The sequence below is a fragment of the Chelon labrosus genome (assembly GCF_963514085.1).
Source record: "Chelon labrosus genome assembly, chromosome: 23".
NCBI lineage: Eukaryota > Metazoa > Chordata > Actinopteri > Mugiliformes > Mugilidae > Chelon > Chelon labrosus.
This window is the reverse complement of record NC_140356.1, coordinates 15,872,545-15,944,633: the sequence shown is the minus strand read 5'-3', so window position 1 is coordinate 15,944,633 and position 72,089 is coordinate 15,872,545. Positions and strand designations below refer to the sequence as shown.

At 43.4% G+C, this 72,089-nt stretch overlaps 2 protein-coding genes across 2 annotated transcripts in view; both read left to right on the top strand.

The window, feature by feature from the left end:
* mtpn (myotrophin) overlaps positions 1–3,508 on the top strand; it is a 12,608-nt gene extending 9,100 nt beyond the window's left edge. Inside the window, exon 4 of the mRNA XM_084573244.1 lies at positions 2,107–3,508. Coding sequence (XP_084429370.1) covers positions 2,107–2,193 — 87 coding nt within the window. The 3' untranslated portion in view covers positions 2,194–3,508. The remainder of the gene's footprint in view (positions 1–2,106) is intronic.
* A 37,366-nt stretch (positions 3,509–40,874) lies between these two features.
* On the top strand, positions 40,875–50,167 carry fam180a (family with sequence similarity 180 member A). The gene is made up of 3 exons (XM_084573025.1): positions 40,875–41,100; positions 48,535–48,632; positions 48,950–50,167. The coding sequence occupies exons 1-3, from the start codon at positions 41,025–41,027 to the stop codon at positions 49,277–49,279; spliced, it is 504 nt and encodes a 167-aa protein (XP_084429151.1). The 5' UTR covers positions 40,875–41,024; the 3' UTR covers positions 49,280–50,167.
* Positions 50,168–72,089: the final 21,922 nt, after the last annotated feature.

Here is a 72,089-nt window from a genome sequence, read left to right as displayed (position 1 = left end):
ACAATGATTGGTTACCAGGTACCTGAGGCACCTTTATGAATGCAGCTAGTGGAAAAGTTCACCAACACAAGAAACGCTTATATAAACACTTATTTTTTTTTTTCCTTTTCTTAATCACAGTTTATAGTTTGGTTCAGAAAATGGATAAATCCACAGTTCATATCAGAAAAAAAACATGAAAGCATTATCAAAGTAGGATAACTCTGGTTTCTCTTACCCCCTCCCAGGAATCTGTCCTGTCTCCAACAAGATAAATTACACCAAAGGAACCCTCTGAGTATTTGCAGATAAAATACGAGGAGGGTGATCCTCTTTCTTTCTTTTTTCATTTTTTTTGGGTAGTTTTCAAGACCTGGACACCCAAGCCAGCTGGATTTCACACTTCTGCTAATGTTTTTCGATCTGAATTCATGTTGCACTGCAGTGTCTTTAGAGATTTGTGGAGGCTCTCGGCAGAAATGTTGCTAAAAAAACTAAATAATAATCCACACCTCGTTGGAAAATGGACGTTGGACTCTTGTTGGTCTTGCTCAAGACTCAACCAGAAGCGACTCTAGGAAGCTAGTGAGTTTTATTTAGCTTTTGTTCATACTAAACAAGATACTCTTCGCTTCACACGTGTTTAATTATTCTAATTATTTTTTTATTGCCGATAAGAGAAACCCTCCCACTGAGGGACTTTGCCTCACCAGAGTCGTCATAACTCAAGTTGCGTAAGAGGGCTCAAACATGACTGGAGTGCTGACAGGTGCACGCTTCCAAGCAGTGTGAAGCATGTTATGAATCGACAAAACTCTCTCCTGCTTTGCCTTTCGTCTCCTCACCAATTAGAGATGTAGATCTGACAGGTTACCCGCTCAGCCCTGGTAAATCTCCCATGCTCGGGATACGCTCTGTTGCTCCCGTGGCATGGAATTTGCACCCAGACAACCATCCTCACACGCAGCCGGGGCACTTGAACTGGGTCACATTGTTTGGGATGCCCTGCCTCTCCGTGCGACAATAGACCCTCTCTGCCACGGCTCTGTAAGCCCTCTGCTAAGAGGCTAAAGTTGGCTGGTCAAACAAAGGCACCTCTCTCCTCTGCGTGCCCCTCCACTCCTCCAGTGCCCATTAAATCTGTTGTCGCTACAAGAGCATTCAACGCGCTGTCGGTCTCATTCCATGTCTTTTTTTATATCCTTTTATTTTTGTCTTTTAGTAATCCTAATGATTGCGTCCGCTCCCGTCTCTTTCACATTGTTTGTGTTATACTGCAGAGCTCAAATGGATTTTTGAATCGGCGTCTGTGACTTTGTTTTGCATGCGACGTGTGGATAAAGATAGACAAGCCCATAGTAGATGAGTCTGAGAAAAATAATGGTGAAGTTTTGGTTGAACCGGGTTCCAATCAGGGTAGCCAAACACTTAGCAATATAGATGAAAGGTGACCACGGGCATATACAGTGATCAGCCACAACATTATGACAACAGATAGGCGAAGTAAATGACATTGACCATCTTGTGACAATACAGTGTTCTGCTGGGAAACTTCTGGACCTGGCATTCATTCATGTGGATGTTACTTAGACATGTAGCACCCACCTAGACCAGACCAGGGACCCCCACCCAGTAGCAATGACACTCATTGGTGGCAGCAGCCATCCCCAACAACCTGACACTTTAAAAAACATGAAGAACAGCACAAGGTGTTGACCTGGCCTCCAAATTTGCTAGATCCTAAACTGATCAATTATCTGTGGGTTGATCCACAGAGGCCCCTCCCCTCAAAGGTCCTATGGGTCCCTCCCCTCACTCATAGAACCCAAAGGCCCCCACTAACAACATTCTGTTGCCAGACACCACAGGACACCCTCAGAAGGTCCATGTCCATTCCCTGATGAGTCCCAACTGTTTTAGAGGCACAAGGCGGACCTACACAATATTAGGAAGGCGGTCATAATGTTATGACTGATCATCGTTCACTGATTACATTGTTCACTAGTTTCTAGAGCTGTAGTTTCAAGTCTCTTCCTCCTCCTGTAACCCCTGACCAGATGTGAGAGGAACTTGTCGCATCCACTAAGCACATTTAATATTAATGTCCTCTCTCTCTCTCCTCCGCAGGGAGCTGACAAATCCCAAAAAGGACCAGACGGCAAAACTGCCTGCGAAGCTGCCGAGTCCGATGCCATAAAGGTTCTGTTTAAGTGAGACAACCACGGTGCGGGAGGTGGCCGGACAGGTGGGTGAACGGGCTCACAGATGGATGCAGTGGTCCCCTGACAGTAGATGGACTCGCCCCCCGTTTTACCCCGATCCGTCTTAACACTGCATTTGTCTGTTTGTTGGAGGTTCATTTTGCCTCTCTGGTAATTTTCCTTACCTTGTTTTTTTTTTTTTTTTTTTTTTTTCTTTTACCCCAACGTTTTGTGGGGATAGGGTTTTGTTTTCTTCTTGGGCTGTTTGTAGCCATTTAACAGAACAACTCGTCAGTTGTGTCTCCCTTAGGGACCAAACTACCAGGGGGGAGTGCTCTTTAACATGGATCCTAAAACACTGCTCAGACTAGAAATCAGACTCTATAATGGAAACGCAAAGCTTCGCACCTAAACACGCCCTCCTACTATTCGCAGTCGTCTCTTAAAACAATAAAGAAATCAAGTGGTAATAGACTCACAGTGTGTTAATATTTTTACAACTTCATTCTAAGTATTGTATGACCAGGGCTTAATCTCACGAACAGTAATTGCACTGTACTACATTAGATAGATTGAAAAGAAAGGTTTCATTCTATTAACCTTTCGCTACGTGTGGCCTCTTCCTCTCCCCTTGGTTGCTTTTCTTTTCTTTTCTTTTTAAGTTGACCAAACTGTTCCTCAAATCCAATCTTGAAACTTTGGAAATGTTTTGGTGAGAGAGGTCTAGATGTTAGAACTTTCTTTTTTCTACTCAGCCCTGCGTCACTTACATATCAAATGGTGTTTTTTGACAAATTGTTTTGCGTCATAATGCATATATGGTATTCTGTATTCTCACCAATCACCATGCTGGCTAACTAGAAAGACTTGAATGTTGCAATTTTTAAAAAAAACAAGAAAAAAAGAAAATCTGTTACTGAATCCCTTTTGAAGCAATGTAAACGGCTCATAATAGAATTAGGAATTTCAGAAATCCGTTGCCCCTGGAGTAAGATTTCAGGTGGGGAATTATTTTTGCTTTGCGGCTTCTCTGTGTATTTTGTAACTGATGGGCTGTGAATGATGGTTAAACGAGGGGGGGTTAGAGTCGGAGCTTGATGGTGGGGGCGGTTAGTGTTCCCCTTGCCTTGGAAATGGTTAGAAGCCCTGCCTGTTTTGCTGCATGTTTAAACTGCCTCTGCTTTTATGCTATCAAATGATCACTGTCCTCTCTGGGTTGCTTTCAGATGAGTTACTACAATGTAATGGACAAAAAAAAAAAAGACGCTCTTGCTGACTTTGTTGTGACAAAAGTCTGTAAAAACATAAATAAAAAAATCTAAAAATTATTTCTGTTATCCATTTTTTGTTTGGTATCTGAAAACTGGTTGGCTGCTCACATTTTAGGTTGCTTGTTGAGTCGTCGCCAAATGTTTGCCAAGAGGGACGTTTTCAACAGGATCCTCACCCGAGCAAAAATAAAACACCTTAGAAATGATTTACTAATGAGGTAATGAGTAAATTCCTTCAGTAATTGTTAGCGAGTTCACATGTGCTTACACAGACACTTTTGAAAGAAACTGTTGGACCTGGCATTCATTCATGTGGATGTTACTTAGACATGTAGCATCCACCTAGACCAGACCAGGCATCCCCACCCAATAGCAATGACACTCCTTGCCATCCTCTGCAGGATGCAGCTTGACACAGGCACACACACAAAAACGGCTTAGGAACAACTCAAAAAACATGAAGAACAGCACAAGGTGTTGACCTGGCCTCCAAATTCACTAGATCCCAAACTGATCAAGTTTCTGTGGGATGATCCACAGAGGACCCTCCCCTCAAAGCCCCCCACTAACAACATTCTGTTTCCAGACACCACAGGACACCCTCAGAAGGCCCATGTCCATTCTCTGATGAGTCACAACTGTTTTGTAGGCACAAGGGAGACCTACACAATATTAGGAATATTGGCTGACTGGTGTACAGTCCATTGTAGGCAGTAATCAGTCAGTAATTTGTCAATTCGTGTTGTATTTGGCGTTTCTCTTTGCCAGATTGATGTGCTTTAATTTCCCTTTGAAATTGCAGCCATGCGCGGTTGGAGCCGTTCTCCTTCTGCTGCACAAACGACCCAGTCAATATGAATTGTGTACTTTTCATCGGACCAAACTGAAAGCAGATGCTTGGTCTCGTCTTAACTCTATCCCTAGTTGAGGACCGCTTTGTGCACAGCTACTAGCTCCTTGGCTGCTACCTCGCTGGTTTGGAACAGTTGTGGTTTCACCAATCAGTCACAATCCGTTCCTCAAAGCGTCTTGGGTTCATTTGCGCCTGCACACATTTAATTAAAGGCAGGTGTAAATTAGGTAATTGCATCATTCAATAAAACTGCCAATCAATTTGTTGTACATACATACCAACCATCATTCTGTTTTCCTCTGCCATGGAATGAGTTGAATAACTTTTGTTGTACAAGCAACATCAAGCAATTTTCCAAATTTTCCCTTTGGTATTCTCGTAGCCTTGAGCAATCTAATCATTATTAGTGAACTTAAGCAACTCCCAAACATATAAAAAAAAATCTGACTCTAATCTTTGTTGTCACACCAATCTACCGCCTCGGGCTGTTCCATTATAAAACACGGACTGACTTTCACTCCCACTGGATTCAAAATAAACTCCGAATCATAATCCAACAGTCAGTTATGATATAAAATATGCACCGCGGCGTCCGCGGGAAATCATGGCAATCACACTGAGCATTGTCACGGACGGTTTCATCATTCCGTGTGACGCTGCAGCGCAAATTAAACTCATGCTTCACGGTAACAAAGGTCTAACCACAACACAAACGGTTGCGCCGTGTCTAGAAATTGGACATTCATAAAAGAAAATTACCCTTTAATTAACATTAGCTGCTTGCACAATTTGTCTTTTGGACATGTTGTCTGCTATATAATTCAGACTGCAATGCACCCGGCAAAGCGATAGATAGCTGGGGGGGACCACGCCGGGTCATAATGCCTCACCCAACCTGACATAAACCAAGACAAACGTAGTGCAAAGAGTACTATGCTGCAGTTCTGCGCTGTTGATTAGGACCTAGCTCGGTATGATACGGCGTTGTAGTTCACAAGGTGGACCAAAACCAGAAGACTGATGAGTTTTTAACTACTTTGCAGTCATGCCAGTTCCGCGCGCCTCTATAGGAAACGCTCTGAGCTCTGACCCACAGAGCAGCGATTCCTAGGAAAGAAGAAATCATTTGTGCCCATCTTCAGTTTAACTCCAATGAAAGCCCTCTTAGTTGTCATGTAAAAGAGCCTTGTAGCATTCAACGCTTTCTCAAAGCATCTAAGACAAAGGAAGCTGGTGCTTCTTTTAGGTTTCTTGAAGGTGTTTCATCTCTTGAAACTGTCTTTGCGGGAGCTTTGTTTTAGATGCGGAATGACCTAGATGACCAAGAATCTTTCTTGAAATGAGGAGAAGTGAATAACACCGACCGTCTTGTGATGATTTGATGATCTGCTGGGAAACTTTTTGACCTGGCATTTGTGTGGATGTTACTTAGACATGTACCACCCACCTTGACCAGACCAGGCACCGCCACACCATAGCAGTGACACTCCTTGATGGCAGCAGTCGACAGTTTAAGAACAACTCAAAACAAAAACGGCACAAGGTGTTGCCCTGGCCTCCAAATTCCCTAGATCCCAAACTGATCAAGTATCTGTGGGATGCACTGGAACAAGTCTGACCCAAAGACCTCCACTAACAGCATTCTGTTGCCAGACACCACGGGACACCCTCAGAAGGCCCATGTCCATTCTCTGACGAGTCCCAAATGTTTTGGAGACACAAGGAAGACCTACACAGTATCATAATGTTATGCCTGATCGGTGTACTTCCCCCAGCCTGACACAATTGGAATAGTTGGAAACCTTGGTATCTCAAGTAGAATTTAAAATAAAGTTGTGGGTTTGAGCAGTGCTTGTCCGCATGACGTGAGTTCGTGATCACGGACGTGCCGGGAGGTCCATGGGGTAGAAGAAAGGTGGATAAATCAATAGAAGCGTGTAACCGAGCATGTGGTGAAGAGTTGCATCAGGTCCTGTCAAAGCAGCACATCCAAAAAAAAAAAGGGGAGCTGCAGACTGAGAGACGGCTGGAAAGGTCTATGAAGTGCTCGGTGAAAGCTGCAGTGCTTTGTTAATCATACAGACGCAGGCCTCTCCGGGCCACTTGCCACTTCATATACTTGAGCCCGAGAACAAAGACAAATCAATTACTGCAGTGTGGGCAAACATCAAGATAAAAATGACTCGGCCACGTTCTGACAGCCTCCCCCTCCGCGATTCCGCCCCCTCCCCGACTCATGCCATCTTATTTCTGCTCATTTAAATTACTTTCAAAGTGAGCGACCGAGGGAACCTGAGGTCTGCGCCCGGTTGACAGCGATGTTCTTGTAATATAAAAGACCTCATTTTTGCTTTTGTCTCCGCGGCCGGCAAATAATCTTGATGGCAGACGGAGAGTGCGCGCGATTCAGGCTGATGATAAATGTGAAATGAATAAACAGCAATGCATTTTCATTTAGTCCTGGAATTGCTTTGCCGAGAGCCGCACGGGATCCCTGGACACTTCCTGTGCTTTCAAGACGGCACCAATCCTACTTAGGATCATTAGTTTGGATATTGTGCTTGCATTCTGTATGAGGCATACTGTTGAGTGCTTCCCAACCCCTTTTTTTTCTTTTGTATGTCTTTCCTGCACAGACATTAATGGAAATGCATGAGAATATTCCAAATGTCACTAAAAGTCAACATGCATCTGACCTTGTCAAGAAAAGACTAAATGTAGTCAGAGAAATGATCTTCTGAATCCGCATCATTATGCAGCAACTGTTTTCATTTAAGTAGAAGGTCAGAAATGATTAAAAACATTTAGGATGATGCTGAAATATACATACAGCATGGGCCTGGGTTAATTTGGGAAAATAACCCTAATTGATGTCTGAATGTCTTCACAGTAATGCGATAATTAGCACATGTGTGCCCACATTCATGTACGCCCACAATCACTCTATGCATCTCATCTGTGTTTTTCTTTCTTTATTTATTTTTTTGCTGCTGCTGCAGAGCTACCCCAGTGATCACCCAGCTCAAAATGGTGTTTAATGAAGTAGCAAATCCAAATCATTACCATAATTAATACAGACTCCTGATTGCCTTTTGGGTATCTCTCTCTCTCTCTCTCTCTGTCTCTCTGTCTTGCTCCCTCTCTTTCTAGCCCATTATTGACTCCTTGGCTGATTTTCAGCAAATCTATATCTTATTACACTTGTTCAGTACATCACATGACCCGAAGGCAACCGTGAAATCAGCCATTAAATCAAAAGTTGAAAATCACTCATCAAATGTGTGTTGTGTTGATCCAGTATTTGATTTTTCTAGTAGGTTGTTAGGGGCCCTTAAGGTTCACAAGGTTAACTAGCCTACATTCAAAGTGTACTACTTATCAAAAAATTCTTCCAGGACTAGTTTTACCTGCCATGCCTACCATGCACCATCAAGGAGAGTTGCTTTGCAATGACAGGAGTGATGTGCCATGCGCAAAAGAGTCGACTTTTTAAGAGCCGATGCTTGGTAGTGAATCAAAAGAACCGATTCCCATCGAGTGAGAGCCGTCTCCCCACTATTTTTCATTCCTTTTGCTCGTTCATCTCCGCTCGCACGAAGACCGGGGCAGAACTTTGTTTTGATGAAAGCAGAGAGGCTGACTGAGTAAGACAGCGGTGAACAGGAGATATCGCATCAGCCTGTCAAAGCCGAGGCATCTGATTTTTCTCAATGCCATTGTACACTAAGGACTTTTATACCGTTTGTTTGCTGAGTTTGGTTCTGTTTTTGCTTGTGTGGATTCGATTGCAGTGCTTTGTTCATTTGTTGCACAATTAAAGTTTTATTGAAACGTTAAAAGTAAGAATGCTTTTTAAACACAATAACTGCACAAAATGAGACAATCATTAGGCTTCTCATAAAAACATTGAATGCGAAAGGGCTTATCAACACACAAACCACATGCATTTGCTAAGTTGGGCTAAAATATTATGCTATAAATAAAGAGCCGAAAGAGCTTTGGGAGCCATGGCAAAAGAGCCGACTCTCAGATAAGAACCGTAATTCCCATCACCAAATGGCAGTCCTCATATTAAGTGGGCAATACCACATTCATCAAACCACCAAAGTGCAGCAGACATTTATGGGAACCTCAGTAGTTTTGCAAGAATGTATTCATATCCTTTAAGTTCCAGTGACAAATGTGATATCGTTTGCTTCCCCTAAACGACGGTTTTTGGCACAACAACGAAAAAGTCTTTTTGTCTGTGTCATTTCCTGGAAACAATTGAAACAATGTGGATCAAGCCGGAGTCGCAGCTGTGACTGTAGTTAACAAACTTAAATAGGATAGACACACATACACACACACAGATCTGTTTTTTACCAAAGAACTTTTTGAATTTAATACAAATGACATTTGACAGTATTAATGCGTGACAGAATGCCATAGCTGAACCAGGTAGACACACTCAAGCCTGACTGGGACTCATTGACTCAGATAGAAATCAGTTGTTTTTTTTCTGATGCACTAGGCAGCTTTGACAGATGACATGACAATATGTCTCCAAAGCCGCTTACATTTTAGAAACGTCAGCCATGACATGTAAGGTCACATGTCACAGTTGCCAAAGGTACAGTGAAGTGTTCTTAACGTAGAAACTGATCTTAGAGAGCCAGCTGTGGACCCCCGTCTTACTAAAAGTACACAGACTGTAACATTGGAAATTAGATGAATTACACCTCGGGGCTTTAGTCTGTGCAGCCCCCGAAAAATAAACTACCTACATTAGGTAGTGGTGGCTGTATAGTATCTCGATACCTCTCACTATTCCCTGCAAAACAAAGCTACCATATGTCATTTAAGATAAACCAGCCAGTTAAGACACAGTGGAGCAATTAAAAAAAACACAGCTATACACATAATATTTCTGGAGACTACACCAGACCTCGGCGTGGATGCTTTACACCCCATCAGAATCCCCTTACAGGCTATGTATCCTCCGCATGACATCCACTGCGAGCGGACAAATTGGCTGTAAACCTGCACGACGACAGGAGCCAGCTGTTTGTTTTAATGTTCAGGAGTGTAGATAAAGTATACACGGCTGTGCTGGAGTGTCCTTAAATGATGCTTCTGCAGAGGTATGGCGTCCCAGTGTGCTGCGCTGCAGAGCTTTCTTTTCAATTAAGCATTTATGTAACTGTGCGGTTGAAGAGCGGTTCATACCTCTGCGGGACATAGACGCCATAACCTACGTACGTAGCCTACGCTGGTGGGAACATACTAGTCGGCACTGTGTCTTTTTTTGCATTTTTTGCCAGTTGGGTTAATTTTTGTTTCTACTTCCTGCTTCACTTTCAACAGTGGCGACTGAAATTTCTGCCGAAATTCTGACAAAATTTTGCCAAATTTCGTCTTCGGCAAAATTTTGTCTTCACCAAATTTTGTCCTCTGCAACATTTTGTCGAAATTTGGACAAAATAGAAATGTTTGTATCTCCGTACCTCTTTCACACGCTACTACCAAGCAGACCAATCACAGCTGTTGGAGTCTGCATCACCGTGACGCATAGTTTTTTCTGGGGAGGCTATTGAATTAGGGTCTGCATAGGCTCCATAGCTACGCCTTCAAATTGACGCAGATGAATAAACCACACATTAGCCTATTAAAACTATCTATATTCAGTGTCTAATACTAACATGCAGCTTTAACAAATTACATATTCTGTTGCTGACAATGTTGATTCATTGTCAAATTAGTGAAAACACATGCGTTGTGTTCTTGAGTCCGTGCATTAACTGCATCTAAGAATGGAAATAAGATAGGAAGCGGCGGATTTCTTCAAATTAAGAGAAATCTGTGGCAACTCTTGCATTTTGAATTTCCACTTCCTGTTAGCTGCCAACTAAATAGAGATGAGGGCTTGCTCTCCATCCCCCTAACCTTCTCTCCATCTCAAAGTGAAGCTGGAGAGTGTTGGCTGGAGATTTCCATCATTCTCAGTGTCTCCAACGTCCACCGAGCAGACACAGAAGACAGCAGCAGTCGCTTAGAAGCAGGCAGTTGTAGAGCCGACATGCTCATACACACATGCATACGCATAAATTTTTCACGGGCTATTTACTTATTAGTCCCTCTCTGTTTGTACTCTGAGCCAGTGTGCGGTGAGCCCGATCCAAATATCTGCTATATGCCCGAGTGCAAATGTTCTCAGCTGAACAGCCATTTGTAGTGAAATCGATGTAACCACAGTGCTATTAGGTACATTTTAATTGGAAATAAAAGCGGATTCATTGTTGCTGTTATGGCGGCTGGGCGCGCCGAATGCAGCGTGGCTAGTGGCCGTTGTTGTGCATGCTGCTGATCACAGGGGCAGCCGGGGAGGGATTTGCCTGAGGACTGTTGCTTTATACTTTGACATTCTGTTTCAGAGACTGTGAAAGTTGTCCATAAAACTCAGTTTCTAAACCCGTCCAGCCATAAAGTGCATATAAAAAATGGAAGCAGCCGCAGGGATGTCATCCACGGGTTTGTGGACCGCAGTTCTGACGTCTTGACGTGACCATCTTGTTTTATTTCGAGCCGGCTGCGACCGTTACTCGGGGGGGACAGGGAGGAGCTGGGGTGGAGCGAGGGTTGGATCTGACTGAGGACATTTTGTTAATCATGCCAGATCAGACGTGCCGGTCAAGCCAGGCATGCAATCTCTCCTTGAGGCCAACAAGTAATACATTATGGAGTTATTTTCAAAAGGAGCTAAAGGAATCTTAATGGCATGTGGAAGTGATTAATTCACTTTGCATTTCATGAGAGAATTTTTGAATGGGTGTTTAGTGGAGCCAGAGATTTTTTGGAGCATGCAACCAGCAACCATCAATGGTATTGCTCTTTGAGCCACTAGAGTGTTGAATTCACTTTATAGAAATTGTGGCTACGTTGATTTTTTATACACACCCGGCCACTAGAAATAGAAATATGCTTATGCGATCATGGGAATATAATATATTTATGTTGCCTTTTTACCCAACATTACAGATCCACAGTCACTGGCTCTGTTTGCAAATTCAGCTCACACTCTCCACCGTCACATGTAATCATCATTCCAAAGAACCCCTGAAACATTTACCCTACCTGCTCACGTCCTGTAATAAATGTAATGAGCGCAGAGCAATCCGTTGCAGGTTAACATCTCAATCAATAGGTCGGTGGTGCAACATGCAGCATTTTTTTCTGTTCAGAGATTTAACCTTTTAATACATTTTTCCCATGTTAAAATATGGATTGGGAAATGTTCTGATTGTTGTTTTTATACAGGTCTTTTTTTTTTCTTTTTTTTTTTGGAGACGGGTCACAGTGTTTTGCTGCTACATGTTACAATAGACGGGGCGTGTGATTTAAGAGCAATGTTGTGATCACTGGAGACAGACATGCTGCAGAAACAATCATGTCCAGAGAGCCATCTCAGAAAATCAAACCTTGAAGTGCAGGCTCCGCGGGTTATGACAGACCGTCCTGAGTTACACTCCTGTCAGGTTAAAAAAAAAAAAAAAGATGAGGCTAAAGTGGCTGACTTACACTGCTGTCGACACAATTGGACATTTGCGGAGTGAGGTAAAGTGCCACCTGTTCCAAATATTGGTTTCTGCCGTGACACGTTGATGGCAGGGTGAAAATACGCTGTGAGCAGCATGAATCCGTGCATCTGCTGTGTCTGCTGCCGACAGCGCAGGCATGTAAAGGTGTTTGTCCGAGCCCAAATTATAGATCCTGGAGTATCTGCGGAGCACTCAGCACAAAAACGTCAACACTGATCATGTTCATCACTTCACGCCTTGAGTCAACAAATACAGACATAAATCAAGAAGTGTGAGAATATGCCACCACAAAAAACTGCTTGCTGAACCCGAAACCCTACATGTACTTTAGTTTTAGCTATAGCTTCCCTGCTTTAAGGTACAAAGAACTACAGGCGAAGGCTGAGCTTGACGTCATCTCATGTCGACTTTGTATTGGCCAAAAAGTTGCACTTGAACACACAAAAAAAGACTACTGCCAACAGCCAGCCGCTTGAGAAGGGAATAACCCTTTATACCATCAGGTGACTTTACTCTGTGCCCGTCATTGAAAAACCGGATGACTAGGAAAGGGTCATAATCACTTGGTCTACGCTCTATACATTCTACATGATCACGTCATTCCATCACTTCCATGTCTCGTCTCGTTCTCTGGTTCTCTAAGCTGAACGGATCTCGAACTCTGGTTCTCTAAGCTGAACGGATCTCTCTCGACGACTCGTTCCATCGCCGATTCAGGATGCTGAATGAGCTGAAAAGTCAGGTGCAGGGGTGCGATTAATAGGGTTCCAACAAGAGATTATACACCGATCAGGCACTACCAGCCACCTTCATAATATTGTGTAGGTATCCCTTGCGCCTCCAAAACAGTTGGAGAATGGGCGTGGGCCTTCTGAAGGTGTCCTGTGGTGTCTGGCAACAGAACAGTAGTGGGGACCTTTGGGTCCTATGGGTTGAGGAGAGGGTCCTCTGTGGATCATCCCACGGATACTTAATCAGTTTGGGATCTAGCAAATTTGCTATGGGGTGGGGGTACCTGGTCTGGTCTAGGTGGGCGGTACACGCTTAAGTAACATCCACATGATACCAGGTCCAAGAGTTTCCCATCAGAACATTGTATTGTCACAAGACGGTCAATGTTATTTACTTCTCCTGTCAATGATCATAATGGTATGCCTGATCAGTGTAGACGCTTACCGTCAGCCCAGCGCCGGAAAACTCCCAAAGACTCACTGTTCACAGTCTTCTACTTTCTAATGCACTCAAATAAATGAATGCTACTTCCAAAAAAAGAGTGTTTTACAACTGTTGTGAACTTTCCAGGCCAACACGCATTAGCATACCCTTTCCCAAAGACTTAGGAAGGACTTCTATCTGCCATTCCTCTTAGTCACATTGAATGAGGGCACCGTACCCTCTCTGATTGCTCAGATGGAGTGCAAGTGGCTCTGCTGCCCGTGGCGCTGTGAAATCTTTGAAAAATCTTCTTTGTTTTTCCCATTGATTCATTTATTTTCTCAAGGCACTGTTTGTCTGTCTGTGGCACAGTGATAGAGGGAGCTGAGTGACTAATAGTACAGGTAGCACTCGAGGCTAACGGCGAGTCTATAACGAAGGCGCTAATGTCTCCACTTGTGTTGTCCGCTTTGACAAATGCCAGCGTCTGCCGTGAATTGTGATCGTCTCTCCCCTCGCCACTTGACTCGACAGCGTGTCTCCATTCCCTCCTCTGTGTTAGCAGGAGCCACCGAGGGCCGAATAAGGGGGACAGGACTTTCTGAAGCTCTCTCTCCTCCCTGTTATCCGCGGCGTTTAATTAACAGACATGCACAGTCCTCACTTCTATTTTAATGGGAGTTTGTGATGTTTGCGGTCTACGCAGTGTGAAAAGGACACGGAAGGAACTGCCAAAGAACAAAGACGATGCTCGGTAGCAGAGAGGAAGTGTTCTTAAGAATATGCAACGATATGACAGAGGGAACTTTCATGAGTTTAATCATCAAGGAGCGCTGTGGCCTCGGTTGCAGAGTGCTGCCTCATTAGGAGCAGCGCAGTAAGCACATTAATGCCTTCAGACACCGATACACTGCTTAATACAGTAGCTCAGCAGCAGCCTCCTTTAATGCTACACTCTAACAAACATAACAAAGGCATGCTGTGGGTTTTCTTTGTAAAACATGTAGACAACACCAGGGAGATTTATGCCAAACTTCCTAAAGAGTGAGAGAAAGCAGCTTGATCATTCTTGGGCTGACTTGTGTGTCCCGCCATTGATCGAATAATTAAATGAGAAGCAGGCTGTTGTTTATCACGGTCCTCCTGTTACTGCTTTGCCATACCAAGGTTTCAGCTGAGTCCGGTTAATACCGAGGACGTTTTGCTTCGTCATCTGGTGAGGGGTCAACACTCTGCGTACTTTTTACTTGTTCATCTGATTATGGTCTGCTTCGGTAAGTCAAAGTACACTCAATGATTTGTGGTTTTTGGAACATTACAATTTCAAAGTACTCCACGATCTGGAAAGCTGACACCTGTAAAAACATGGTTGTTCAGAACATGATGTGCTCCTTTTTCCAGGTTTATTTTGTCATCTTTGTGTCTTATATTTTTCAGTATCTGCATATTGCAACTACATTCTTACTAGATAGATCATGGATAGAACAGAATAGAATTACCACTGTATGCCTCCATATCTACATCTGACAAGACTGTGGCTTGGTTTTGCAGAATATTGTGTTGTCACTGTGAAGTTGTCCTTTTGACTTTTTGGATGTAAAATGTCATCGCCTCGCCATTTTACAGTATTTGTCCACTTCTGTGAAAATTTCTCACGACTACCACATGAATTATTGAATGACCTCAGCAAATATAGCCTTCTCAGAGTGTGAGTCTGACAACACACACACATATCGATCGACTGACAACCAACCAGAGCCATGTCGTTGTAAACAAAGTCAACAGCGCTTAGGCAACGTGTATGACTGGAGTGATTCCAGACCAACTTTCTCAAACGTACAAGGTAAGTCTGCAAGGCTTGTTTGAGCTGACGTTGACCTTCTAATTAGTTCATTCTTGAGTCCAAGTGGAACATTTGCGCCACATTCGAAGACATTCCCTGAAGCCGTTCATTAGATATTCTGTTAACATGGTTAGTAGGGACTTACGTGTGAACGGACAAGACGGAAACATATCATGGCATATCATGGAGTCACAGAAAGTGCAGTTGTGGTTAAGGTATCAGGATGATTCAAGTAAAGTGCTTGTTGGATTGTCTAGTAATGTCCGCATCTTCCTACATAGCAAATACACTGTACTACACAGTATACACTGACGAAGAGTTTGCAAATTTTCAATCAAATACTGACTTGCTGGGTGTGTGAAGGTAAAAAAAAGAACGGAGTGCAGCACCCCTTTTCCAAGTGCAGCACCGCTAATGTCTGAGGAGAGACTGAAAGTTTTCCTGTTAACCATGTTTCAGTATCTTATCAGGTCTTTGCATGACAGACAATTTGGAAGACACTTCAACACCTTTCCCTTTAGACATGTTCAAGCAAGACTTTCTACAACCTAATTTGCTTGAAGCATACTGTACCCTTCAACACTTGACTGGAGGTGGGTAGGGATCCAGGGAGAACGTACGCCGTCATTACTAGTGAAGCATAAAGTTAAGACTCTATTGATGCACCCTTACTGTCCACTTCATTATGTAAAGGCCAGTTGCCATCCAGCACTGACATTGCCGTGAAAATCTGGCACTGCAGGATGAAATGAGCATAACTCCAGGCGGAGCTGCGGGGTTGGACAAAGGAAGTATGAACAGCTTAGCCAGGGATCATTAAAGGAGGGCAACTGATCAGAAAATTCTCGCAGCTGCGTAGGTAAAGCGGTCCAATTTTGGTGTCGATTCAGAGTCGGACATCTGCAAATTAAGAAGTGTAGCAACTGGGCCTCTTCTGCCTTGAAGGGAAACGCAAAAGAAGTGTCACTTATTATTTACTCTTGTGGTTTCTCACATCTGAAGTGCCCAGATTACCTCTACAAGATACACGGTGTATTTTCTAAGTTTAAAGGACTTGAGGATTAAGCAACTTCTACCAGTGACTATTAGATTTCTGAAATAGACCCCGTACCTCCGGCAGAAGGAAGTGAAGTTCAGGCTCAAATCAGGAAGATTTATCGATACAGAAGCCTGAGGGACCTCGGTTCAAAGCTGTCAGACAGATCGCAGCCAATTATAGGGCTTTTTTCAAATTATCTCTGGGTCCTAAACAGTCCCTTGCTCTGTCAGAGCTCACACTATGCGGCAATGGCTAATGGCTGCTGGCAGCCGGGGCACTTGTTTAACCCATCAGCAAAAGCTTCTCAGGGGGACTGATTATGCTTGTTTGCATCTGTCTTCTTTTTCCATTGCTTGCCGATGGAATTGGTGGAGGGAAGCACACAGCAAATGTATCATGGGTGCAACAGCAGGCCAGCGAATGGTGGGCTGAAATTACAATGTCAAGGCCGTCTGATAGCTGAGACTTAGTTTGTAGAAATTAAAAGGAGGGAAGTGAAGTATTTACTCGCTCCAGTGGTCTTCGCGCAAAGTGACAGCGGTGCAAATACCTGTGCAACAATTTGTCTCTTTTTTGTTCTTTTACTCAGAGTTGAGCCTTTCCTCCAGGGCTTGCAAGGTAATTGAATTGCAATCTTTTGAGAAAAATAGATCATGTGCACTCCATTAACCTTTTCCTGTACCCCAGTCTTTTACGAATATCAATCCTGCATCTCAGCTCAGTGTTTGTCCTTATTACTGATAATTGATGTGGAGAAACAAGGGGGGGAAATAGTACAGCTGAATGCAAAGGTTCTTTTGTTCCGAGCAACTGATGGAAAGAGAAATTAAATGTGTTGCTTGGCAATTAAAGTCAAGTCGGCTGTTCTATAACACATCTGCTTCACGTGGAGCCTCAGGTTTGATGTGATTCCAGAAGAATAAATGCGTCGCTTTTGGCTGAATATTTAATATTTTCAAACAAACTATCAGTTTGAATCACTTCATTTTGTAGTGTTTTGCTCTTGTTTTCAACACTGAAGCTTAAGAGTGTTATTAGCGAAGTGCTGCTGCCTAGCAAAACTGCTAATCACTTTTTAATGGCTCATATGCAAATTAGAAATGGATTCCTGAGAATTTGTTTGTTCGCCTCTCTTTAAATATTCTCCAAATGTTCCAGTAGAGGCACTGATTGAAGAGGGCTGTTGCTCAGCGGCAAGCAGCACTGACACATCCACGTTTTACTCTTCGGTGTATCGTAACTTTTTCTTTGGCATCAGCACTTCTCACAAGCTGCCATTACTCTTTTCTGCCATTCTCATTTCAGGCTCTTTGGCAATTCATAGAAACTGCATTACGCAGGGAGCACTATGTGATGCTAACCTATTGCCACTTCTTGACTGCCTGCTTTTCTCTGCCAGTAGTCTAATAACGTTAGTGTAGACCACCGTCTATTGTTGGCAATACACACAGACCTTATATAAAGATGGATGAACCCAGCGTGATGTCACCCATAGGATCCCTGAAGAGCAATTTCGAAGCTTAGTGTATCTCTGGATGTCGCCATCTTGCTAGTGCCTGACTCCTCCTAACTCCCGGCTAGTTCAAGAATGGTCAAAGAGGTGCAGCATGAGTGGAACTGAAGCGGACAGGTAGGTAATACACCTTGACTTTATATAAAGATGGATGAACCCAGCGTGATGTCGCTCTGAAGAGCAATTTTGAAGCTTGATGCGTCTATAGATGCCACCATCTTGGTGGAGACTGACTCCTCCTAACTCCCGGCTAGTTCAAGCATAGTCAAAGAGGTGCAGCATGAGTGGAACGGAACCAGACTGGTAGGTAATCCACACTGATTTTATATAAAGATGGATGAGCCCAGCGTGATGTTACCCATAGGATCCCTAAAGAGCATTTCTGAAACTTAGTGGGTCTCCAGTTGTTGCCATCTTGGCGGTCTCCTAGCTCCCGGCTAATTCAAGAATGGTCAAATAGGTGCAGAAACCACATACAGTGGAAATCAGCAATAGAGACCAAAACCATGTTTTGTACCAGGCTGTAAACCTCCGCTGTGAATTTAGGCCTTTTAACGTGGAGCTCTTTGGGAATTGCCTCGCTTTTAAGGCTTGCGCCAAGCGAACATTCAAGAAACTGCCGTTTTTGACACTTCCACGTTTGCTTCAGAGAAACAGATCTATCTCTTTAATCACTGTGATGGATCATACTTGTCATCAGACTTGTCGTAGCGTTGTTGTCGATGTGGTTTGGTTTCGGCTTATTACTGTAGTTTCAGGGAGTGCAAAGGAATACCCTTCTGCTTCCTCCTCCTCCCCTCATGGCAATGAGGGAGTAGAGGGAGGTTGAGCGCACACACAGCCTGATTCAGCTCATCATCCTGGCCACCTCCAGCTCTGTCCTACTCCTTCTATAACAAAGTAATTACTTGTCACAGTGTTATAGTGTAATTGGCATGGTTCCGTAGCCGGTAGAACCGCTGGTCCGATCAAGCAAACTGCCGAATGTCCATCTTGCTGGGAGACTTCCCATGATGCACTGAGCACTTATCTTCCACTCTACCTACGCGTTAATGTGCTGCTATGGCTTGTCATAAATTCTGCCACTCTCACTCTTTTCTTCTGCTTTGCCCCTCTTCCCACTCTCCACCCGGCCAGCCTCAAGCAGATTGGTTCCCTTATACCAGCTGGGATCAAGGCAAGTTCTTCTTTACCAACGTCGCCTTCGGCTTTCAGTTCTGCGAAGCGTCTTGAGACAATAAGGACTGTGTTTGATGCTATCTAACTAAAATTGAATTTATTTGAATAGAATTGTACTGACTACCAATATTTAGGAGTCCAGAGTTGGTCGTCACATGGGATTATGATGGTTTATGTACTGTATATCTCCAGGGGATGTGTCACTTTGAGATTACAACTAGAGTAATCAAATAAATTGAGAACAAACCAAAATGATGTGTCAGTTTGCCATCTCATCTCGTTTTAATGAGTCTTTCAGAATGGCAGTCAAAAAGCTCTCTTTGCGGCTGATGAAAGATGTGAGGAACTTTCAACGGACTCAACATCTGAGCACTGGTGACAGAACATCTTCAGTCACATTTCCCGTGTTAATATCCGATGGCACCCTTCAGAAACTAATTGGGCGCAACAGAAGTTACTGCAGTTCATGCTCATCATAACTCATCATAACCCATATAACCCATAACCCAGCACTGCCGCTGACCTCCTCTTCTTTTTTTTCTGAAGGACAAAAAAGTTTTCTCTCCATCCTCAACACCACTCCCTCTTGGTGTTTTGTTAACTTTTGCTCGCCTTCACCGAGTAAAACCGACAGAAGGGATGAGACACTATTTTCCCAGCCATCCTTCTCCTTTAAGATTATTCATTTCAAAAATAACTTCACATTAATTCGTTGCAGTCCCGCCATCTGGCTGCTATCCTTACAAGTGATAGACAAAACTGAACAGCAGGGATATGTTTCTGGTTTGATTTTTAATGGTCAGAAATTATCCCTGGGATCCTTCCGCACCCGGATCAGCGTTTGAAGGTTAATTGAATGACGAGTGCACGCTTATTCACCCCCGTTACGGCATCACGTGTGACATTGATGTGAACGTTTCTGTGTTGTGAATATTCCTGACCCCTGAGAATATGGTAGATTACCAGGTGTAATTACGGCTTTATGGTACGTGATCTGCCAGACATACGACATGCTGATTAGGTCTTACTGTCATCGTGTAGAACTCCCTGCCCACAATCTGACTTCCATGTGTCACATTCATCACCACGACCAGGACATTTAGCTCCGTCATTGCCTCTTTGACCAACATTTCCCAAGATGATGTCAAGACAGATTGCTTTAAAGCATCCACATAAACTTGGGGCAAACGGGAACGGCACGGACAACTAACTTTTCATTCGAGGAGTGGGTGGCAGAAAGAAGAAATCTCTCTTCTGTCTCGTTGCACCAGCGGTCCAACATCACGCATGGAAACTTAAAACTCTGCGGTGTTTTCACTGAGGCCGTCAAAGGTCACTGCACGTAGAGAAAACGTGAACATGCTCCAGCTCAGGAGAACCTGCAATGGGAGCAGGTGGTCTTCATGTGATGAGTCAGATGGAAAAAGAAAAGTGGAGGTAGAAGTGTAGCGGCCTGCAGTACCGTGTTGTGCTGCCTCAGGTGTTGGAGAGGGATCACCACCTGTTGGGGGCTAATTTGCTGGCTGATCTGTTTTCCCTTCAGCCCTGCGAGCGGCAAGGCTCTAAGGGACGGCTGTGTCGGGCCTGACGCTGCTGACACTCGTCCGCTAGATCTATTGCTATGAAGCTTTGTGCAGACATTCACGGTCTGTCATGGTTTTGAATGTTTTCTTTAGCCTTGTTTGGTTTTTCTTGTTTTTACTGCTTCATTTCGTAATCAGTGTTGTTCTCGTCTTGACTTGTGTCTTTCGTTTGCATGCTCCTCCCCTCATTGGTCTCGCCTGTCTCTCGTTATTCCATTGTGTGTGAGTGTATATATAACCCTACCTTTCCCTTTATCAGGTCGTCTGTGATGTTGCCTGTTTGTCTTATTGTTCAGTTCCTCATGCTTCCTTGTGTTTCCCTTGTTTCTGAGTCTTGGTTTTGGTCTTCACCTTTTGGATTTGGGTTTTTGGATAAAGTAATTTTGTTTCCTGGCAATACCTCACTAGAACATAACATGGTCCTCAGAGGATAAATCTTCCTGACTTTGGTCATTATTAGATTTTTACCTCTAAATAAGAAATGCCATGTAGGAAATCCTAATCATCCTTATCATTACTTGGGCAAGCCTCTTAACCTCCAATCTAATGAAGCCACTGGCTGTCATCTAATGACTTATCCTCTGGGGACAACGACCAATAGATAGACCGGTCATCGCTCACAATCCTACAATCAACCTTCGATGCAAAAATGGAGACGTCTACAACCGGACCCTTAAAAAAACACAAGACAAATGAAACATACACCAATCAGGCATAACATTATGACCACCTTCCTAATACTGTATAGGTCTCCGTTGTGCCCAGACAGTTGTGACTCATCAGATAATGGACATGGGTCTTCTGAGGGTGTCCTGTGGTGTCTGGCAACACAATGCTGTCGGTGGGGGCCTTTGGGTCCTATGGGTTGAGGGGTACGGCCTCTGTGGATCATCCCACAGGTACTTGATCAGTTTATGATCTTTTTTTTAGTTGTTTCTAAAGCGTTTTTGTGTGTGTGCCTGTGTCAGGCTGTGTCCTGCTGGGGATGGCTACTGCCATCAAGGAGTGTCATTGCTATGGGGTGGGGGTGCCTGGTCTGGTTTAGGTGGGTGCTACATGTCTAAGTAACATCCACATGAATGAATGCCAGGTCCAAAAGTTTCCCAGCAGAACATTGAATTGTCACAAGATGGTAAATGTTATTCACTTCCCCTGTGGTTTTAATGTTGTGGCTTACTTGCTGATAGGGTGTGGCAGAGGATTCTGCCTCTTGCATTTCAACTATAAACATCAGATATGTTGTCCCTTTCCAACACATATCTGCATATTTATAGCCATTCTTGTGATGTGTGAGTCCCCGCAGTATAAAGTCCCTGAATAAATAAAGGTTAAAACGGAGGACGTGAGTTCCGACAGTTACAGTTATAGCACAAATAGCTGTGAACTGAGAGCAAATCCAACACAGGCAATGTGCCCTTTCGTCTCATTATGTATACGTCCTTGTTTCTATTTGACATTTCATCATTTTCATTTAATTCTTTGTGTACAGCTCGGTTAACCGTGTGCACCTTTCAGACAGCTTCTATTAACTCCACGGGGCAGGTTGTCTGTTGCTGTTTTTTTTTTTTTATCTATCGCCGCCTCTAGAGAGAACACCGGCGAACTTTTCAATTTAAGTTAAGCAGCAGCAGCGGCGGCGGCAGACGTTGTCTTACAGACTGAAGTGCTGAAGTCTCACACTGGATGAAAAATGAAGCACCTAGCATGCAGGCGGTGTGAAACTCTCAGCGGGGATTTTAGCTTAGAAAGTCGGCTTTTAAGATGAGCACGTTGTCTGCAGCGAGCATTAACAAAACCAATCACTTTTTTTGGCATGTTTGTAAAGTCATGACAGCTTCAGGAAAGAAAACACACACACAAGGCACAAAAGGCCAACATTATACTGTGAACATTTAACAAACTCCAAAGAAAGTCACTACTCTGTTAAGATGATTAAGCACTGAGGCGTTCTCGGTATGCAGAACATTTTGTTTTTAACGCCTCACTTCCTTCCTTTTTCACGTTTTACAACCCAAGCTGCCACTCGGTGCTTTTTCATAAACTGCCAATAAACAAATAAACTAATGAAAATGCTATTACATTCCCTCTTGGCGCAGCGTGAGCCAGCGCTCAAGGGGTGAAATATTGTAATTTGTATTATTTCTGGGCTGGTTGTTGTGTGCGCTGCGGTGCTGTGACATTGTAGAAGTCTGCAGAAACAAATATTGTCTCAGGGTTGCCAGACTTGTTCTGATGGAGCATCTCATGCACAAACTGCTTCGTAATTAACTGGGCAATATTAATACGATCTTGATGGGCGTTTGGTTTATGGATGCTTCCAGTATCTCCTCTTGGTTTCATTTCTTATCCAACTGGAAAGCTGATTTTACAGTTAAATAATAAAGTTTCCTTCCGCTGGGATGAAATGCTTGAGTAATCTGCAGCACCGGTGAGTTTGGCAGAACAGTGCAAAGTTTGAACAGACTCCTGACAGTTATTGATTGCACGTGATGGAGTGCTCATTTGGAAAGGTTGGAGCCGCGACGCCCAACAGGAGCTCCAGTCATTTTTGTTTGTCTAACAAGCTGTGCGGGCACAAGTTGGTAATTTTTCTTCATTAAAAAAAAAGGCGAAAAATTATTTTTTTTTTATTTATGTCGAACGAGCGGAAGGGTTGCTCGTATTACCATAAAAGCATAGGTGCAGGGGGACAATTAGTCAGGCTCAGCACACATTGCAGGTGACAGTTATTTCCCTCCGGCCATGAACTCATGCACTTGGGCTCAGTGGCAGACCTGGGTCAGTGTGTACCTCATGTATTCGTCTGAATAGTTCCTCGCCCAAGGGACATTTCTGTCTGCTGGTAACTGAGTCATCTGACCCGTAGGGTGAATCTGACAGCCCTGCTCCTGTTTAATTCAGGACTGCTACAAAATATCGTACTTTACTACTATGCTATGTCCCGGTTCAGTGTCTGGATGCTCTAAAGACTGCATTTATATGAATACATCACAACAAGTCAACAAGGTCTCTCGTACTTTTTTATAAAAACACAACTGCAAACCCTCCGAAACCAGTATTGGTAATGTGTTTGGTCACACGGGGGCAGCAGAACAAGCTCTGGCATACCCTGATCAGGCAAAACATTGTGACCACTTAGAGGTGAAGTGAAGAACACTGGTTATCTCTTCATTACGGCACCTGTTAGCGGGCGGGATACGATAGCAGTAGGTGAACATTTTGTCCTCAAAACTGCAGCTCTTATGGGGTGTTCCCTGTCTGCTGTGGTCAGTATCTATCAAAAGTGGTCCAGGGAAGGAACCGTGTGGAACCGGCGACTTGGTGACGGGTGGCCAAGGCTCATCGATGCACGTGGCGAACAAAGGCTGTAGCTCAAATTGCTAAAAAAGTTAATGAAAGGCGTCAGAGGTGCATGTCCGATGCTTACCCAGGAAGAAGAACATGCAAGCAGGTGGAGGCAGTGTAATGCTTTGGGCAATGTTCTGCGGGGAAACCTTGGGAGGAGCATGTAAGAGTGTGTGGTCAGTATATTTCCCAAAGCTGCAGAGCTGCAGCTGGAATATGCATCTTACGGAACTTACGGAGGATTTCACGAAGGTTACCGCCGCGCTACGGCCGAGATCAACATTTACTGAGGAAACGTGACCGTGCAGAAGTCGGCAGGCGGCTGAAGGAGACGTCTGATGAAGACTTCTAGGGTTCTGCGCAATGGGCAGCCTGCAGATTGAGTGAAAGAAGGCAAATCCTTTACTGGATGGAGGAGGGCAGACTGATTTTGACGGAACTTTCGTCAAAGCTACAGTGGTCTGCAGCGAAGATGTGCTTCGTTAGTTGGTGTGTTACTGGAAAACGTCTTCAATATTGTCTCCAGTGTATCGATCTCATGGAGGAGAAGAAACATGGCTATAAACAATTAAAGTTCTTGAGCCTTGAGGTGGCAATAAGTAGATGTTAATTTGCTGAATGAAGCTTTGAGGGCGATCCTTGTCAACTCCGACAAGATCAAAATCGTTTGAGGGCATCTTCCAAACTAAAATAAAAAGTAACCACAGAAGTTAATAAGAGGCGCCTGGACGCCTCATTAGTTCAATTTTCTGTGAGGCTTGACCATCTGGCATCTGAAGTCCTTCAGTTTGGCCTTCAGGTAATTCAGTGATTCAGCAGCAGAACACAAACTGTAAGTAAGTCTTTCCAAAATCCCCAATAAACCACTTCTATTCCTATTCCCTTCCTCCAGACTCTCCTCTCTACACACACTAATAAAAGCGGTATTGTGGTAGAAAGGAGTACTATTGTTTTTTTTTCTTTTTACTGGTGTTCACGATCCTCCCTGCACTCCCGTCCAAACACGGGGACATCTCCACTCTAAGAACACCTTTTGTTGCCTCATCTTCAACCGTGTTCCCTCTACTCAAAACCCTCGCTGTCAGCAGCCCACTGGCTTTTAATTGCACGGGTCCTCGGCTTTGGTAATTATGTTGTCAGACGCGAGAGAGTAGTGAGTGCAAATAATGTGAATGGTGCCGGGGCTGGTGTCTCTCTCTCTCTGCGTGGCTGATCCGTCTTGATCGGAGACACGTCGCCGCCAGACGAGGGGAAGAAAAACAAGAAAAAAAGCAACCCAAGGAGCAATTGAGCATTCAAAGAATACTGTCACCTCATTTGCAATCGGGAGACAGTGGAAAATAAAGAAACTGTATTTTTTTTCCCCCTATGCCTGAAATAGAGCAACGCAAAGACAATGTAGCTCCTCCACTGTTTTGTTTCAACGGCATAAAAGGTTTGTATCATGTTGTCAAGGAAAACTGATAGTACAGGTCTTAATTATGGTGCCGCTACTTTAATTAGATATCTGTAGAATATCTGTAGTTCTTCTCCAATCTTGGAGAAAGTTTTACTTCTCATGGGTAGGAGCCGGGCTCTGAATGCGGAACTGGTGTTGGAGCTCAACACGATTAAATATTAATGCACCGGGCGAAGCGTCTTCAGGGAGGGGTTCGCATACCTGGAGGAAGGCTGGTGGTTACTGGAACAGTGGGAGCCCAGAGGAGGAGCTGGGAGGTCAACCATATAATAGTAATAATAAAAATGGCTTAAATCTCAAGATGTCAACATGATCCTACCGTTCAGTTCATTAATATTTAAGTTTATCACCCAATGCACCGAGACGAATTTATCCACCCAGACCAGACCAGGCAAACCCACCCCATAGGAATGACACTCCTTGATGGCATCCCCAACAAAAATGCTTTAGGAACAACTCAAAAAAAACATGAAGAACAGCACAAGGTGTTGACCTGGCCTCCAAATTCACTAGATCCCAAACTGATCAAGTATCTGTGAGATGATCCACAGAGGCCCCTCCCCTCAGTCCATAGGACCCAAAGGCCCCCACTAACAACATTGTGTTGCCAGACACCACAGGACACCCTCAGAAGGCCCATGTCAATTCTTTGATGAGTCCCAACTGTTTTGGAGGCCCAAGGGAGACCTACACAACATTAGGAAGGTGTTAATGTTATGCCTCACCGGTGTGCTTTCCAGCCCGCCGTCCTTTGTAAGCTTGAGGAGTTGTTCTTCCTGCACCGACATGGTCGAGTCACCAGAGATGCATATCCATCCCATTACAATTCTGGGGTCGTCCGCAGTTGGAAAGCAACGATCGAATTCTGACCACAGCTACAACCTAGCTAGTTGCAACATGTCCTCCGGGTCAGCGGGTGATAACACTCACGACCTTGCATCTGTGTCGGTATTGACCGGTGTGAGGGAAGTTGCAATAACCTCGCAAATATTCCATATGTTTATTATTTTTTGCCGAACCATGTTGTTTTCTTGCAGCCTGGTAGCGAATGCGCTGCGGCTCAGTCCCGGTCCATGACCTTGGTGGATGGGAACCACCGATCAAGAACATAATCAGCGTCTTAATCAAGTCTTTAGATCTTTACTCTCCCGTGGCAAAATAATTTGTTTAGGATTCTGATGCTGTTGTGAAGTCTTCTAAGTACAAAGCAAACCTTAGTCGGATAATGCAGGACTATGGACCCAGCGCTGCTCGCCTGTGCCCTGGAGTCTGTCGTCTGCTCAGAGACACTGAGAGGGATGATGGGGGACTTTGTTTGTTTACACTGTGAGCAGTGATCAATGGGAGCCCTGGCTTGCCAGCAAACCGTCAGGGTCAGTGTTCCTCTGAGCACTGGGGAGTATCAGCAGAGAGGAAAATAAATCTATACAACCCCATCGGTGGCCTATTTCTCTGTATTCGCACATGCATGCATGAATTCATAAAAAAAAAAACCTACACAGGCTTGCAAATCCCTCGCCTGTGGCATGAGCACGCACATGTAGATGAAGGGTGAGCATGTGGAGCTGTGGTGCGAGGTCTGTTTGCTTGGGGACAGAACGTGGTTGCTTTAAGGGCCCCAGTGCAGAACCTTGAGGGACACCCACGGGGGGCATGAGAGTGTAGGACAAACAAACAATCAGCCAAACCAAATAATGACCACATATACCTTTTGAAAGCAAATCCTGACCTGCATGAGCATCTGCGGCGTACTCCTGACTGCAAGGCCGAGGTCACGGCCACAGTTATTCTGAGAGGCGTCGTCTGCAACACGAAACTGACCTTGAGGCTGCAATCGAGAAGTCTCACACCCTGAAGCCAAGAGGAAGGATTAAAGCGACGGAAATTGACAGAAAATGAAAGAGAAGACAAAGACGGGAAAGAGGGGAGGGCCAGGCTCAGGGGGGGCCGAAGTGAGGAGGAAACAGAGAGACATAATGGAATAACTTATGAGTAGACAAGATGGTCAGATAGAGAGCAGGAAGAGATAAATAACAGAAACGAGAGGAGGGGAGACACATCTAGGGCAGTGATGTTGTTTTTTCTTCCCACTGTTCCTGGTTAGTATGCAAAGTCGGGACAAAGACGGATTAAAATGAATTCAAAAGATGAAAATATGTGCCTTCAGTAGTTTGTGGATTTCAAGTGAATATATACCATACGTTTGTGTAAAGTTTCTTCCCTAACTGGAACAACGAGGGCGAAAGTCACAGGGAAGCTTAAGCCATTAAGATTCATTTAGATCATCACAAGACGGAGCAGAGCTTGTTTTCACTATCACGTGGGGAATGAAGCTGTGGAGGGAGCTGCTGCTGTGGAGAGTCCATTCGTAGCAGACAATAAATTATGTTTACGATGAATAGAGAAATTTGGAATAACATGCAATTCCAAAAAACGGCAGACGCATTGCCCCTTTGCATTCTGGTTTATGGAAATGCAAAAAGATAGCAGTCCAATATTTGGAAACACAATCCCAATTCTTGCTGAGAGTTAAAGAAGATTGATTCCACTTTCATCATACCCTGGCTTCGTAGAGAAGTTAAATAAGAAAGACTAATTAACATCTTGTCGTTGAAGGAAAGATTTCTCCTAGCATTCCTGCCCAGTACCCCTCAATCTTGCATTTTTTACACTGATACCTCCGTACAGATTCAAGGAACAGGATAGAACATGTCAGTCGGTGAAGGTTTCAAAAGTTGTTTCCTTTTTTAGACAGTCTCTTCTGAAGAAACATTCATGCTGTTGCACTCGGCTGAACACAACAAAGGTGACAGAAGTGGATGATAGGAATTAAACGACTCGCTGCTGCACGCCATCGCAGTCGATTCTCAAGGTGCTTTCGGGCCCCAGGAACCTTTTTCGCTGTTCCTGTAACGTTTGTAGATCCGGGTTAGGCGCTTTCACGGCACAACAGGTGCCTTTAGTGACGTTTAATGGTGCACCTGCAACCGGCAACAGTGGTAAAATTCCAACAGCTTCTCTTAAAGAAGCAAAAAGTGGCAACATAGTTTTCTAAATTATCAAACTGAAAATCTTCTCCGACATAACCCCGCTGCACCACAAAAATGAACTTTCCCTGTTCCAAGAAAAAAAAGACTAAATATTCACCCACAAAACACAGCACATAACCTTCTATGTTGTCTAGGGATGCACTGAAAATCGCCGAAACAACACGGCCAAAACAACACGGCCGAAAAATGTTGTGATGATGCAAGCAACAACCGCAGCAATTTTCGTCCGAAAATGGCCCAAAAGTGCATTTTTGGTTTTCGGCCAAAAATTGCTGAGGTTGTTGCTTGCATCATCACAACATTTTTCGGCCGTGTTGTTTCGGCTGTGTTGTTTCGGCGATAAATTTTCGGCCGAAAAATGTCAGAAGTTGTCCTGTATCAATTGTTTTGTCCATGTTTGTCCAAGTAAAAAGTGAAAATCTTCACTAGAATTTCCTCTCAATCCGCTAACTCAGGCGTCTACCACACATAAAAACTATGTAGAGAGAAAAATTTGAAGAGGATAAGAAGAACTAAAGGGATTCTGATCATAAAAGAGGCCAAACATGCTGGATGCTATATTCTCGGCGGCAGGCTGGCCCCTAGTTTTGCTCGTAACATGGGAACCAAAGATCTGGCAGTCGGGTTACAGCAGCACCCGGAGCTGTAGCCTGCCAACCAAAGCCAGATTCATTAACTTACAAAAATGATTAAATATATATATATAAAAAAAATTGGAACGATATCGGTTGGAGGTCTGAGACGCCTTTAGATTCAAGGACCCGATGCAGGGCGTCCTGTTTTCATGTTCTTTTAACCAAACGAATCAACTCAAATTTGTCTCACCAGATTTTTGCTTTAGCTCTCTATGGCTCCAAATTCTTGACATCAGTTTATGACTAAAGACTGTTAGCTCATGAGATCTCACTTCTCCACTGGGAGCCTCCGGTTCTTCCACAACAAGTCAGCGAAAAAGAGAAAAATATACTCCACAAAAAAAGGGAATCAAGGCTCAGCTTTTGGACTTAACAAGCGAGCTGTTGCTCTTTATACCGGAGACGTGGCTGAGCGGCGAGGCTGATCTCCCCGGCTATTTACTGTCACAGACTGGTCCTGAGGATGCGAGGGAGCGAGCAAAGCAACCGGAGAAAGTCCTGCTCCGGAGGAGAAGCCTTGACGGAGGAAGCTTTGAGACACGACTTTACAGTGCGACGGCTAATGAGACGACTGAATGAGTCGAGTAAATAACCCAAAAAGAGAGAATTTCACATAAACTGTGATCAATTAATAATAACCACATGCTTGCAGGTCTGATTAGAGTGTATGTTCTTCCTCATGTGTGCATTTTGTGCAGGAGTACTTTAAGATTCTTTATACTTCTGTATGTTGAAGTTGTTTGTGCTTTCATGGAGGGCTTAAGCTTTGAAATGCAAAAATGTAGAGTTTAATTGTATAATCCAGACTTTGTCATCTGGGGATATTGCAGGATAACCGGCAACAGATCTGATCTAACAAGGCACTTGGCTCTGCGGTACAGAGCTTTGAGAGGATTGGAAGGGTGGAGAAAAAAAAAGAAAAGAAGTGTGAGATTTTAACAAGGGAGAGATTTGGATTTGCTCGGCTTTGTGACTTCTCGGCAGTCGCAAAGATGCGAGCACAATGAACGGAGAAGGGCAGGTTCAGGCTGAGCTCCCTTCCCCGTCCTCCCCTTCCCTCCTCCCCTCCTCCTCCAGATGATGTCTCGAAATCAAAAGTCAAAGCTCGAGCATTGTCTGCGCCTGAAAAGGCGAAGCCCAAATCCAGTCACGACACACAGGTAATCTGTGGAAAGGATGGTTTACTCATTCCCAGCTGTTCAGTGCGTGCTACGTTTACTCATGTTTGCATGACGCTGTCAGAGTTCACATTCATTGATGGCCACGCATTTGCCTTGTTCGATGTCCCGTATCAATAATATTGTCAACATCACTTGGTGACAATATTATTCTGAGTAATGGCCTTTTATTGATATTTGTGGTCACACGTTATTATGACATACAAAACAAAAATACAGTCCACCATCTACTCTAATGTTCTACAACTTCTACTGGACAGCTAATGAACCAGTGTCCTGCATCTGAAGCAATGAAAGGTTGGATAGATGAGGAAACCAACTTTCTACACGCCTTTGTAATACTGGATTGGGGGAGGGGATCTCGGTCCAGTTTACACCCATTTCACCCAGCGTTTGGACAGGACAGCCGTTCTGTGCAAGGATAAAGTTTGAACTTCTCAAATCGACTCAGCAATTTATATGTCCACCAAGTGTGCCGCTATGAACGTCTCCCTGGAGCGACTGACTGGGAACCATTGCCACCATCAAACACCATATTCTCCCATGTCGTAATTTTGAATATATACTTAAATTGGAAACAATATTGATTCAGAAGTTCCTGATTTCTTCCACTGCTAAAGGATAGTAGACTGTAGTGGCAATGTGGCAACAAGAGCCCATGGAAAGTTGATAAAATCCATTGAGACGTAGCGATGACAAGGACGAAGAAAACTTTGGCAAAGTGCACACGTGGAGAAGACCACGTGGCCTAATGGATAAGGCGTCTGACTTCGGATCAGAAGATTGAGGGTTCGAGTCCCTTCGTGGTTAAATGTTTCTGCACTTTCCCCATTGCAGGGCTAATAAAGGTTTTTCTTATTCTGTATGCACCATGCTGATAGCAGTCTTCGAGTGTCTGGTGAACCCAGATGGCGTGTCGATGACGTTGACGGAACTTTCTTTCCAAAACAGGGAGCAGTGATTAAAAGAAGAGCTTGCCCTGGACGTATGCTACCATTTATTTTATGTTCTGTTTGTTTCACTTGGAAACATTTGGGAACATTTGGATACAAGAGGGTTACATAGGCAACCAGAGCTTGGAATGTCCATCAACTGGTCGCCAATGGGCAACCAGTTGATCGCTTTATATGTGGACAGGTTTTCTGCTGCGAATAGTTACAGTTTGATCTGAGACGAACACCACATCTCCCTCCCGGTAGTTTTCCATTGACCCCGCCTCCGCTTTGCCTGCTCTGCCTGCTGGCCACACCCACCTCATCAGTCTACTCGGCTCACCTGTGCCCACAGCTGCTTCTCATCCTCTAATCAGGACAGCTTATATTCACCAGTTCCACCCTCACTCTTCTGCCTGATTGTGTTTTTTTCCTTCTCTATTGCCGCCATGCAAGACTTTCCAGCTCTCATGTGTCTGATTTCCTGCCCGTCTCTGACTCATCTGCTCTTTCTCGTCTGCTCGCTCTGCCTCCCAGTATAAACCATCTCGGCATTCTGCTCACGATCAAGAGTTCTGTCTTTGCCCTCCTGGTTCCTGTTTGCGTTAGTGTTGTTTGCCTGCCTGATTAAAAACGGCACACGCAGTTCTGTCCGTCCATGTGCTGCAATTGGGTCCGTGCACCGCCCGTTTCAATATGGTGTCCGTAAACTTTGTAAGAACAAGGAAAATAACTCATCTTTTTTGGAGCGGGACCTTCTTTTAAAGGGTGAAATACCGCTTTGCATCCCTGATTATGTTTGTTTGACCAAAAGGTAGATGTAGAACTCGTGCACGCAATAACTTTGGTGTTTTTGGCCTGTTGGTTGCTTTTTAGCATCCAAATTTGGAACAAATAGTCCAACTTTGAGTGTCTTGAGTAGGACCAATCTTCTATGAGCTCTGGGTAAATTAAGGCTTGTTCTTGCAAGTGCATCAAATGTCTCAGCTCTCTAAAAGAATGCTTGTACGTCCTTGAATTTAATGGTTGCGGGAGTATTTTTTTATTTTTTTGGAAAATGACCAGAGTAGACTATACCAAAAAAATAAATAAAAATGCAATACAGTTCATTTCAAATCACAAATTATCAGCAACAGTTCCTATCTTTTTTCTTTCTGGGACTTGGTGCACAGTTAACATGTCTTTAAATGAGCTTGGAGAAAGCCGACCTTCTTTATTTCAATCTACTGGAGAACTGCATGATCAGCAGAAGGCCGCGGTCTGATCCGGCCGCCGGCCATCTGGAGCTCATCGCTCCACATGCTTTGATGTCCTGCATGGCTTTCACCACCACCCCGGGCACAAATAATCACACACGCACACACTCAAAGACCGGCCCCCTCAGACCTGGAGTCGCTGACCTCATCTGCTGGTTTCGGCCTCCGCCCTCTGCCCTCCGTCCTTCATCCATCCGCGCGATGTCTCCCAGGACAGCAGCTTTGTTCTGTGCAGGTGCAGGAACATTTTCATTTGCAGAGGTTGAGGAAGACACAAGAGAGGCACAGGTGCGCGCGTAAAAAACGGCTGAAATAAAGTCGGGCTTTGCTTTGACACGTGAAGCATGCACAAAGGAACTTCTCTGGCATTATTTCAAGAAAATAATGAAAAATCTTGGTACAGTCAAGCATACAAAACCAAAAAAAAATATAATGATGCGTTCGGGGCGATGCCAGACAGAATTTTCACCCCGTCTGGTTTGCTTTTGCAGTCTTTATTTGTTTGTTTGCCTTAAACAGCTCAATAGTTCAGACCTTCGCTGATCTCAGAGGGCTCACCAGGAAGATCTGTCTCATATTTCTCTTCTGTCTCTTTTTTTTTTTTCTTTCCTCATCTTGTACATTCATAAAGTAGAGTCACACAGTGTCAGGATTACTCCAAATTTCTTTTTTCTAGTTGAAAGATTTCCGTCTCGCACGGCTGGATCCTTTTACTTTGCTTTGCGTCAGCCCGGTTTTGCATCAACTTGCATAATTGTGCCGACTTTACATGCGGCCGTCCCGCCGCCGGAATGAGCTTTTGTTCTTTTTTTTTTTTTATGAAAAATGTTTAAAAAAAAAAAACAGCCATCTTTGTATGAATGCACTTTAAGCTAAAACGTCTCGCTTTTATTCAAATGCCATGGGGGCGCATATTAAGTGATGCTGTTAGTGGACTGAATTAACTAACTCTATAAAGCCCCTCTGAGCAGTTTAATAGACTGACGAATGTTATAAAACAAAAATTACCAATAATACTTTATGTCCTTTTGAAGACGTGGAGAAATATTCTACTTACCTATTTCTCTGTGTCCATCTCGCTGGCAGGGTTTTGTCAGTCTCAAGTATACGTAATAGCCAGTTATGACTTCTGCATCAAATTGATGGTGACAGTGCAAAGCAAGTGCAGACGCTAGCGCCGTAGCCTGACATGCACCTCCCCAGAAATGTAACTATGCGGTGACGCATTTGGTCCACTTGGTAGTAGCATGTTTCCGCGTTAGTGTTTCCGGCTTCTTTTCCATCTCTGCAATTTTCTAATTGATCATTTTGGATGAATAAAGCTGGAATACATTGAGTAAAGGTTAACTGAGGAGGTTCGGAAAGTAAAAACATTTGCACAGCTCGACTTCGGTGAAGTTTTGGCGAAAGTTTCAGTCGCCATCGTTGAAACTGAAGCAGGAAGTAGAAACTTAAATTAAACCGATGTAGGCTATGTACGTAAGTTACGCGTCGAAGTCGCGCAGTACTCTGAAAGAGGCTTATGAAAGTTATTTAGGCCTTCTAAGGGTGTCCTGTGGTGTCTGGGAACAGAAGTGGGGGGTCTTCTGTGCCTCCAAAACAGTTGGGACTCATCAGGGAATGGACATGGGCCTTCTGAGGGTGTCCTGTGGTGTCTGGTAACAGAATGTTGTTAGTGGGGGCCCTTTGAGGGTAGGGGCCTCTGCGGATCATCCCACAGATACTTGATCAGTTTGGGATCTAGTGAATTTGGAGGCCAGGTCAACACCTTGTGCTGTTCTTCATGTTTTTTGGAGTTGTTCCTAAAGCGTTTTTGTGTGTGAGCCTGTGTCAGAGGATCATCAAGGAGTGTCATTGCTATGGGGTGAGGGTGCCTGGTCTGGTCTAGGTGGGTGCTACATGTCTAAGTAACATCCACATGAATGAATGCCAGGTCCAAAAGTTTCCCAGCACAAGATGATCAATGTTATTCACTTCTCCTGTTGGTGGTCATAATGTTATGCCTGATCCCAGTGTATTACCTCGGAGTGTGCGTGCAGCTCTTGGATCAGTCTGCTTTGGTGCCTCTGGCTCGCGTCGTGACGACTCTCCTCTCTGGAGTCCGTTAATATTTGAGGCGATGATGACGAAGCTCAGGAAACACTTCCTCATTACTCACGGCCAGCTGATGACTCTGACTCTGAAGCCGTGAGGCCGCGATAAGAGCGATAGATGCTGCTCCGGATAGATGCTGCTCCGGATAGATGCTGCTCCGGCCACGTGTTTGTGTCTCACCGCGACTCCATAAGCGCCTTTCATTAACGCCCGCCGACGCACACTCAAGCACGAGCGGTGCAGTGATTACCCAGGAAATGAAGTATACGCTCATATCCATCATTATTCTAGTTATTAAGCAACAGTTGGTGGCAGCTGGGTGAAGCAGGGAGAGAGACGACTTTCCTTTCCTTTCAGACTAAATCCCAACAACTCTGCCTGACCCTGAGAACAATAAAAACTAAAATCACACTAATGCACCTAAAAGTGCCCCAAACGCTCAGATTAACACTGACTGATATATTTATGCAAAAGTCAAGCAATTAATGTTGCATAACTCACTACTTATCAACAATCTAATTTAACTGATCCCCATGGCTGCAAATGTCAAATGATTATATTCATAGAATTAATGGGTTATAAATGGGTATAAATGGATATGACCATGAAACTTCCCCAGTTGATTACTGGCAAATTTTTTTGGTATTACAAGCTTCTAATGAGGCAGAAACCTATTATTAGATTAAGCAAAGTTTTAAAGTTTAATTTTGTTGTTTGGGATTTAAAGTTTAAAGAACATTTGAAGACTGGTTTATGCTTCAGTTTGTATTTTGGACATTTTAATTTCACTAGTTGTGAAAGTAAAATCTCAAAACTGACCAGTGCATAGTGAAAAAAAACATATATGTACTTCCTGTAGTGTGTTTGCACTAATATTTGTACGGTTAAAGTCCCTATGAAAACTAATTTAAGGTGATTTTATATGATACGTCTTCTTTACATCTACATGTAACCTTTACCCCAGTATCTGACCCAACAATGACAAACAAAGCTGTACTGTAGATGTACTTAGTGGGAATTTCCAGGTAAACAATTAAGATGCTGATGACTCATCCTGCACTAGGGGGCGTGTCCTAATTTGACGTCCAATTAAACGCTTTCTCAAACTTTCCCTTCCACTTTGCTACAGAATATTCAGCTTTAATAATTTTGTGTTATTTTATTTCTGTCAGTTGTGTCACTTTAGGTATGTAAGAAAGACTTTTTTTGTTCGCGTATAAGATCACTTTATGCAAACTGAAGTTTCATTAAATAACAGACAAGCCGAGGGGATAAAATGAGCTGTGACAGGTGCGGAAGTCCTCTTGAGAGCTGACCCACACCTGTCCCGTCTGTCGGTATTTGCCGGGAGTGGATACCCTAATGTGTCAGAGCTTAATCAGTTCCCAACGGAGGGACTCCAGTCCAACTTCTCCCGCCCACAAAATCTGATGAGTTATTAAGTAACTCACTTGTTTAAATTAAAGTGTACATTTACAGCAACAACATTATGACCACTGACAGGAGAAGTTAATAACATTGACCATCTTGTGACAATTCAGCGTTCTGCTGGGAAACTTCTGGACCTGGCATTCATTAGAGCGGATGTTACTTAGACACGTAGCACCCACCTAGACCAGACCAGACACCCCCACCCCATAGCAATGACACTCCTTGATGGCAGCAGCCATCCCCAGCAGGATGCAGCCTGACACAGACACACACACAAAAATGTTTTAGGAACAACTAAAAAAACATGAAGAACAGCACAAGGTGTTGACCTGGCCTCCAAATTCACTAGATCCCAAACTGATCAAGTATCTGTGGGATGATCCACAGAGACCCCTCCCATGAAAGGCCCCCACTAACAACATTCTGTTACCAGACACCACAGGACATCCTCAGAAGGCCCAAAAGGGACACAATATTAAGCAGGTGGTCATAATGTTATGCCTGATAGGTAGGTGTATGGTATTTTACAAACTCATTGAGCTGCACCCTCTTCTATTTGGGTCTTCAGTCTTTACACTCCTGCAGTCGGGACTATGAATGGGATCATTATAAATGAAGTGGTCCGACAGGATGAGCAGGAGAACAAAGGAGAAAATGAACTACACGTACTTTACAAAGACATTTTATTAATTTCACAACAAATCTTTATTTACTCTAATGACTAATTAGGACATGGTGGAGTAATAAATAGTGGATGCCACACAGTAATTAGACAGGTGGCCTGTTTGCACTGCTGCTGCCTCCTCTCCAGTGTGTAGTGTACATCAGGCAGACAAGGACCCACTTCTTCTTCTTTTTTTTTCTTTTTTTTTTTAATTTTGGGTGTGTGGGGGTGGGGTGCTTGGCGACACCCACCCAGGCCTAACCGTGGTAATGCAAGCTGTCCACGACACGCCAACTCCATTTATAGACCGAGCTGTGACTGCGCCCCCGTTTAGATGAGCCTTGATGAAATTGTTTGCAGAGGTGTGATGGACAGTTGAGGTAATTATTCTGCTCGAGGTATGATGATTAGGCATTGTGGTCGAAACACTCACACACTCTCAGTGTTTTGTTGAGTTGTTTTGATGCGTGATGTGCCTCCTGCCAGCGAGGTAGAGATGCGCTCGACAGCCTGCTCTCACACCGGCCTCGCTTGTTGTGACGGCTGCCATGCTGCCACTAACTGTGGTCAATCAATAGACCTCTGTTTTTTTTTTTTTTTTACGGAATCCCAAAGTTTACCTTCTCGCTTTTTCCCCCTCAGACCGTCCTTCTGAAGCCGTATTCATATTCAGAAGACGCATTTCTCTCCCGCCTTGTTCCCGCTTTGCTCAACTTCTCTTCCCTTAAATCATTCGTTTACTTGAATACGGCGCAGTGACTTTTATTTTTGCCTTTTTGCAACTTTGTGGTTCGAGCAGGAACGAGCTCTCATTTAAAACGAAACTGTGATGAATGCAAAAAGCGTTTCAGCAGAGCTTTGGCTGAGGATTAAAAATAATTAAAAACTCCCAACGCCTTAAGTGCCTCGGCTTGTTTTTAGCACGGACCGTGAGCTGCAGCAGAAGTGAACTGCAATATGTCTATGCTTCCTTTTTTCTTTTCTCCGCGTGAGTACACTCGGTTCAGTATATCGTAACATGACTTTCGAGTCACGATCCCCAAGTTGCAAAGAAAAAACAAAATCTCAGCCTTTGCTATATTTGTGCAATCAGGTCAGGTGTTCCGTGCAAAAAGGTAAATCTGCAGCTGCAGACTTTTTGTTTGACGGCACTTTGACAAGCTCAGACGTAGAGCGGCCTCGTTTAAATCTGCATATTTGCGGCGTTCCAGTGATTTAGAGCACAGAAGCAATTAAGCTAAAGGACGTCTCGAGGGTGCCCACCTGGTGTGAACCCAAACATCTTCTCTGATCTCCGTCGAGATCAGAGCGGCCGCGTTCACGTTGCCGGGCCTCGTCTGAATAGAATTCAATTATTTCCGAATTCATGCAGCATCACCTGAAGTGTAGGGGCGCAGCAGCAGCAGCAGCAACAAGAGGAGAAGAAGTAGAAGAAATCACTGCAGGATCTCAGGATGAGTCGGGTGGTCGTGGATCGCCCAGGATCTGTGTCGTTACACTGCCCCCTCATGGTAGCAGGGACACAATTATATATATCTATATATATATAGATATATATAAAAGGTTTCGTGGATGTGTGTTTGCAGACTCACACACTCACGGGTCAGCAGCGTTCTTTTCTCGTCTTACAGTAGTTGAGTCTCTGCACCTGCAGGCGAACACAAAGAGCCACAGAGAAGAATCTTTTTTTTTTTTTTTTTTTTTTTGTGTTTTTGTTTTTTGCCCTTCAGAATCCCATCTGCCTTCGCCTTATGCGTTACTCATGTGAATCGCACGCAGACAAGAGTTGCAGCTTGCCCACCGGTGCGCTCCTCTCCAGCTTCCTCACCTCTTTAAATGGATAGTTTCTTTAGCAAGGTGCACAAAAAAAAAACAAAAAAAAAAAACAGAAAAGAGAAGGGCGTCTTACCTCGGGTGCCCATCTGCCGTGAGCAAACACGCAACATATGGCGGCAGTAAACCAAAATTACATCCGTTCATGTGTGTGGATTAATCACAGCTCTGAATGTCACCGGACTAATGAGATGAAAACAGGCTGATCTGTGTTGTCCTCATCGTCCGCCATCGTGTTTGAGATCATAAAATGACATTTTTCACACGTAGGAGATGGACTTGAAAGTTCCCAAATGTCACTGGACGCCACTGAAATGAAGTGGGAGAGCTGCTCCTCTTGTGCCGCCATTTTTTTGAACTTGAACTGCTTTCGTCCAAAAAGGACACCTGGAAAGGAAACTTTCTGTTCCAAAAAGTGTCCGATAACACTCGCAGATACCGCGCTTCATTGTTTATTCAGACAGCACCACGTCGATAAGTAGAAGTTGTCTCTTATCATCTTGAATATTGTTTATCTCCAGCCTCTATTTGAATAATTAAATGTTGCTCGTTAATCTACTGCCGGGACACGAGCGCCTGTATCCCTATTGCCGCCACTAGAATATCATCTCTCTCTTGTTTTTAGCAGAACTCAAGGATCAAGCCAATAAAGCAAGCCATCTGAAATCCAGAGCACCTACACAGGCTATTATACGCTTTGTCGCCAGACTGCGTGTTTATTGCACATGTTCTGCGACAACAAAGAGCAGAAGGGGATGTGGAGGAGAGAACATAGAGCTGACAGCCTTTAATCAAGAGATGCCGAGCGCTCCTCGTGTCCTCGTTGATGCCGGCTGGCTGTTTGTCTCCATCTGTGTCGGAGTGGATTTCAATGCTGTCTGCTGGATACACAGTGCCTACAATCAAACGGTGCTTTTAAGTGGGAGCGCTCTTGTCAGAACTTTCTCCAAGTGCGAGTTTTATATTGATTAACCTTGAATCTAAACGTGTAACTGTGAAGACGGCGCTTAAAGGGATATTATAGGATGGAGAAAGAAGTGTTTCCATTCTGATTGAGATTAAATTGTTATAATTTAGCATCACATTAAATAACAAGCAACCAAACAATCAGACAAGAACAACAAGTGAGGAAATGACAAACTGTAGCTCCTCAAATGGCCTCTTGAGGGTGTCTCCAAACATGAGTCAGTCCCCATAGACTTCCATATATTTAATTTTACAATATTCATAGTTACAGCATGGAATGAAAATAAGTTTTGGATGTCTATGGCTAATTTCTGTATTTTTGACAACGTTCCACAGATGAATTTTTATATAAGTCACTTGTTTAAATTGTATTAAAATGTAAAATTGCAGCCATAACATTAAAACCACTGTCAGGAGAAGTAAATAACAGTGGCCATCTTGTGACAGTGTGACAGAATGTTCTGCTGGGAAACTTTTGGACCTGGCATTCATTGGTGTGGATGTTACTTAGACATGTAGCACCCACCTAGACCAGACCAGGCACCCCCACCCCATAGCAATGACACTCCTTGATGGCAGCAGCACACACACAAAAACTCTTTAGGAACAACTAAAAAAAAAAACATGAAGAACAGCACAAGGTGTTGACCTGGCCTCCAAATTCACAAGATCCCAAACTGATCAAGTATCTGTTGGATGATCCACAGAGGCCCCTCCCCTCAACCCACAAGAACATTGTGTTGCCAGACACCACCTCAGAAGGCCCACGTCCATTCTCTGAGGAGTCCCAACTGTTTTGGAGGCACAAGGGAGACCCACACAATATTAGGAAGGTGGTCATAATGTTATGCCTGATTGATGTAATTTGAGTCAAGGGGTTGGGTTATAAGGTGCCAAGCAGTTTGCCTAAACTCCACTCACGCTTCAACTCTTTGCCCTTTTTGGGTTTAGGTGGCCAAAGTGGTCGTTACCAAGATGGCAATGACCAGGACCACCACACTGAGCTTCAAAACCACCTTTTTTTTTAGGAATCCTACGACTCGTGTTTTGATGAGTTCACCCACATGTGTAAGTAGTCAATGACAGTAACCTGTTAAACAAGCCTTTAGTAGGTAGAAATTGATTGAAAAAGTACCCAGTTTGTGAGTTTTTTCACATCACCTGTGGTAGTTAAGCAGTTCTTAATCAATCAGAGAATAAGGATCATCTTTCATTTTTGGATTTTAAGCAATGTTTCAAATGCAGTCAGTTTTGGATTAATCTCTCTAAACCTTAGACTTAATTTCAACCTGTTAGATCTCCAGACTGCCAATTTCTTTGTCTGGCTTTCCACATATTGGCAGTCAACCTTCCGCATGCAATGTTATCTAAGAGAAATGATGGTTCAAATTACAAAAACAAAGCTCAAGTTGAAAGAGAAACCTCCGGGCTGATAAGGACGCCCGATCAATCTATTGAGCTTTCCTAAGGAGGCCGTCCATCTCTGCACAGGTTTGTTCCTGGCTCACGGGACGCCATTATGCTTGGTCAATCAGCCCGGCAGTTAGGTCAGTCACCCAAGCTGATGTTCAGTTGCCTAGCTATCCAGTCGATTGAAGAGTCTCGCAGTAACTGAACCAGTAGCTGTGTGAAAAAGTCCAGCCAAGAGGGCAGGCGTTTCGCGAAAGCCCTGATGATTTCCAGATGAGAGCCCAGACTGCCTGGCCTGAGAGGAGAGAACACACACATACACACACAAACACACCCACACACATAACAGAAAAGGAGAGTGAGGGAGGATGGAGGGAGGAGGCGACAGAAAAGTGAATGCGGTGAACGAAGGAATGGTCCCGCATATGAAACGATTGCATGTGAGATGTGAAAGGCGGGGGATCTCATTCACCTTTTTGTGATGTTCATTCAAGACTGTGATTGCATCCCTTGAGAGAGATTGACGGGACGAAGGGTGTGCTGATTGTGCGGGAGTAGGTCTGTGTGTGAGGATCAACATGACGCAGTGGTGGGCTTTACTCGTTGTGGTTTACCTGTCCACCCACCGGGCGGCTGCTCAGCACCACAGGAAAGGTAGGAGGACACACCTGCTCGTCTTACTAATGAGTGTAATAAGTAAATAATAAGAATGTAATAACAATGAAAGAAAATAACATGTGCATTGAGAAATATAACGTCCCGCATACGTAGAATTATACAAGCTCACTAGAAAATATGTTTATATGCATATTTGAATATGTAAATATGCTTGCATGTGCATGTTTTTGCTCCTGTGAAAGAATGTGTTTATTTTCTGGGGCTATGGGGAAACTTTGAAGGACACCAACAGATCTTTTCCAATGAAAAGTGACTGGCCTGTTGTTACTGGATCCATTCAAAGAGGAAATTCCTTTCCCAAGCTCACACACAGCTTGAAAATCACAAAGTCACAAGATGCCATAACCAGCTACAGAAGAGTTTAATCATCTCGTTTTCTGGTGAACTTCTGGAGAATCTGTTTTTTTGTTTTTTTGGAGCAAAAAGCCAAGAAGAAAGTTCTGGTCATAAAAGATGCTGAATTCATTTCCTTATTTTGTCACAGCGGAGAAAGCTGTTTTGTGTTTTTGAGCCTGGCCTCAGCTAACTTTAGAAGTTAAGTGCTCAATCACAAGCTGTTAGGTAACCTTCTATGTTTGCTGTTTAGGTGCTGCACAGGTGACACGCACTGCTGGAAACACAGCTGATGAAAGCTAAGAGACTGAACCAAAAATGAAACAAAAAGGAATAAACTGAAATATTCTCAGACTTGCAATTAATGCTAATGCCGTCAAAAAGCTAACCGTTTAGCAGCTGTTAGCCTTGGTGGACCTCCAACTTTATATGAGTTAATTGCAATTTCTTTTAAACTTACCAATCAACTCTGCCATATCTGAAAACTTCTTCTCTTGAACACAGTAATCCAAGCTCCGTCTCGACCCTAACTTAGCAAAACTAGCAATTCACGAGCAAAAGGAGCTGAAAAATGCCTAAACACAGCACAAAGAACCCAGACCTATGCTTTTTTTTTTAACTCAGGAGACAAAAAGTGGATAAAGGCAATAAAACATGAGGCATCTTTAAGAAGAATTTGCGCAGTTTGCTTCCGTGAGCAGCTAGCGCGTAAGGTTTTAACTTGCTATATTTATTTAAGCTAGGCTAAAGCAGTTTGATATTATGCCAACTATGCTGTAGTGAAAATGTGGATAAATTAAAAAGATGTTCAATAACATTAATGTTTTCAGTAACATTCCTGCCTTAGCTAACAAAAGTAGCTCGCTAACACATAGCTAAAATAAGCTAAAATCATAATGTGGCATGAGGAAATCACATGTTTTTAGCTAGCTACAGGCATTTTGTTAGTAATTTAGACCTTGGTTGCATGTATTGCGTTGTCACTACACGCAACTCCTTACACTTTACACATTGTCATTTAAGCCATTGCAAAATAAACTTTATCAAAGTTGACTAGTGCAGTGCCACTCTTTGTTTTCTCATTTAAAAGAGCCAACACCAAAATAAGAGTGGCGATAAACGGTTTAAGCTCACACAGTCTTTGTGAGGGTGGGGGATGGGGGACCAGTGAAAACTGTAGATATGTGACCTTTCTCCTCTATCTCCAGTTATCATCCAGTGTCCCCACTATTCCAACATCCACAGTGTCAAATCCCATCAGCTTCCCTGTCAACGCTACACGACTTGATCTCAGCTTGGCTCCTGGTAGACTGACCTCACAGTGGGAGTACTGAAAACAAAGTCGGTATTTACATTGTAAATAAAGAACGAGCCTTCAAATCTGACTTACGGGAATATTTTAACAATGCAAATACAGAGGATGGGCGGTTTCGGCGAAGACTTTAATCTCCCTCGTGTCCTTTTCACCCTCTTTTACCGTATTCCGGGGGGGATCCAGACATCCGTTTTGTTTTTTTGTTTGTTTTTCCCTCCCTCTCGCTCGTCAAGTCATCCCTCCAGCCAGGAGTACCATTTAGCCCGGCTAATTAATGGATCTTTGTTGTTCCCTCATCTCCTTGCAAGCAGTTAGCGGGAGATTACAAGTTCCCGGCATCTACATAATGACACTGGGGGAAGCCTGCCCGTCCAAACACTGATTGTCTGGAGCGCTGGAAGACGGATGGCTGGGCTTGGAACTAGCAGCCATGTATGCAGGGGAAAGCAGACATGTATAAGGGCATTACATTAAAGCTTCAATTTGAAAATGAGCCTTATGTTGCGTTTGTTTTTCTCTGCATTAACATCGGAAGAATTTAATACAAAATGTTTCGCACTCTGTTGCACATGATGATATTCGGGAGTGATTAAAGTTGTGCTGTCACTTTCACGCTTCATAAAAATTCTTTCTTTACTGTCCCGCATAAACATGGCAGAATAATTACGTAGGTCCTTGGGGAAAGACATCAGTGACTTGTATCATGAGTAGTTTTATTTGTCGTCTAAATTTCATTGTACCATGGATGCCTTTACTTTATATGTAGTCACTGCGACAGACAGTTCTTTTTCTTCACCGTTAAGCACCTTTAATTCGTCTACCAGCCGCCAGCTGTATCATTAACCAACTCACTGTTTACTATATAATGCAATATATTTACTCTCCGCTCTTTTATAGCGTCCAGACACCACCCAGCAGTAAAACGGCATTAGTTGCACCTGCGGCATGTGCGCTATATGCATGTGCATTTGCTAAATATTACAGTCGTTGTGAATTTCCACACCTGTCATTTGTGTGCTGACATAAAATGACAGTATTTCATGAGAGATATCTCAATGCACAGCTCAATATGGGGTAAAGTGACGCATGTGCATTATGTGTGGAGGGGTGAACGCTTGCACAAGATGGAAATCTCAGACCCAACTGCTAATTTTCCTGTGACCCGCCACCTCTGCACCTGTTCCCAGCCCCTTTTGTGTGGATTCCCTCATTTCCTTGCCACGTTGTCTGTTTCTGCTCATCTTCGTGCTGAACCCGAGCTTCCTTCTCGCACTGCAATCCTCTAGTTCATTTTGCCGAGACATTGCACATCTACAGAAGCGATTTTACTGTCTTTTTTTTCTCGCTTAATAAATGTTCTAAGCCTCAGCGCTGATCTACAGCAGAGCAGCGCCAACCACATTAGCAGTAGGCATTGTTCCGAACTACTGTTGCAGCCGAAAACATAAAACACTTACTCCCCAGCATGCCGAAGGACTCTTATGTTACAGAAAACAATGATGGGGAGCGGTGGAGGCCTTTTTATGTAAATTACAGATTATTAATTTTAAATGTAAATCAGCGCTGGGTGGGCCTCCGAGCTGTCGTTTCCCCGCTGCTCCTCCATCCTTTAACAACATAACCCTTGTTCTGATGAGCTCTCTCTCTCTCTCTCTCTCTCTCTCTCTCTCTGTCTCTCTCTCTGTCTCTCTCTCTCTCTCTCTGTCTCCCGGGCGTTGTTTTGTTTACATCGGCGACATCCCACAGAAGCTGCGGTGTCTCTTCAGTATCTAATATGTTTGCACGGGCATGCCTACCCTGCTGTTGACAATGCACGTGAGACTTGCCCAGGTGCTCGTCTCTGGCTACGTATTGATATTTCAATTGAACTCATTCTTGTGGGAGATTCCAACCACAACGAGTTAAAAGAGGAGTGGATGCTTGGCTAACATTGCTCTGATGCAAATAGTAGTAGTAATGAATGCTGAGGTGGCTGCAACGATGGCTGTATAAAAAGATAATATGTGATTATGAGGTGTTTCGCTGCCCCCCGGTGGCCATAAAATTGATAATGCAGCTTTAAAATTGATTTCACGCTGGGTAACACTTACTTTGTCGTCTTCTTAAGGAAACTGTTGCCCATGAAGTTGGAATAAAATAATATGTCATTGGCTACATATTAATATTTCAACTGAACTCATTCTGATGGGAGAGTCCAACTTAACTGTTTACAAGGATGCTAAATAACATCTCATAAAATATAGGCATTATCTGCCCACTGCAGAAGTCAAATCTGCAAATTCCATACTTAATTGGCAACGCTGAATTCAATCAACAGATGAAGACAGGTGACCAAGATGGTTCCACATTTTCAACGTCGCTGCCCCACGCTGATTCTGACTTTGATCATCTTTTCAAACACTTGTTTAAACATTGGATTGCCTTGCTACCTCCATGTTTCTGTCCGTCCCAGAGGCCCGTCACGCCAGCTGATCTTTAGCCCACATAGGGCAAAATGAGTGGATTTATTCCTGCGGCCGATCAGATCAGGCACTCTAGTCGAAAACTACTTGTGATTGGACCAGAATGAGGTTGTTTCATGTAAGAGTAGCTTATGTTGAATTTATAGAAATCAGAAATACACCAATCAGGCATTACATTATGACCACCGTAAATAACATTGACCATCTTGTGACAACTCTGTGTTCTGCTGGGAAACTTTTGGACCTGGCATTCATTGGTGTGGATGTTACTTAGACTGTTTTGGAGCTACACAATATAAGGAAGGTGGTCATAATGTTATGCCTGATTGTTGTGTAGGGGTTTGCTTTATATACTTTTTTAAGCTGCATTACAGGCATCACAGTGAGTTCACTTAACCATGTGTGGAAATGTAGTTTGACAGTTTTGGAATATTCTGGAGGGCAGTCTACTCAGGAAGGCTCCTCGTTTGGCTGGAACAGGCTGGAGAGGTGAAAGGTTTACAATAATATTAGGATTACCTAAATGTACCAAATTTGTGGAATGTGTTATTCTCAAACTTGGAACACAGAGCCCCAGATTTTCTTTACGTTGTGAATGGTGCCTGCATTGTTGAAGCAGTGCCAGAGCTGAGACTGGCAGTCACCCAAGCAGCACGCAGGTACATGGAGGCGGGGGGAGATCAGCCAGTGTATGTGGCTCTGGCTGGCCTCACAACTGCCATAAAGCTAAATGTGTCTGGCCGGCGAGGCTGCGGGCGGTGGTGCTGATCATTACTGAAAAATTGGCGAGGCAGCAATCCATAGACGCCGCTGTAGGGAAGGCGGAGGATTTGTTCCAAAATTCAGATGAAGCCCGGTGTTTACACTGTATACCTCATTAAGATCGGCGTGTGTGATCTGTGTGTTGGCTTACACGCTGAGCCAGGCACTCGATGGCTGCGGAGTATGTAGGGGAGAAAAAAAAGAAAAGAAAAGAGAGTGCAACGTCTGGACAAACTCAGAGGAAGTTTCAGCTTTCAGCGCAAATCAAATTAGCTTTTCCGTTCCCTCTCCTGAAGCAGTGTGTCAACCAAACCGCTTAAATGAGTGGATTTTAAAGAGTCTTTGGCAGCGAAGGCAGACAAACTGTGTAACAAACCATACAGCTCTGAATCCTTACGTGACCCCATCGCCTTCATTTTTATTCCAGCCTCGCTTGGTCTGTTGTTCTCAAATGAGAGTTCTGTTGTTTGATCAGACTTGTTCATAAATCATTGCCAGTTTAAAAAACTTAGACTATGTCTTTTTATCTTTCTTGTTTTTCATTTTAAACCAGTGAACCTGAGGACTCCTCGTTGTGCAGATAAGAGGTTTTGTAGAAGTTGTCTTTACTAAAAGAAAAAAAAAATCCTTGCTGTTTTCACCTTAGGTATTGTTGAGAAAAGATCCATGCTGAATGTCTTGCTGGTTGGTTATGGGCAACACATACATTCTGTGCTAATTAGGAAGAAATTTACTGGTTTGCAAGGACACATTAAACTAAATAATATATTTGCATATTTTTGACAAACCCACAGAGAATTATCGTTCTTGCAGTTACCCTAAATCCCTGTCCACATATAAAGCGGTTTTCAATCAAACATCCATCTCTTTGCAGCTGGCAGTTGGTCGCTAGTGGATGTTCCAGTCTGTGGTCGCCTAGGTAACCCACTTGTGCATTCCCTAGTGAAACAAACAGAACATAAAATTATTTCTAGTGAATAGATTGAGCTAGCTTTTGCTGCCAGCTCAGCAAACCTGCCAGCCTGCTATGAGAATGGGAAATTGTCGTGGGCGGTGTTTCCTTGCCGCAAACATTTTAGGGAACTATAACTTTACTCTATCTGTCGCTTCCACTGGTCGCCGCCTCAAAGTTGAGTTTAGTTCAAGATGATACCCGTTCACTTGCATTGCTAATGTTTTTTTTTGTACCTGTCATGCTATAAAACTATCAGAATTTCGTTATAATGCCTTGCTACATCGCTGCTAGTGGATTTCTGCGCTTTTCTAAAGTTCCACTCATGATTATCTTTTATTTATTTCATTTTTGGCATACACGTTAGTGCACTCTCATTTCTCTGCATTTAACCCATCAAATCGTTCAACCATGTGTTTCGCACAGGTGTACACACTGTTGTGTGAACCGGGAAGCAGTTCCGGGTTAGCGAGTTTGCTAGAGTCACCTTAGTCGTGGACCTTAAGCGGATGCTAACCAGTAACCTCGTGGTCCCAAAGCTGCTTCTGTACCCATAGTTCCCCAAAACCAGCCGCCCAAATTATGGCTCAAACCCACAACCCTGAGATTAAGACTCTCATGCTGTAGCTACGGAGCTAGTCGGGCTTTTTTTATACAAAATAAAAGTTTTGATAAACTGACTGGATGCATACTGCCTCAATCAGCAGACAGAAAAAAAAGATAGCAGCTAGCTAGCTAACAACTTTAGCAGCCAACAGGACAGTTTTTTATTGTCGTTGTTGTTTACGACAAATAGCAAGGAGTGAAATGAAGTTAACAGAGTAGTGGATACTGGGCTAACATTGCTCTGATGCTAAGCTAGCTCAAAGCAGCAACGACTACTGTATAAAATGGTGATATGTTGTGTTAACCAGGTGTTTCGCTGCCACCAAGTGGCCAAAGAATTGGTAACGCAGCTTTAAAATTGATTTCATGCTAGGTTACACTCATTTCACTTTAAAATATATGGAAAAAATACTGCAAACTTTCTTTGTACTCTTCTAAAGTATCAGAGTAAAGTACTTAGTTACTTTCTACCTCTGGATAAGAGGTCTGTGGCCATGTGGAATTGCCTCTGGTTATCACCTCAGTAAATATGGATTTTACTGCATTTTATCATAGAAATGAGGCAGCGGTAATCTGAACGGGAGGGGAGGGGGGGGCTTCATTCCAGCGATGTCTGGGCATCTCCGATTACGGCGGGTCACTGGTCTGCTGCACACATGGACCGTCACTTTGAAATCTGACCAAATGAGGTCATTTGCACCTGCCCCTCCGTAGGCGCAGAAGGAGATATCTCACCTCTGGATGCACTGGCCGCTGCCACTCGTAATATAGGAGCATGTGTGGAGGTCGAAGAGCAATTACCCTCTCCGCAGCTGGAGCCTGATTCTCCCCCACCTGCACAATATTTGAGCAGTAATGAATCCGCGTTTACTCCACCTCTGGCCCACCCACGCGCACGCCACACTGGGTAGCGTGATGTCTAATTTCTTAAATACGAGGGAAGATCCTCTAATCCAATTTCCTGCTCTTGTTTGTTCTAGCTCTCTATCCGTCTGCACATAGGATAAAGCGAGGGACACCTTCGCTGGTCAACCCCACGTTCCAGCACTCGGTGGAAGACGTGAATCTGCTGTTTGAGGTCAGTTCGGCTCTTGTTGACTTTCTTTTGGAAAATGCAGGGAATGTGCAGAAGACCTCTCCAGATCACACATTTCTGGTCAGTCTCCCGCTGAAACACTGTGTGCTGCTGCTAATCATTAGCAGAAGTGTAAAATATGTGTTTACCCAAAGTCTCCCTGACACTAATGATGTCCTCAGCTCGCTTCACGTTTAGATAAATAGTTTGTTGGGGTCGTTTTTAGCGAGGTACAAACTTAGTTGCTCAGTCGTTTGGCAGCATCAATACTTCCTGAAGGTGTTTATTTATTTATTTATTTTTTCTCAACGGGCCTCCAGATCCTGCTGGCTGGAATGCAGATCGGAGACGAGGAGCGCGCCACTCTGATCCCGGACGAGGAGCTGGCCTCCCTGAGGAGTGTGGAGAAGCTGGAAGTCATCTGCGAGGACGTCCTGCCCAAGAGGCTCTCCGAGATCCGGCGCCTGGCGGCCGAGCTGGCCCAGCGGCGCCAGCCTCTCAGCTGGCAGGACTTCGAGCGGACGGTGCTGACGCTGGTGTACACGACCCAGACGCTGGCCCAGGTCACAAGCCAGCACCAGAGAGAGGCGTGGACGGACGCTCTGATCCGTCTGTTCAGAGCCGTCCAGAGAGACCTCGGACCCTCTTGAGGAAGTTTTGAAAATGTATTGATCTCCTGCTCATGATCGCACATGGCTTTCTAACAAGTGTGTTTGACTTTTGCCTTTTTTAACACACCTAGTGTATACGGTATGAGCTGTTATACTTCCAGCTACATTATCCCATTACAGGAGCTGTAGACCAATCAGACATAACATTATGACCACCTTTCTAATATTGTGTAGGCCTTCCTTGTGCCTCAAAAACAGTTGGGACTCATCAGGGAATGGACATGGGCCTTCTGAGGGTGTCCTGTGGAGTCTGGCAACAGATTTTTGTTCGTGGGGGCCTTTGAGGGGAGGGGCCTCTGTGGATCATCCCACAGATACTTAATCAGTTTGGGATCTTGTGAATTTGGAGGCCAGGTCAACACCTTGTGCTGTTCTTCATGTTTTTTTTTTTAGTTGTTCCTAAAGAGTTTTTGTGTGTGTGCTGCTGCCATCAAGGAGTGTCATTGCTATGGGGTGGGGGTGCCTGGTCTGGTCTAGGTGGGTGCTACATGTCTAAGTAACATCCACACCAATGAATGTCAGGTCCAAAAGTTTCCTAGAAGAACACTGAATTGTCACAAGATCTTCTGTCAGTGGTCATAATGTTACGCCTGATCGGTGTAGAGCAAATCATGTTTACCCCCCAAAAAAAGCTCAACTCAGGGTCCACACTCACTTTTTTTTAACCGTATCTTCTGGTTTTCTTTAGCTGACCGAGGTCAGTTAAACCCGGCTACTCTATTCAAGGTGAAACATGAACTTTCTGGAGATCGGTGCAGTTTTAAGGTTCTGCACTTCAGGGGCATACTGCTGAGCACAGTCTGTAAAAAAACAAACAAACAAAAAAAAAAAACCTAAAAGACTGAAACTAAAATATAATCGTAGTATCACAGTAATCCAGCTGAAATCCCATCATTGTGATCAACAGCTTATTTTTAATTTTCGCAAATCCTCCTCCAACTGTCTTTTCTTTTCCAGCTGCAACAACATATCTACGGTCCAAAAAAACAACAACACATTTTTACACATTTACCATCAACCATCTCTTTTTGATTCTTGCTCTTTCTAATGCGGCTTCAGGGCGGCTTTTCTGAGCTGTGTCCTTACCGCAGCCTGCTGCACGAACACAGTCCAACCCTTTAGGGACTGACAACACGAAATGATTCGTTTCACGTTCAACCACCATGTAATTAGCTGTAAATCCCTCATACTGCACGCTAAATTTCAAAAACTGTATTGTTGTTGAGAAAATGATATGCCAAAAGAATAAACTTTGAATATGCTTCTGTTGAGATAACGGTTCAGTTATTCAAGTTTTTGCCGCGAGTACCTTTCAGACGTTTTCTTCATCTACAATAGCTCTATTAGCTTCAGATGATTCTGCGTGTATCACTCCTCTCAGCTCCCCAATATTTGTTTTCTCTCTCCTCTCAGTGCAGCTGTAATAAATTACGTCTGATTATTTGTACATTATGTAAAATGAAATAAAAGCAACGGAGCATCTGAGCTCCGACGGCAGGCCTCGTTAATCAAACGCTCGCAAAAAAAAGTAAAACTTGCTCGTGAAAAGTTGCCCTCTGACTTTTCGCGGTCACGACTCGGAAACGCGTACGCAGTCTGACTTTAAGCGTTAGTTTAGGTGACGGCTCGAGGCGAGGCAGAGTCGACGCCAGCCCCACCGGCGCTGGATGCCTCTAAGTAACTTCGGGAGATTTGCTCGGCTCATTGATTTGCCCGTAAAAGGCCTTTTGGATGAAAACCACTGATTTGTGCTTAAGAGCCTGTTTACATCAATACCCTTGATTGCTCATTTAAGCAACCTGTAAAATGTTTGATGGATGTTTGCTTCGTCTCTCACTCATTTGGGGGAAGTAGGTACTTAATAGGCTTTTGTGCACTCGTCGTGGAGTGCATGGAAAGTACCTGGTTTGTGTTTCCCCCCCCTCCCTCCTTGAGTCGATTAGTTTTACGTTTGCTTCCCCTCCTCTGGCTTTTTTCCCCCAGCCTAGGAGAGGTTCATCATTTCCTGTTAGCAAAATCACAAACTCAGCTGCAGTTTTCTGTCTTCCTTCGGGATGTCGGCATTCGTGCACCGGCACAGATTAAGTGAAAGAAGATGAAGTAGCAACGAGTTTCCTTCTGAAATCGGCCTTTGCCCAGTGTGCACGACTCTAATGAAGATGATGATGATGAGTTTTGGGGATTTTCTCGGTCACTATTTGAGCACAAAGCAGCCGGAGATTTGTTTCATAAAGCAGGCGTCCCAGGCTTAAAGCTTTGTGCTTGTCTTTGCGTTCTGTAAATGCACAATGCAAGATTCATGCAATTTGATTATACGCTGATTGAAGAAGTATAAGAGACCTGCAGCTCTAACATTATGGAGTTTTATAAAAAAGCATCTCCTAATCTCAGTCTTCTGCTCTGAGGTTGTGGTGCAGATTTAATAAGGAACAAATTAAGCTTTTTTGGGGGGATTATTGACTTATCAGCAGGCTCTCCACTCAGAGCGTCGTCCATAAATGTCATTTCTGTGGACTTCTCCGCTGCATAATTCATGTTGAGAGAGCATCACCAAGTGGCTGCAGACGGAAGCATCGCCCTCATCTGAAAGTTGATGTCCTCATAAAGCTTATATTTTTGCCTAATATGATGTCTAGATCCAGATTAATATATAGGTTTTTCACATATACACTGTGTTCTGACCACAACTATTAGGACTTAATAGGCCGTAACTGTAAGGATGAAGAAGTCAAGTTTTCCTCACATGAGTTTATTGGGTATTTGGGTAGTTGCACAAGCAGATTCGAGTCATTCTCCATTGTGAATCGATAAGCCGATGCTCGTTTGGTACACGAGCCAGAATGCTGCACATCTAAAAGGCGACTCTGTTTTAAATATCCTGTTTTCCTAAGAACAATATGTGGAAATATACCAAAAGTCAATCAAATATAGGCCCTGTCCCTGACACGTATTCATTAACAGCGCTGTCCTGTGAGTATGTTAACGTTCAATTAAACTGCAGTGTAATGCATTTGATGTAAAATATATACCGAACAGCCACAACATTATGACCACTGACAGGAGAAGTGAACAACACCGGCCATCTTGTGATGATTCAGTGTTCTGCTGGGAAACTTTTTGGACCTGGCATTCATTGGTGTGGATGTTACTTAGACATGTAGCACCCACCTAGACCAGACCAGGCCGCCCTCGCCCCCCCATAGCAATGACACTCCTTGATGGCAGCAGCCATCCCCAACAGGATGCAGCCTGACACAGACACACACACACAAATGCTTTAGGAACAACTAAAAAAAAACACATGAAGAACAGCACAAAGTGTTGACCTGGCCTCCAAATTCACTTGATCCCAAACTGATCAAGTATCACCTCAAAGGCCCCCCACTAACAAAATTGTGTTGCCAGACACCACAGGACACCCTCAGAGGGTCTATGTCTATTCTCTGAGTCCCAGCTGTTTTGGAGGCACAAGGAAGACCTACACAATATTAGGAAGGTGGTCATAATGTTATGTCTGATTGGTGTACCTTTGACCTATCTTTTAACCTTTTCTGATTTTAACATGATCAATTAGTAGCTCAGTGTGGTCACTAGGTGGCAGCATTTCCAATCTGATCCCTTATCCACAATCAGGATACCAGTCCATGAGTGTTTGCCTTTCATTATTGATTTGTGTCGACGTGGTAAAGGGTAATACATCTCGTGTGTGTGTTTATTCATGCTGGAACACTTGAACACATCACAGAGTGGCCTTCTTGATTTGATTTCTCTCCGCTTTCGGGGTGAGTGTTTGAGGCGGCTTAATTAAGGCCGAATCTCATCGAAACCTGGAAGTCTGTCTTTGCCGGCAGAAATATCGTCAGATCGCCTCCAGCTGAACGCCCAGTTGTTTTAACTCAAGCTTATCAGGCGCATATGTTTCCCCCCCCACAGCTGTCAGGCTGAAGTCTGAAGCAGGCGGAGACGGATGAGACATCACAATGTGTCACTTTCATACGCAAATTAAACAACTCAATGCCTCAACTGTGTTGCTTGTAAGGAGTGCGCTTCAACCTCATAAAAGGAAAACCCTTAAAGTTTTTCTCGGGGAGCCGGTTGGATGATTTGCGGTTCGACTTGACGGATATTATGAGATTCAGGATCTCGTTTTCAGGCATAAAAAAAAAAACTCCAGCCACACCACTGAAAACATTCCTTTGAGAAAAGTCAGTCTCTTTGAAGATTCTTCAACATAATATGTTCATTTTTATTATTTTTTTTATTCCAAGAGGGAATAAAACAGTCCAGATGTAAGTCTACATGTTGGCAGGCGATTTATGAGCTGCAGGCGAAGACGGGGTGAGGTCACCGTCATGTGCCCGTCAGCCACTGCCATGCAAGCATCTTGACTTAGCGATCTGGGAGTTTTCGTAAATCTCTAATAGCAATTAAACTGACACCGCCCTGCATCATCTGGAGGTTTAATCGTGCATCTTCTAGGGGTTCGGTATTATAGGAGTGGATTAGTTGCGGTCATACTTGCAGCCCTGTTATACTAATGTGGTGTGTGTAATAGTAGACAAGCCTAGCAGAGAAAGTGGGCCAACAATGAAAGCTGTACATGGATAGACAGATAGAGGGATGGATAGATGGATATTAGTCAGGGTGTGGGATAGCCAGCTGAGTGGGAGAGCCAGTTACCGCCTCGTGTTCGCTCTGTTTCCAGGAATCACGAAACAGTTTCCTCAAAAACGGCACAACAGCTGGGAGGCTATCTGGAAGAAACAATGCGGTGTGGATCATTACAGCCCCGATCCGTTCAAATCCTTTGAAAATTATCAGTGTTCCTTTTGCTCTTTACACTTTATCTTGACATTCAAATCGCAAGAAACATCTGAGTTCTGGGATACTTCTCAGCTTTCCCACCGAGTGTTTCCTGGGCATAACAGAACCGCTGATAAGCAGACGGGAGAAAGTTGGCAGGACGTGGGACGGAGGCTGACGCTCTCCAAACCCTCCCAAGCTCTTATCGGGGGCTGTAATGAAGAGGTGCTGGATTCACATGGGTGTTGTGGTATGTTGTGTTTCAACACAGCTCCCCGGGTCCCTAACTTGATTTGGCACAATGGAGCACAGCCTCAGGTGGGAGGATTTCATAAAAGATAATGATGCTTTGTTGATGCAACTTGTTTTAATCAAATCATCAGTCTGCAGCTGTGCAAACTGATGTTTTTATATTAACATTGGGTGAAATGATAATGAGTAATGTGAAAGGGGAGCACTCATGATGACATTTTGATCCAACTCGGCTTGATGCAGCAGTTTACCATCTTTAAGATCTTTAAGGGCATTGTTTTAGGTTTTGCAGCCCATAGCTTAACTGATAAGGTTTAGTCACACCAAACTCTCATTCTTGTTTCCAGCTGCAAACAAACAGCTAGCAGCTAGTATAAAAACATGAAGCCAACAAGGAAGTACCAAAAACTGCAGTTCCTCAAATGTCCACTGGAGACTGGCTCCAAAAGCAAAAAGACGTTGAAAAACTAGACAAATGCACAATGTTACAGCAACGTTACAGCAAAAATAAACATGAGCAAAAAAAGAGTTTTGGTCTCCAGAGCTAATGTCCTCATCCCTGACAAATGTTTAGAGGGTGACGTCTTCACGGCTTAAAGGGGAACTACTGTTTTTTACAACCTGGACCTTATTTCTGGCATAAAATACAGTCGTTTACTCACCCATATAACTTTTGTGTAATTTGTAGTCCTTTGGGGCGATATTTAGATCTGCGTATATCCATATAGTGGGAGTGACTGGGGCACCAAAACGCAGCCTCTAAATAACGCATTATTGGCCGAGAAACTTGTTCATTTCACCAATATTTTGTTATCGTACGCTAGTGCTATTCCCCGTTGAGTCCGGAGTTATCTGTTATCATCATCGGGGGTCTGTAGATTGACCTACAGACCCTGCGGCCAATAATGCATTATGTAGAGGCAGCGTTTCGGTGCCCCAGTCACTCCCACTATATGGATATATGCAGATCTAAATATCTCCCGAAGGACTACAAATTACACAAAAGTTATATGGGTGAGTAAACGATCGTATTTTATGCCAGAAATAAGGTCCAAGATGTAAAAACCAGTAGTTCCCCATTAATGTTATGCATAAGTAAAGGCATTATTTCTTTGTAGGTACCATCGCAACTCCACTTCTTTGCCCATTTTTCAGTTAATCTGAGGTTTTGTCAGTCTTTAAATACAGTCCACGGCTGCAACACTGAAAAAGCTCTTTTACCAAACTACTGACACAATTACTGGCTAGCATTTAGCTGCTACAGTTGTCACTGATGGAGACCAAAACAGAGCTAAGGGGAATGAATAATGGACCTACACTCACTGGGCAACTAGAAACATGGCATCAGCTGAATGTCAGTGTTGTTATGTATATGGAACTGTTCTCTAACCTGTCACAACAACTTTAAGGCGATAACAATGTGTTCATAACTAGCTCTATTGCCTTCAAGTGGCTAGAAAAGAAAAAAATGAATCCTAAAAACTGGCAGTACTATTTGTTAGGTTTCAGCACAACTGTAAAAGTGTCCTCTTTTCCCTTTTTGTCGTATAAACCTCTTGGCGGAAGGCCAGGGCCGCAGTGAATTCACATTTTCATCCTTGTTGGAAACGTTGGCCGTGACAAATGACATTTTCCAACTCATGTCCTCCACACAGCTCTTCGCCTCGTCATTTATGGGATTAACACGGGCAGTTTAAACAGAAGAAATATCAGCGGAGGACAGTTTTCTGATTGTAATGTCTTTCAGATGTGTTAAAAGTGTACATTACTCTAATTGCTCTTATAAAGAGGCTCCGCTGATTCTTTCAACGGTCTATTGTTATACTTACAACCAGGGCCCCACTAATGATTATATGGGGAGAGAATGAGACCCAAAATCACAGGGGCTTGGGACCTTCTTCAACCCTGGCCACTGTGTAATTGAAGCACTGGAGACACTTTATACACTACGATTAATCGCTAAGCCATTTTTTTCCTGATTATTCGTAATAAAATGTTGAGTGTTAGCTTTATATAACCTCATTAGCAGACATGTTGTTGATATAAACTCTCGTAAAAAGTTTCATAAACTGAAGTGTGGGATGCAAAAAGGCCATAGCCAAATTAGATTTTTTTTTAACTGACCATGGGACCATTACAGATCCTTGTGGAACTCCATAATGGTTAAACACACTTGAGAGGTTGACTCGTGGGCAGTAATCCAGCTTGTAAACACAGCAAAGGATTTTATTTCCTTTAAGATTCTTGAAACTGAATGTTTGTTGATGCTCAGCTTGGTTTGAACTAAGTGGTAAGAGATACAGCAACAGCACGTGGCAGAACAGCTGACCGTAAATAAATTCACGTCAGCGTGGCTCGTCTCTGGCACATTTTCCTGTTTACAGAAGAATTAATCACACGGACGTTCACTTGTCCGCCAGTTTTGTTTTAACTGTAGCCATCTTAGTTTGCTTTTAGTGGATGCTGTGCTTCAACATAAACACGCTCAGGAAGAGCGGTGTCAGAAAAAAGGGAATGGCAGAGTTTGTTTGTAACAGAGCAAACAGTTAAGCGCAGCGTTTGTCTCCATCTCACCGGAGGCCGCCTGCCTGCTCCATTATGTGTTTGGTGTCAAAGTGACTGTGAAGAAGTGTACGGGGCCCCTGGGAGTCGTATAACAACCGTTAACTCACACTTTGCTTACACTCTCATTTCTCCTCGCAGTCTGATTTGTATAGCATCTGTGCACACTCTGGAGGTATGATAAACTGCGCTGGCAAACGTCCTTGTCCCCACTGCGACCTTGCAGTGTTCAGATGTGCCATTGCTTCCAGTCCCTGCATTGTCAGAAGAGGCGTTGTTTTCCTCTAAAGAAAAAGGAAGCATGTTTATGAGGAGCAAATGATAGAAAACAAAGATTCATGGGCCTCCAGTTGGATTTTACAAGAGTGCAATTTAAAGTAACAGATGTAGTCACAAAGAGGCTCAGCAGATGCTTTCAGTTTGGAAGCTCCTCTCGACGCAGACATTCACTCTGACATGCAAGACAGTTTGTTCTGAAAATAATTCCACTTCACTTCAACCCCTTTTTTTCTGAAGTCTGATCTGCTGAACTTCAGTGTCACAGCAAGTGAACAGGTGGGTTCTTTTCTGCTTGAAAAAAACAAACCAAACTATGAGTGATGTTTAATGAGCCCAGGAATGCATTGCTTGCGGGCACTCCTTTCAAAATGACATGCATTCCTCCTCCGGCGATGTATGTCATCTGCCCTCGCGCCAAATCCAGGCAACTTTACCCAGGAAATCCATGTCTGGCTAGCAGCAGGTTATGATTCCAGGAAAATACTGTATGAAATACAGACGCGTACTTCACGTCTATATTTTAATGGCTGTAATTATTCCACATGTAATGAAACACAAACAACAAAACCACAACTGCTTATGTTTCTGTATTGAGCCCATAAAAAATGTGCTTAATTTACATTTTTTTTTCAGTAACACTCTTCATGGCTGGCTTACAACGCCAGGAGCAATGTCACATGTGTACAAGAATATGCATGCAATGCAAGTCTGTCGATACAGCTTCCATAAATAATACCACTTTTCATCCATTTTAGTTAATTATATATGCATTTACTGGCATAGTGCGCAGTGTTATATAGTTTCTTAAACAACAAAAAATAAATATATATTAGTGTCATGAATTATACAGTTTAAAACAATAGACTTAGACAGTCTTTATTCATCCACAAGGGAATTTGCTTGGTCACAGTAGGTTAGTTGCACATAAAAAACACTCCTGAGAAGTAAAAAGAAAGATAAAATAAAATATTATTTTATTAAAATAATATAATAAAATATCAGCAAAAATCTAGTAAGATGAAATAAAATAGTATATGCAAATAATGACAAATTGCATCTTTCAGAAAAAAAAAAAATCACGCTGCAAACTGATTGCAAACTGCAGTGACATTGCAAAAAGCTGGATGCATGTTGCAATTTCTGCTTCTTTATTTCTGCTGTTGCTCCAGCGGTTTTAAGTCAGTAAGCTGCCTTGATATCTGTCCCAAAATGTTGCCTTTAATAAGGCAGGATCTTTATTCTTTTTCTAGAAAAGCCAACAAAAAATCCCTGCTTCTACTGCCTGGGTTGAAAACCACACTCAGTGCAAGCCAGCGTTTCCTGTCCTGCTGTCTGCAGCCTCAGACGACCAGTGCAGCTAATATGCATATTTTGAGCCCATGTCTTGGCTCCGTTCAGCTGGTATTTGGTGTGCTTGGCAAATGTCAGTGTAAGCTATGGGGCTGCTGGGGACTTTATAGTCTCCCACATTCATGCTTGTGGGTCTTATATAAGAGCGGGTGGAATTATGGCCACAAAAAAAAAATCTAAAAGTGCATTTTTAAGTCACATTTACACAGTAAAAGATGAGAGACATGAAGCTACAGTAATGTGGAGCAAGCTTGCTTTGCTCATATTTCAGTCTGGCACGTATGAACTTCATGTAGCAGCGCAACAGTTAACTGAAATACTTGCTTATCTTTCTTTATACTGCACGTCCTATTTTTCTTTCCTCCACTTGTATAGACAAAACATAATGTCAGTACAACTTTAAATACTGTCTATGCACTCGTATTGAATACTATAATAATTACAAGATGAAATGAAGCTTTCAGACAAACCTGTTTTACAGTTTTGCCAACTGACAAACTGAGGTCTTAAATCTACACTAAAACAACTGCTCTTCTGCCTAGATGGACGTCCAAACCAATCTGGGACTGAGACGAAGATGTCAGCCAAACACCCCTCTTGGGAAACTGAGTCCACAGGTTAATGCTGATCTAATCAATCAGGGCCTTGAGTGAAATTACCTGCGAGTATTCCCGATTCTTCACTCAGCCAATTAGGACTATTCATCTACTCGGGGGCGGAGATGGTCCCGTGGCACTCCCAGGGTCGAACTAATTAAACATCCTGCCCCTCTGCTGCTCCCCCTCCTTTTCATTTCCTTAAAGCCGGTGCTACTCCGCAGCGGCTGGGCGGGACGATTCTTCTGGTTTTAGACATGTACTGAGTTTGATTATTGATCTGGACCTGAAGTCATCCCCAGCCTGAACGTTTAGAAGCCTGTAGGGGGTCAAGCCGCAGAAGTAATCAAGAAAATGGGGAGTGACAGGTCACGGACCTCTGTGTAATTGAATTGTCGTGTTGCAGACAAAACGAGAAACAACTCACGGTGATATAGAGGGGGAGGACTTGTGATGGACGCCCATACTTTGTTGCTTTCCAATGGAAAACAAATCTTCAAACTGTGGTGGAATTAAAACTTGACAGATGACGGGTGTGCTTAGGTCTGGGTGTGTTTTGTTTGTTCCTAATTTTTGGATAGCTTCCCAGCTCCAGAGGTTATCTTAAGTTTGCCTATCATGTTTATAATCCTAGTGACGGCCAGACTGGACTGACATCATATCAAATTAAGTCTGCAATAAGATCTTACAGGCAGCAGCGGTGTGAGTGATTCAGTTCAAGAAAAGCGGAAAATGTGATTTCTTCTAAAAATGCTGCATTACCCTCACATCACACTGCACTGCCACAGTGGCAGACAAAACAGAGAAATCCTGCGCTGAAAACCCCAAAATCATATTTAAGATCTTTCCATTTGACAATACTTTAAGAAAATATTTAAATACAGGAAAGATGTGATTAATTATTCTTATTAAAGCCGACAACTGGAAGGAAAACAAGACTTGTCAACGTCTCAGCTCTCCATGCACTGCTTTGTTCCTGCACGCTAAGCAGTTATGCTAATTAAAGCTACCAGTTATTCAGACAGCAGCGTTTTACTCCTAATCCCGGCCGTATTGATTATTCTCTCAGGGCTTCAATCAGCGTGTCACTCAGGGTTTAACTTGCCCTCGGGGGCCCCCGGACTGAAATGAAGGCGCAAATAAATAACAGGTACTGAAGAATGAGCCCTGTCAGCCACCTGCACGACTTTAGTGAAAATGGCACGTACTGTGCTTTATTAAAATTAGTCTAGATTTATAAGAACGATGGAGAAAAAGGACGAAAAGGAAAAAAGCATTCATTCAAGTGCTCTCAATCAACTGTTGAAGAGAAGAGTAGCATGTTAAGTATGTTAGCTAATATTTGCTAGTGGGGGTACAAAACAAGTAACTGCAGACGTTAGCTCTGAAAAGACGAACATTAGCTTCAAAAGCTTTACTTTATTTATTCATGCAGTCTTTAATGGAGACATGATAGAAGTTTTCACTGTGTGTCAAACAGGGGTCATTATTTTATGTTGCCAGGCTGATTGAACAGCTAACACTAACTATGCTAGCAGCTAGCAGTTTCTCTCTTATCTTCCAGACACAAATAGTACATGTTTGTTGTAGTGTTTGAAACAGATCAGTTTGTTTATCTCTGTTGTTTCTGGTTGCCTTAGCTCTTTATTTTCTTGCTGCTAGCGGTATAGTTAGCAACATGGCTCCCGCTAACAGCCTGGCAACTGTCAAACGCAAGACACAACCGTAGGAATCTAGAAGTAGACGCTCAGACTTCAGTGCCATGACGAATATTGTCAAATGAGTATCTGTTTTGAATGCTAGCTGATTTCCAACACTTTTTTGTTTTTGTTTTCTTCTTTTTGGTTCCTATCAATTGGCCTCTTCACCTTCTTTACCTCCTCTGACAGCACAGTTCGTTTTCTTTTTCTGTGAACAATTTGCACAGATGTTATACCTCCATACCAGGGATGCATTTCCTTTGTGCCATTTTTTTTATAGCCACATTGTGTAATAAAAATGCACTTCACAACAATAAGGTAAAGCAAAAAAAGCTGTACAGTTACAGTTTAAGTTTAAAACAAAAAATCTGGCATATTTATACCTTATTAAATATTTACTGGTTTACAGGGATCCAACCAAGAAGAAAGCACACTTGCAAAGTACAAGATGTGATTTAAGTAAGTGTTACGTTTCAGCACTTTCTGCTAATGCATCGTCTCCAGACTGTGTATCCAGTCTGTTAAAGACATCGTCCATCAAGATGAGTTACACCTGGTCCAATTTAGGCCTTTAACAATGAATTAAAGCTAATTGAATACTAGTATGTCGATGACAGAATGCTTTCAGCCGCTGATTCATTTGGATATTCGTCACCCTCGTACGTTCACCCCCCTGACCCCAGGAAGCATATAAAACAGCAGGAAGTTTACACAAGCCCCAGTTTATAAGTGATGGGTGACACAGGGCCAGTATATCGGCCAGGTTTCTGCCATGCGGGCTTTCTAATCTGACAAATGGGGTTTTGTTTCACATTCATTTATACGTCATGGGGGTGTAGGTGTGTGCAAGTATATGGATATAAGGTCATGAGGTAAACTTGTATGACTCTATTCATCATGGAAATCAATAAAAGATGAACACAGTTTATTTCAGACTGTAAACATATGAATAGCTGGATGTAGAGCTTTAAAATGTTCTATTGCTGGAACCTATGCATGACATTTGCTGGTCAATACAGCTAAGACTACTGTAGAGGGAACGCAAAACCATAATGAAGTGAAAGAAACCACACGTTCTGGAAAGACAGTATCGCTGGAGTCAACCCTTATATGGTATCCAGTGTAATAACAGCTGCATGAAATCAGCCTTTATCTGGTAATGATTAGGATAACACTTAACATTTAACAATTGCTCAATGCAAACCTTAAAGTTGCAGTGCAAAATATGAGTAGTTGATGGATTAGTTTCCATTTTACGGAAGAAAAGACGGCAAATGTTGATATTTCTGAAAAGGTTTAGATGGAAGGGCAAGAGTTCCTCAGTGGTGTGTCTGTGTAGTGTTTCATAAATAATAAAAAAAGTACCGCTGCGCACCAGGAGGTACAAGGCCAGGATACGCTGAAACCGTGACCTACAAGCCGAGACATAATTTGAACCTCTTCTATGTGCTATGTGCTTCCCTCCACAGGTGAATGACTTTCACTAGTGTTTGGGGACTGGTTGTTGGAGGGAGGAACATAAGGTGAAGGTGAATGGAAGAAAGTCTGCAGATCCTCTGAGACTGGATAATTTGAGGGAGGTGGTATCTGGGAACTGAAGGTTCACGGTTCACGGCGAGGGGTTGCCGGGATTGCAGCTCCACCGGGAAGTCTTTTGGCGTGTCAAAGGTTTTGCAGTCACCTTCCAGTCCCAACACATGGGAACTGACATCACGCATCGGTGTCTAATGCCAGGGTCGGGTAAGGGATACGACTTGGCCTTTAGCCTTTGGTGAAATTCAGCCATTCGTCATGCGTTGCTGGATCAGGGGCTGCGGCTCCTGGCACATCTGTTCATAATGCAGGTAGCGTGTGGGGGCTTCAGCTTCTGTGAATCGGACCAATCTGCTGACGTATATAAATTGATGACAGTGGAGCCATGTGCTTCTAGAGAGACCCCGGCTCTTTGCCTAATGAGGTTGTATATCCTTTTGAGTTTTATCCTCACTGAGGCAGAGAAAACTCACCTTTGAACTTAGAAAAATCCCGAATAACCTTTGATAAGATGCCTCGAGAGATGGTTTAAAATACTCCTTCTTCTTGATGCACAAATGCCACATCCATCTTCACACTTCAAACAATGCCACGATTGCGGCAAAGTGTCCCATTTAGCTGTCCGTTTGTGTTTAAAACGATAGTAAAAATGGGCCTTTGAGGGAACTTCATTTGTTTATATTGTTAAAGATGGATGACGCCTGCACACTTTTGCTTAAAAACTGTATACACATTACATTTTGCAGGGCTTTCCATAACAGCACACCGTGGAACAGAAAGCATTCATCAGGTGCTCTTAGGCAGGCCGAGGAGAGAAGTCAATGTATGTGAAAGTTTTGACCCAACAGCTTTGTTATCCACAATTCTTTCCATCAGAGAGGGTGAAACGAGTCTTCACTGAGCTTCAGGAAAGTCTTTTAATGTTATAACCACTGGCTGACATGACAAGGTTAGTTAGGGTAAGCAGATTTTGATAAATGGCCTGATGAGAGTCACTTAAGACTTTGGCTGAGGACTACAAATTTTAAAAAACAACAACTGTGGGATTAGAAGCAAACCTCATTGCTTGACCCTAGCTGTGTTTTGTCGGATTGTGGGTAGAGTTAGAGCCATGTTTAGACAAGGAAGATCGTGTTCTTCTACTTGACACTAAACAAAATGATCTGATAAAACATATGTGAGTGAAGTCTAAAAGTTTAGGACTTGCTACTTGACTCTGGACTCGAGGACAAAGACTTGAGATTTACTTGTGACTTGCAAAACAATGATGTTTGGTCCTATCTCTGGAAATCTGGCAGAAACAGATCAAAGAAGAAGACTTTTTTTTTTGTCCTGACATTATTAACAACACTGAATTTATTCAGTAGAAGAAGATGACGTTCATCTTCGTTCATCTTTTCAAACAACTCATTTGACCAAAGGGTTGTTTTGCAAGCTCTGTGTTTCTGTCCCTCCAGGAAACCCTTGACATCATCTGAACTCAACAGAAAGAATGAGGAATCATTACTCTGATTGGGCTATTGTTCCTATTCTTAGCTGAATACCAGTGTCCGCACAAATGCAGCAACTGTAGCAGTGCAATGCTAAATAGGTTGAGTGTTGTTTCAAGGTTCTCTGGGACGCTCTGTGTTTCCAATCACCTTTGATTAAAACCATTGACAGACACTAACTCGCGGAAGGTCTTCTTGCAGCAGCGACAGCAGAAAATCTGCATCTTCTCCATTTCACGACTCGGTCACGGGGGTCAAGCTGTGATTGACACCGCGGCCGGTGATAGACAGATGACCCCTGACCATTAATGAAGGCTCAATCGGACAATCACGACTGCTCGGGATTGACGCCGACATGATCTTCTCAAAGCCGGGGACGCCAACGGAATACATAGCACCATCGAGCACATTGGACACGGTGGCAACTATTGAGTGACCTTGTTGCTCTGAGAGGGTTGAGAAGAAAAAAATAACTCCCCCTCTCTACCTGATTGAAATTCCTGTGCAGGGGCTTAACTTCCATCTGAAGTCACAGCAGAGATCCACAGTGACAGTCAAATTACAGGAATTCAGATGAAACGATAACAAATATTAGCGCTCCCTCCAGCAGATTTTTTATCTCTGTCGCCATCCTAATCTTCTCAAATCATGTAAATTATGATAAATGGTTGTGGGGTGGAATGTGCTTGTTGCAACAGACTTTAGAAGATTTTCTCCAATTGGTATGTTGTATCACATCGGTATCAGTAGCTGAGGGTGTTTACTACTCAGAGTAATCGCTTCAGATCTTATCAAAGTTTGTATTTACCTCGCCAATCAGCCACACTCTTGATCTGAGAGGTTAAACCAACATGTTTCTGGCATGAACGGATGTGAAATCAACTAATGAGGAAAAACTTTTCTTAATAGCTAATTTCTTTCATTTCTGTTTTTGCATGCACATTAGCTCAGCTGTCATTAAGTTTCCGAAATGTTCTTTGTGCAACACGCCCCAAAGAATTTGCAGTTGCAGGCTGTAGAGTTAAAAAATCGAGGAAGATGGACAGAGTGACAGTCGAGGGAAATGAGCGATGAAATTCAATAAAACGCAGCAGAAGGCGCAGTAACGAGACGGAAACCGCTGTGGCGAGTTAATGAACTGTAGCTGACAGGCCAAAAAAATGGATCTGCCTCCGTGATTACGAGGTCGAGCGAGAATGAAGATGGATAGGTGGAAGTGGCTCGCGCGCACCGTCTCGTGCTGCTCGGTCTTCAAGTCTGGCTTTGTCTCGCTGGCGTGTTCATCATTATAATAACCTATTTAGCCGATAGCATCTGCTGAGTGGCTGTGTGTTTGCACGGTGAATGGCAGCCTTTCACTGTGAGGAGCACGGAAAAAATACAGAGAAGTTCACAGATTAGGAGATAACCCCACATTACACTTTAACATATACATAACATAAAGAGACAAGCCAGACACATGTCTAATCAATGTACAGTTCCTTTAGGTCAAGAACAAGAGCAAATACACGAACTATGGTGTAATTTGTTGAACTTTCTTTTTAGAAACATTGGACACTTTCCGATACGAAAGAACTATTTTGCATCTCACAAAAAATGTTACCATTTCAGAGACAGAATGCCGATGATGTTTTACAGCAGCCTTCTCGTTTTACAGTATGCGAACCAGCACTCTTGTCGGGCTATTGTGACCCAAAATCCAAATCCAAAAACATACGTCACATGGCTGAATCATCATTATCATCTTGGCACCACTTCTGCACAATATTTTTCAAGTGACGATGTTGTGAAGATGCTGTATGTCCCAGTTGTATGCATTCTGCATGCAGCATTATTATGTAGCTTGGGAGGGCAGCTGCAGGACGTACTAAAAGGCGGAAGAACTCCATTCGGATCTCAAGGGGTTGACGGTTAAAGCTACAGCGTGGAACATAATTTTTCTCCACTACTCCCTGTGGGAGTAATTACACAAACGGTCAACATGCACATGACTTATACCTTCAGTCTGCAGTTCCTCAGTTCCTTGTCTTCTTTCAGAGCTCTCCATCAAGAAGAAGCTACAACAATGGTACATTTTTGTCAACCTTTTCTTGGATGCTTCCTGGTTTAATGTCATTCTTCCCGACCAGTTACTCTAGCTACAGTTCCTCCTCATCTTCAGGTTTATACACCGATTAAGCATAACGTTATGACCACCTTCCTAAAGTTGTGTAGGTCTCCCTTGTGCCTCCAAAACGGTTGGGACTCATCAGGGAATGGACATGGGCCTTCTGAGGGTGTCCTGTGGTGTCTGGCGACACAGTGTTGTTAGTGGGGGGGCTTTGAGGGAGGGGCCTCTGTGGATCATCCCACAGATACTTGATCAGTTTGGTATATCCAACAAATGTTCAAAAAAGGCAACTGGACTTGTAGACTGGACTCTGGACAACTGGACTCTACAAGTCAGTTGTCCACCTTGATTCCCTGCCAGACTCTACAAGTCCAGTTGCCTTTTTTTAACCTTTGTTGGATATACCATGACCTGGATGACTGAGAACCTTCACAGACATACTTGATCAGTTTGGGATCTAGTGAATTTGGATGCCAGGTCAACACCTTGTCCTATTTTTCATGTTTTTTGAGTTGTTCCTAAACCTTGTTTTTCTTAGTCTGGTGTAATACTAACTGGTCCTGTTGAAGATTCTCTTGTCATATCTTGTCCTGTCACCTCCACCCTCTCTGCAATAGTGCCAGTCTTTCCTTTTCAGTTGCTTGGCTTCCCATCGTCTCATTTCCCCTGCTAGCTCTTTAGGTATTTATATTGGCCCACTTTCACTCATTCCCTGCCAGATCGTCCAGTGTGTGCTGTAGCTTTTCAACCTTTAGTTACGTTTTTCCCTTTTGGACTTTTGCACACACCTTGATCCCAGTTGATCCTTGCCATTCTCTTTTGCTTGTTTTTAGCTGCAAAACCGCTCCTCCAAAAGAATTTTACACCCAAACTGTTTGGTCGTGTCTAGGTCGTGCGTTTCATTTCTGACAGAAAAGGGTTTCAAGTTAATCTTCGCCTTTAATCTGCAAGTTTTTGTCCGGACTTAAGCCCTTGTCCCGTGCCACTGATCTTTTCTTGTTGTCCTGACGAGTGAAGCTCCATTTTAATGAGTTCTGTTAATGGCTGATTATCTTTTACGTGCTAAGTAATGTCTGTGACATCACCCCCGAATGATGATTTACAGGTTCACGTGATAGATTGCTCCTAGAGGCGCCGTAAATAGCCAGAACCATGCGTGACTGTTACGCTTAATGACAGCTGCTCTCCCACTGCTGGAAACGCTGATGCGCAACAGTCTGTGACACTGCACATTCATTTCAAGTCTAGATTAAGTAATGATATGGAAATAATGGCCTGTGTCCCATGGCAAGCTGTGTGACCATGCACCCAGTGCCCCATTAATTGCCAGGAATCAGGAGTTTGTATGTTCCAGGTGCTCAAAGTTGGCGTTATTGACCTTTAAACCGAAGGTATACTAGATATTTTCTTCAAACATGGCTTCAAGACTTTAGTTCAAGAAAATTACCAAGATGTTTCATACAGTCAGAGCTCTACTGCTTCTTCTCTTATTACACTGCACTCCTCGTGAACCTTGCCCTTCTTCTTTCTTCTGTAATCCATGCTGACCTCACCTTCTCTCCAACCCATCTGAAGCTACCCCCTCCCCCCCATCCTCTTCACTCAGCCCTACACTATACTCTCGCCTCTCATCCCAACCTTTTAGCAGCCGCTCTCCTCTGCAGACATGCTGCTGCTAAATGCGTCTTCCTCAACATATGCGGCCCACATGATCTCCAAGCTTCTTCAGGTCTTGACAACAAGGTCATTGTCTCATATTCCTTGGCCCAAATTTCCTCTTGGCTTTCACTGGGGATTTTTCCTTCTGCTTATCACGCCTCCCTGCACTCGGCCCTTTCCGAGCTCTCGTCTCAGCCCTCATTTAGAGACTAGGTATCAAACGCTAATACGCCACCACCTGAATGGTTTCCAACGCTACCAATAACATGCCAAAAACTCAATTTCTTTGGCCACCTCCTCTGCACTGGCACTGCCACCAGTGTATCCCCAGCTTGGTGGCAATCATTCTTACAACCTCTCCACTCTCCAGCAGTTCCATTATTCCCGGATCGGCTTCCAGGACTCCCCTCCCAGCAGCTGTCACCCGCCCGAGTCCAACCACTCGTTCCAAACTCTGACTCTCTTGTGCCGGTTGTTTCATAGCATCTAATCCCAAAACAATCAACCTCATCCAGACGATTTGCCAAATATGAATGTAACACTGGTCTACCAGCGCTTAACACTCTTGGTTTCCTAAAACAATCCCTGCTACTTGCTCTGAAATTGACTTGAATGCAGTCCAGCGTTATGGGAAGCCATTATGACGAAAAGCTGCTATGTTAGATGTTTCAAATAGCGCTGCCTCATGCTGCTGCCAAAGACTGAGTAAATCTCTGCATCAGACTCGGGCAACACAAAGTACACCAGGGGCAAATTAATGCAAAAATGACACGTGAGACGTCAAGAATTTTTTTCAGGTGATGCAAATGTGAAAAACTGGCATCTTGAGTTCTGAATAATTTCCCTGCATAAAAGGCGGGACTCCAGTCAAGCCTTGGAATAAACAGATGTGTTGTACAGTGAGGGGAAAATGTTTTTCCTACTTGGAAGCCAATTTGGGGGGAAACCTAAATTCAAGAGGTTGGATGCAATCATTTAGAAACAGTCTTGCGGATCCCTAAAGACAGATAAACATGACTCACAGCATTACTCTGTCTGTAATAGAAGATCAGAAGGATGCTAGTACTGTGAATTCAAATTGAGTCTTGTTAAAGGTGCGGCTGAAAACCACAGCTACACTAACAGTGGTTACTTAATGTGTAGGTTAATTAGGTTTATTAGGCTAATAAAGTTGTGCATAGTGTGTATGCTATAAAATCTATTAAGATCTCAAGCTGGAGCGCCATCCCAGTCTGGAGTATCATATGCACACGCACAGCAGCTACAAGAAGCGGGGAGAGGTATAAATCACCTCCAGATTCTATTAGTTCGCATGTGGAAGTTAATGCCTTCGAGTGGAGAACTTTTAATGTGATTTGTTGCTTCCCCCACCCACCGAGATGGAAGTGTGGAGGACAGGAAATGATGTGCGGAGATGGAGAGAGGAGACACACACGAGAAATTACCAGCATAGTGTGTCAGGTAAAACAAGGACAGATGGGCTCTGGCGATGGAAAATATCACAGAAACTGCGAACTAGAGCGTCAGCGTTATGCATGGTTAAAATGTATGCTCTCATAAACACGCACCCATGAATATACAATGTTCTGCCATGTGCTAGCAATGACTGTCTTGTTTTAGTTCTTATTCTAACAATATGCCTACTGAGCTGTTTACATCCACTGATATTCCAGTTTAAAAGGAGCTGGCAGTCACAGTTCTACACAACCTGGGGTCATGTAATGTGGTTAGTAACATGAAAATCAATGCTGCATCCCATCACTTTTTTGTTTATATTGAGGAAACTCATTGCTGCAGAACACCCTACCCCCGTCCTTGGCCCAAAAGTCTCTTTTAGAGTATTGTGGGACATAGACGCCGTAGCCTACGCGAACCATTTATACTTTTGTGCACTAGTCAGTCTGGCTTGGTCTTTTATAACGCCACCCAAACACTAGTTGGCGCTGTGTCTTTTTTAACTGTTAATTTTTGTTTCTACTTCCTGCTTCACTTTCAACAATGGCGACTCTTCGAAATTTCGCCGAACCTCCTCAGTCAACCTTCCTTGATGGGTTCCATCTTCATTGATCCAAAACAATCAAGTCAAAAATTGCGGAGACGGAGAAGTGGCGGACAATACGACAGCGGAAACACGCTACTACCAAGTGGACCAGTCACAGCTCTTGCGGTCTGCGGCGCATAGTTACTTTTCTGGGGAGTAGCTTCTACGTCAGTTTGATGCAGAAGTCTAAACCGCCTATAATCCAAAAGATCTTGTATTATTGGACGCTGTAAATGTGCATCAATGCATCAATATGAATCTTGGGGACCCAGCTACTGTAAAAGCATCTTAAAATCATTTGGATTATTAAAGGCACTCTACTCCCATCCGCCACAACATTAAAACCACTGACAGGAGAGGTAAATAACATTGACCATGTTGTTACAATACAGTGTTCTGCTGGGAAACTTTTGGACCTGGCATTCATTGGTGTGGATGTTACTTAGACATGTAGCACCCACCTAGACCAGACCAGGCACCGCCACCCCATAGCAATGACACTCCTTGATGGCAGCAGCCATCCCCAGCAGGAAAAACGCTTTAGGATCATCTCAACAAAACATGAAGAACAGCACAAGGTGCTGACCTGGCCTCCAAATTCACTACTGATCAAGTATCTGTGGAATGATCCACAGAGGCCCCTCCTCTCAAAGACAACATCCCGTTGCCAGACACCACAGGACACCCTTAGAAGGCCCATTCTCTGATGAGTCAGAATAGTTTTGGAGGCACAAGGGAGACCTGCACAATATTAATGTTATGTCTAATCAGTGTAGTAACACTACAAACTGGTAAAAATAAATCAGAGCGCTGAACTGTTCCAAAACTGGGGTGACACCATGTGGATAGATTCCCGGTTATTCGGAATGAGTGGACCGCTGAATCACTTCAATGAGCTCACCAACTGTCTCCCCTCTTTAGCTCATCGTCACATTTTCACCTTTCCTCATCGCCTCTCGCCTCCTCCCTGCGCCGGACCTTCTGTTTCATCTGCAGTGTGAGATCATTCACCGCTGATGTCCTTCTATTATGGAAATGACTCTTTGACAGGGAAAGTCATACTCCAGACTCCCCGTACAGCACGGCGAAAGTAAAATATGGACACCAGCTGACTGCTTGAGAGAGAGCGAGAGAGAGAGGTGCAGCTTTGACACGGAGCGTGACTTTGGCAGAATTCCTCACTTCTTTTAGCGCGGGCAGGCGAAACTTCTTGATTAATCTCTCATAGCGAACGTGAAGGGCGCTGCCTATCACTGTTTAGCATCTATCAGATCTGCCCTTTGGTGGCTGGCAGCTAATCAGCGATCCCATTATTCACGTCTCGGCCTTTTGTTTCCCCCCCAACTTTCACCGGGGCACAGAAGCGTCGGCCACGAGCACGCAACGGCTGCACAGATGGAAGGAACGTATGTAAACTCAGAGCAGCTGCCCAGTCGAGGGAAAATAATCTGATTTTATTGGCAAAAAAAAGTGTGTGAAGCAGACCCATCGGTTAGAGGCTTATACAGACATTACAGCTGTTTCTCTTCTTGATATGTGAAGAATCGTCATCGTCGTAGAAGTTTAATGAAGGCTTTGTTCACGGATGAGTTTGGAGAATGCTGGACAGAATGTCGGAAAAGACACTGAGATACTGTCGGAGAAAGGGCCTTTGTGGAAATACTTCTCGTGGCCTGGAGCTAGAAGTGGAAAATAGTTGCATAATTTCATTGCTGTTTTTGGTTTTCGACAAAAGTGGAGTGGAATGAAATTGTTTTTGTGGATTAAAAGGAAAAAATAGTAGAGCGTCTCAAAGTTTTAAACGTGTCTAGACGGTATATCATACTTTTAAGTAGTACTAGTCACTGATAAATGCTTTTCCATCCATATTATTACACCTTATCACTTATTCTTCCTATGTATACAGAGTATATTTACTTCTATTTCTATTTCTTGTAGATTTGTATATATGCAAATTTTTTATTTTTTTTATTTTACTTTTACATTAAAATTTTGTAATTTTTTGTATTTATTTCATTATTATTCATTTAATTTAATTTTTATTTATGTATTTTTTAATTATTTTACTTTATTTTTTATTATTATTTTTGTATCTATCTTACAGCTATTCTTCTGTGTTGTTGTTGTTTTTTTTTTATTTTTAATTTAATTTAATTTTTTTTATTAATTTATTTTATGTGCAACTGAACTAATGTGACAAGAAGCAATTTCCCTTGTGGATCAATAAAGTCCAAGTCTAAACAATTTTTCTGGGTATCATTTAAAACTACATTCTTAATTAGATTCTAGAGAAAAAAAAAACATTTTCTCATCTAAGCTGTAAAACAATTGGCAGATGATTAATTTTTCTTTTTTGCCAATTTTGTGCTGAAACAGAGAGAAAGCATAACACAACACTAAGAGACGCCTGTTGG

Coding starts and splice junctions, on each gene's coding strand:
- fam180a (XM_084573025.1), top strand. CDS start 41,025: ATGACGCAGTGGTGGGCTTTACTCGTTGTGGTTTACCTGTCCACCCAC. Junction 41,101..48,534: donor TGCTCAGCACCACAGGAAAG/GTAGGAGGACAC, acceptor TGTTTGTTCTAG/CTCTCTATCCGTCTGCACAT. Junction 48,633..48,949: donor ACGTGAATCTGCTGTTTGAG/GTCAGTTCGGCT, acceptor ACGGGCCTCCAG/ATCCTGCTGGCTGGAATGCA.